The following is a 59,482-nucleotide window of genomic DNA, read 5'->3' on the forward strand; positions in this document are numbered from 1 at the left end:
AAGTTCTTTACCTCTCTGTTTTTTTACCCAGGCACCTTTTTTTATTAAGTGTCCCCTAAGCACACATTTTAAGGTGCACCACAGATTTAGATCTGAAGTTTCATTATTGTCATTGTGCTCCAAAAAAGATGTTGTTTGTTTTATCAGGTCAATCTTATCAATCTTACCCTCCACACATCATATAAGCCGTGTTTAAACAAGGAAGCTGAAAATGCTTTGGCCCTGGATTTCAAACACGCATCTGATTTACGTTTCTTCGAAGTCTTTTTCAATATCGACTATACAGTTCAGATCACCTGCTATAATTAACGAACCTTTGGAGATTTTTTCTATTGTTTCCATAGCTAAGTTAAGAAATCTTATCGATCCTTCTGATGGAGCATATAAGCTAACCAAAGTATAAGTAACATCGTTTATGTTACAAACAAGTATAATCCTTCTTCCTTCCTTATCACCTTCATGGTGTATATATTCAAATTTATTTTTAGTTGATATCAATATGGCTACTCCTCGCTTCTTTTTTTCTGACAGCAAAGATACATAAATATGTCGGTATCTACGATATTTCCAAGCAGATTTTTCTGTTATTTGATTCCAGTGTGTCTCCTGAATAAAGGCAATGTCTATCCCCTCTTTAGTTAGTGTGTCATGTAGATAGGATCTCTTATACGGAGAATTTAAACCCTGTGCATTAATTGTCATCAGTTTAAGGGACATGGAAAGTTTGTTTTCCCGCCCTCCGCCAGCACTGCTTGTCTCTATCCCTCAATCTCCAACCAGGAACACATAGCAACAACTTTCATAAACAACAAAGAAAATAATCAAACCCAACACACTGTGAAGGAAAAACATTATTTCCACCATTAGTGTGAAGAAATTCCTTGAACCATCTAGGAATGAGAACGTGTTTTAGGGCCAGCAGGGTGGGGAGCATAATCACCTCACATAATCAACCAGTTATCTATTCAAGGTATCAGATTTAACAAATTTACCAGTTTTCTCCCCCATAAAGAGGGGAATAAAGAGAAAAAAATAAAAATAAATAAATAAATTAATAAATATAAATACATATATAGATGTATGAACATGAGTTATTGTTAATATCATATACATCAAAGGGCAAGTTTACATTAATAGCTCTAATAAAGGCCTTCTCCTATCCAGTGATTTATTATACTATATCTACTATTGTAACCCCATTTATATAGTATGTCATAGATATGTAACAGTGTCTAACCTATTTTATCCTAATATCTCAACTCTACCTTTGTGACAATATTTTATCCAAAGAGTAACAAAAAAAGTATACCTATATATCTTTGTGAGTCTCCCAATATTATGTAAACTTTTTCCTTAAATTTTGTTACATAAATGCTTGCATAGGATCATATAAATCTTGCCTTAGGAGAAAAACACCCCTCCATGAGTGACACTCCCATCATTTAAGTGAATTTTTACATACTTATATCATAAACATCCAAGATATATTCATTCTATATTAGTGACAAGATTTTAAAATCAAAAAAAAAGTTTGTGATAATCTATATTCTAAATAATCTATTATATCTTTTGTGTTATTATTATCAGTTTATATCATTCCCAACCAATACATCAGTAACTCAGTGACTAGACCAAAGTTATGACACATAGTGTATCATTTCCAACCAATACATTACCAACTCAGTGACTAAACCGAAATTGTGAAACAACCTACTTTAAGTAGTATTTTAGATAATAACTTATGATAGTGCCTTATATTTTATATCATTAATCAGTTCATACATCATATAAAAAAAATAAAAAAAAAAAAAGAAGGAAAAGAAAAAGGGGCCACATTGGTTTTCTCCGATTGGATTGCAAGATTTGATTTAGTTAAGTTCTATTTAAATTAATTGTCCTTTGCATCCTTTGCATACATAGGATCATATAAATCTTGCCTTGTAAGAGAAACACCCTTCCATGAGTGACACTCCCATCATTTAAGTGCTTATAGTATAAACATCCAAAACGTATTCATTCTATATTAGTGACAAAGTATTAGAATCAAAAAAAGGTTTGTGATAGTCTATATTCTAAATAATCTATTATATCTTTTGTGTTATTATTATCAGTTTATATCATTCCCAACCAATACATCAATAACTCAGTGACTAGACCAAAGTTATGACACATAATATATAATTTCCAATGTTATACATGATATATAATTTCCAACCAATACATTGCCAACTCAGTGACTAGACCAAAATTGTAAAACATCCTACTTTAAGTAGTATTTTAGATAATACCTTATGATAGTGCCTTATATTTTATGTCATTAATCAGTTCATACGTCATAAAAAAAACAAAAAAAAAACGGGAAAAACCACTCTTCTGTTAGTAGGTTGTAGGATCTTGTCTGCTTAAGTTCCATTTCAGTAGATTGTCCTTTGCTTGCATAGGATCATTGCAGATATAAATCTTTCCTTGATAGTTAATTCGCAGTTTTGTAGGAAAACCCCAAGAATAAGTAATATTATTTTGTCGTAGACAGGTAGTAATATCGCTATATTTCTTTCTGTGTATTCTGGTTGCCCGCGAGAGGTCAGAGTAAGTAGTTAAGGATGCGAATTTTCCAATTTTAGTAGGGTTCCTTCTCATTTCTTTAACTAAGTCCTCTTTGATTCTAGAATTAGCAAAACAGACAATAACATCTCTTGGTGTAGTTGTTTGTATCCAGTTAAAGGGTAGTGGAAGTCTATGTACTCTATCAATTAGTATCGGACCGTACTTTTGACAGTCTATATATGTTGAAAGTAGCTCCATCAGATACGGTTCTAGTTCTTTCACATCTTCAGAGATCCCTCGGATTTTCAGATTTTGTCTACGTGACCTATCTTCTAGGTCTGCGAGATTAAGATCTTGTCTTGTTAATTCTAGATTGAACATTTCATTTTGAGATTGAAGCTGTTTGATTTTCGTGTGTAGCAGAATAATTTCTTTCGATTGAGCAGTTAAGGTGACTTTCAAGTGGGTCAATTCCTCTTTATATTCTTTGAGGTTGTGATCCAGGTCTGCTTTAATTTTAATATATAGAGAGTCCAGTGCCGTCATCAAATTGGACTTTGTAATATAATCTGGTGGGTTGCTTATACTAATCTCACTTAAACGATCTGGATGATAGGACGGAAGTATCCGTTTGACTTTTAGGAGAATAGTAAGCGCTAATTGGTGGAGGTTTCTTCGTTTTCACAGACATTTTAGTGTCTCCCTGTAATGGAAAAAATGTAATGTTTTTTATTGGAAGTGGTTCAAGTAGACATAGCATTATACTTGGTTATGCTTTACAAATTCAAGAAATGTCACCATAATATGGCATATGAAGTCAATTTAAACTTTGAACCATTGATTCTCATAATGACTATTATTACTTCTGATTCATTTACCAAATTTTGATCAATTTTGTGAAACGTATAATGCCACGAAAACAAGACTCTGAATTTCAGTATGTGGACCCACATCTACTCACATTCACTCACACTATTACATACTCTCACTCTCTTACACTCTTATTCTACTCTTTCTCCCTCTCACTGTCTAAATGTTTCCTCACTTTCTCTGCTCACCACTTAAATCTGATTGGTGAACACATCACTAAAAGTGCCCCCATGTTGCCCTAACGTCACCTTAGCGCAAAATAATGGCACTTTCAGGATTGTCCTCTACCCTGGGGCGTTGTATGAAGGTAGTAAAGATGTGCTCTAAACAATCAATACCCACAACTACCAAACCTACTTACCCCAATAACCACAGACACACTGCTTAGTTCAGCCTAAGATCAACACAAACTTTCATAAGAATAAACATTAACATACATAAAAATGACATAAACAACTTAACCTTGCCCAATACAGTACAGGAACCAAACAAACTTCTTTGCTGGGCCACCTTCCCCCTTGTCCAAAAACAGCAACATCTCCATATACTGCAACACACCAGTGCTAACCACCATCTGTGAATAAGTTCAATGTGCATGACCAAAGTCATTGACCTTACCACACAAGAGGTTAGGGGAGTACTGAGACCCAAGTTGCCATTCTAAAAACCAAACGCTGTCACCCTCATTTACACTCCCTGGCCAGCAAGGAAATGTTACCCACTACAATCACACTGTTTAAAACCTTAAATCAAAGGGGTAACCCAACAAAAAATTCAACTGGATCCCCAGGTTAAAGAGATTCAGTACTATTTCATTTAAATGGACCCCGCCGCTGCGGAATAGGTTAACCGCATTTAATTCCAAAATCCGTTGCTACACCGGAATACCGTTGACCATTGATTTAAGAAAAATGCTTAAGAGCTGCTAGCGGACAAATCACTGAATCCCTGATCGTGCCAAACTCCACCCACAGCTTCTACCAAAAACATCCACCTTCAGCTGCCGTATCATAAAGCGCAAAGCTCTATCTTTCAACACTACACCCTCACACAGAATTCCCCTAGCCATCTTCTTAACTAATTCCCCAATACTCCCACTGGCTAAACCTTAAATCAAAGGGGGGCAACCCAGCAAAAAATTAATGGCCTGCTACACTGCCACCTAGATCCCCAGGATAAAAAGATCCAGGACTACTTCATTGAAATGGACCCCGCCACTGCGGAACGGGTTAACTAAATTTAATTCCAAAATCCGTTGCTGCACCAGAATACCGCTGACCTTTGCCACAAACTTGCACACCGATTTATTGAGTTTTGTCCTGGACCGTTTGGCCTTGCACCATAATTTCTACGAACGACCTCACACCACACCAATATGACATCTAGGAACAAAAACAACAATTGAGCCAAGTTGCATTTGATGATATGCCCCAAAGATTTTATATGAACAATACTCAGGTCACCCCCCTTGATGAATCCACCACCAGTGGACCCAATTGCCTTGACAGCCTCACTAGCAAGGGGAGAATCTGAATCTACCCCATGCCCTTCTCGCCAAACCAGTGCACCTTCGCTGCCAGTAAAGAAAACCCCAACCTCTTAATTCGGATGAACAACTGTCCACTTCCTGTGTCCACATGGTTGTAGACGCGGAGACTTGAATCTACCGTGTCACTCGTCCAGCACGAGGACCCACAACTCCTGTGGACATGGGATCCCTTCTTGGTCCACATGAGGTGCTACAGCTCGGATCTCCGCTAACTGAAATCGATAAAAAGCGTCAGCGTTTATGTTACGAACATCCGAGAATATGTACAATCTTGCATGTCACATTTAGCCACAATCACTGCAACACCAGAGCCACAAGAGGGGATGATGCTGTCAGACAATTTATCGCCTAGACCACGGCGAGATTGTCGCGGTGAAACATCACCCTCTGGTTCTAAATACGCTCACCCCACAAGACTACCGCTACAGCAATCAGGAAAAGCTTAATGAATGATTGTTTCGCACTCACCCACACTTATATATGTGCCCTGTGCATAAATACCAGGGGCCTTGTATGAAGGTAGTGGGGATGTGCTCTAAATAACCAAAACCCACCAAACACTAACCCTACTTACCCCAATAAACACGGACACACTGCTTGGATGTAAGATGTCACAGCTTTATTACTAAAGCATATTTTCTCAGCATAACACCAACAAAAACTTTATAAGAATAAACATGCATAGGATTACATAAACAATTTAACCTTACCCAATACAGTATAGGAACCAAACAACCTTCCCCGATGGGCCACCTTTAGGTTACAACCAGAGGTACTCACCCCCCCCATCAACTAACAGCACCATCTCCAAATGCTGCAACACACCAGTGCTAATTACCATTCAAAAATAAGTTTGATGTGCAAGACCAATGCCATTGACCTTACCATGCAAGAGGTTAGGGGAGTACTGAGACCCAAGTTGCCATCCTAATAACCAAACTCCGTCACCGTCATTTACATTCCCTGACCAGCAAGGAAACACTACCTGCAACAATCACGCTTTTTAAAACCTTAAATCAAAGGGGCAACCAAACAAAAAAACCATGGCCTGCTACACTGCTACCTGGATCCCCAGGTTAAAGAGATTCAGTACTATTTCATTTAAATGGACCCCGCCGCTGCGGAACAGGTTAACTGCATTTAATTCCAAAATCCGTTGCTGCACCGGAATACCGTTGACCTTTGCCACAAACTTGGACACCAGTTTATTGAGTTTTATCCTGATAAACCCAGCCTTGAAGCCTCTGTTGCAGCTCCAATCCTAAATGTGTGGCCCTCGAAGACCACACTTGGAAGGCCCAAAACCTCCAAGGCTTTTTTGAAGACTTCTGCAAACTGAATATGGGACAGGGAGTACAACTTGTGGTGAATAAGAAAAGTGTCCATCCCTTCTTTGCGGACTCAAGAAAAATGCTTAAGAGCTGCTAGCGGACAAATCACTGAATCCCTGATCGCTCCAAACTCCACCCACAGCTTCTACCAAAAACATCCACCATCAGCCGCCGTATCATAAAGCGCAAAGCTCTATCTTCCAACACTACACGCTCACACAGGATTCCCCTATGCATCTTCTTAACTAATTCCCCAATACTCCCACTGGCCCCTCATTCCCTGGCAGAGCACAAACTCCTTCATAGAGTTTGGAGACCTGGCAGGTTAAAGAAAAAGCTATCCCGATAACTTAGCTGGCACTGCGGAGGTAGACACTCCCCCTCCAGATTATCATTGACACAGCAATGTCAGCAGTCCATGCACCTGTTCCCTGTGATCCTGGGAAAAGAGAACTGGTGTATGGGCTTCTAACATTACTGTTCAATGGAAATCTGGGGGGGAGTCCAACTCAGCAGTGTCAGCTGAGTCTTGAATCCACCGAATCACTCGTCTGGCACAAGGGTTCATAGCTCCTATGGACATGGGATCCCTTCTTAGTCCACATGGGGTGCTTCAGCTCGAACTCCACCGAATAGAATCGAGAGAGAGCATCAGCCGTTATATTACGGGCATCTGGGAATATGCACAACCTTGCATGCCACATAGAGCCAAAAGCACTGCAACACCAGAATCACCGGAGGGGATGCAGCTGTCAGACTATTTATTGCCTAGACCACTGCAAGATTGTCGCAGTGAAACATCACCCTCCTGTTCTGAATACGCTCACCCCACAAGACTACCGCGACTACAATCGGGAACAGCTCAAGGAATGAGCACTGTGCGTTAATACCAGGGGCCTTGTATGAAAATAGTGGGGATTTGCTCTAAATACCCGAAACCCACCAAACACTAAACCTACTTACCCCAATAACCACATACATGCTGCTTGGATGTAAAAGGTCACAGCTCCATTACTTAAATACATGAAACATATTCAATCAGCATAAGACTAAAAAAACTTCATAAGAATAAACATAAACATGCATACAAATTGCATAAACAATCTAACCTTGTGCCATATAGTACATGAACCAAACAACCTTCCTTGCTGAGCCACCTTTTGCTTCCCACCAGAGGTACTCACCCCCCCATCCAATAACAGCAACATCTCCATATGCTGCAACACACCAGTGCTAACCACCATCCGATAATAAGTTTGATGTGCACGACCAAGGTCATTTACCTTACCACACAAGAGGTTAGGGGAGTACTGAGACCCGAGTTGCGATCAAACTAACCAAACTCCGTCACCGCCATTTACACTCCCTGACCAGCATGGAAATGCCACCCGCTACAATTGCGCCATTTAAAACCTTAATTCAGAGGGGGCAACCCAAGAAAAAAACCATGGTCTGCTCCACTGCCACCTGGATCGCCAGGTTAAAGAGATCCAGGAGTACATCATTTAAATGGAACCCGTCGCTTCAGAACAGGTTAGCTGAATTTCATTTAAAAATCTGTTGAAGCACCGGAATACCCTTGACCTTTGCCACTAACTTGCACCGATTTATTGAGTTTTATCCTGGACCATTCCATCGCCCTCTGGCAGTGTGTCTGGCACCATCATGTTTGGAATCAACCTCAGACCAAACCAATATGACATCTTAGAAAAAAAACAACAATTGAGCCAAGTCATGCTTGATAATATGCCCAAAAAATGTTATTGGAACAACAGCCAGATCATTTCCCTCCCAATAGCTTTGCATGCTGCACAAACTCGGGGAGAAGCTAAATCCTCCAGATGTCTCTCCTGCCAAACCAGCGCTCCTCTGCTGCCAGTGAAGAAAACGTAACCTCTCCCCATTCGGATGAACTGCACACTTTCTGGTCCAGATAGAAGTTTAAATGTCTCATGATCAAAACCTGTGTGGGAACAGGACCTGAAGAGCAATGTAGATCCTTTAAAAATAACATCTAGGCGCATGTAAGAAAGGAAGCAACTGGACGGCCATCACCAAGTTTTGATAAACCCAGCCTTGAAGCCTCCGTTGCAGCTCTAATCCTAAATGAGTGCCCCCATAGGCCCCACTTGGAAGGCCCAAGACCTCTAAGGCTTTGTTGAGGACTTGTACTAACTTGAAATGGGACAGGAAGTACACTTTGCATTGAATCAACAAAGGATCCGTCCCTCCTGTGCGGACCTAACAAAAATGCTTAGCAACTGCTACCGGGCTAATCGCTGAATCCCTGATCGCTCTAAACTGCACCCAAACTCCTCTACCAAAAACATTCGTCTTCAACCACCGTATCTTAAAGCGCAAAGCTCTATTTTGCAAAACTATATGCTCCTACAGGATTCCCCCATGCACCTTTCTATTGGGGCGAAGAATGCTAAGGAGAAAGCCACATGGAACAAATGGACCTTGTAATTTGAAAAACAAATAGACAACAATAAAGTTGACACCATCTTCTTGTGGTCCTGAGGCCACTTAAATCTTTTCCAGCCCCTCATTTCCTGGCAGAGCACAAACTCGTCTATATAGTTCGGAGACCTGGTAGTTTAAAGAAAAAGCTGTCCCGATAACTTAGTTGACACTGCGGAGGTAGACGCTCCAGATTCCCATTGACACAGAAATGTCATCAGTCCATGCACCTGTTCCTTGTGATCTTGGAAAAAGAGAACGTGTGCATGGGCTATTGACATTGCTGTGTCAATGGAAATCTGGGGGGGGGGGCGTCCAACTCCGCAGTGTCAGCTGAGTCTTGAATCTTCCAAATCACTATGGACGTGGGATCCTTTCTTGGTTCACATGGGGTGCCACATCTCTGAACGTCGCTGACTAAAATCAGCCGTTATGCTACGGACACCTGGGATATACACAACCTTGCATGTCACATTTAGCCACATTAACCATGGGGAATGATGCTGTCAGACTATTTATTGCCTAGACCACGGCAAGATTGTTGCAGTGAATCATCCCCCTCCGGTTGTAAATGCGCTCACCCCACAAGACCATTGCAAATATTGAAGGAAATGTTTGAAGGTAGTGAGGACGTGCTCTAAATACCTGAAACCTACCAAACATCAAACCTACTTACCCCAATAATCACATACATGCTGCATGGATGTAAAAGGCCACATCTTTGTTACTCAAATACTCTTGAGCCCATCTAAATTATACCTATGTAACAGATACTCTAAAGCCTTTGTGTCAATCTAAATCCCAAGAAAACTCAAGTTGTTGGACCCTCAGTCTTGTCAGAAGTACTGCAATATGGTACATTACTTCCTGTACTGTTATCAGCAAGCAGGAGAAATCTGGTGAGGCCTGTTCCTATACACAGGAACTTGTCTAAGTAAAAACATGATATAGAGCATCTCATTGGGAGGCTCATATCAACATAGTTCTGATCCTCAAAATGAGAACTCAGTAGGCAGTGTCACGGGAGCAACCTAAAAGCTGTTTCAATGTCTGTTTTTTCTATGAGGGCACCTCGCCCAGAGGAGACAACCCTAAATTGAGCCAAAAAGGGGCCTGCCATGTAACCTATTGAAACATCCTTAAGAAGCTTAAAAAACGAGTGCAAATTCTAAACTGACCATAACAATGACTGATCCTCAAACTGGATTCGAAACCCCTTAGTGAAACCCTCCAGCATTCTTATACTTATTTAGCCACGGCCACATCGTAACAACATCCACTGGTGTTGTTGCTCTTCACCCTATGTCAGAGCGATTATCTCCTTTTTCACACTTGAAGCACCAGGAGATAGGGTGCTTGAGATGGCAGCTCAATTTGCATTGTTTTATTGATAACAACAGCCTAGGCTGTGCTGCCACTGGGGAGGGAGTGGCACCCCCCCCAAGAAAGAATGCATGATGCATGGCAGGCTGGGCTATAATTGACAGCCATAAACCTATGTCTGTCTGATCCCACCTGATAGATGGCCACACTGCTAGAGGTTGGCATAAGTGTTTGTGGTATCGCCACCAACCTAAACCCCCCTCATATGCTTGACAGTGTTCTAGATAAGGTGAAAAGAGCCAAACATGTTTTTCCCCAACCACACTTGCTAAGAGAAGGCCCGTATCCAGCTTCCAAAGGTTTAATGTATTTTTCTTTACATTTTTTCCCCTCTATTTATCTTTTTGCTTATCAGACTCTTATTTTGGCAGAAGTGTCTTCCATAGGGAGAATGTAGAAACCACTAGGATCCTTAATGATCCTTAATGTTTTTGGGCTGGTATCTGCAAATTGATTTTTGTGTCTAATTTATTGGTTGTAGACCACATTGCTTGGAATATAACCAACAGTTAACAAAAACAAAAGTGTCCTTTTTTGTGATTTTAAATGTGGTGTGGTGGGATAAAGGCAGATTTACCTGAAATACTATGGCTTTGTCAATGGTGCGGTAGATTTGATGTCAATGAGGAAAGCTCAGTCAAAATTTAAGAAAAAACAAGAAAATATAAGAATTACACAAGGTATATCACATTTTCAATTATGGTTTAGTGCTAATATGCTAGTAGGTTATTTCAAGAGTGTAGCCTGACTCAAACCTCTGTGTTAGTTATCACTTTTAGCTTAGTCAGTGATGTCATAGACACTGCTAATGACACTTATGTCACAATAGAAGCTGCCTATATAACCTCTTCATCTGCACTCTTTAGTCACCTTTGGGCTATTTAGGTTGCTGGCTACATGGGAGTGTTTCATAGTTCCAATTGAAAAATCTAAAGACTGCAGAAGAATTAAATAGAGATACTAAGATTTCTGGCTACCTGTGATATGTGAAGGTTTCTGCTTCTACAGAATGAGAAATATATATGGATGTAATTTTTAAATCCAATGGGCAGTTTCTTTTTTAAGGCACAATAACAATGGAGACCCACTTACATGCATCTATGCTTAACATTTGCATGTATGTACACATTGTAGATGAATAGCATGATTAAATAGGAACTAATGCGGTATAGAGTAGTTCAGTCTAACAGGGTAAATGTATTTTGATGTTTAGTTTTATATAATGAGCTGCTTTTTTGTAGTACTTTGACCTTTTTAGGTTGCACATTTTCTCCCCATGTTCCCCTCCTCTTAAAGCAAATCAGCAGGGATCCTGATATATAAGTATGTTTTAAAGGGTTAACTTTATGTGAATTCACAATATAGAGTAGACCAGTATTAAAAGTATGTTTTGCTTTTTCGGTTATAATGTTGGACTATTTTTGTAGCGGTTTTAAGCTGCACATAATTTTCTCTTCGAGTTTTCTCTAACCTACAGCAAATCAGTAGTGATCCTGCAAGGTGAAGGACAGCCTCTTATTGCCATCATCCCTTCACCTAAATTGTTAGCGAAAATGAAGGAGCGCAGAGAGAATCTATTACCAACAAAAAGTTTAAAGATTACAGAGATTATCAAGAGACAATACTACTGGACTGTTTTGTAAAAAATTCCAAGTTTAGCATGCAGCCCAGACTTCTTATATTGAATCAGCCTCTTAGTGCCCAGAGGGAAGGGTGATTCTTCAGCCATGGTTCCCCAGAGATTTCCTCCGGACGTGGGGGTTTTCCTCTCCTGAGTGCTGAAGAATGACTCTTAGTGAGTCCAGAGGTAGTCCTATGTTTTACCTCCTTTGAGTTAAATGTATACCTTTTGCTTCTGTCTGAAGATTTTGTTTGATTTAATAATAAACACTATTTAGTCTCTAAATTCTTGTTGACTGTGTTATTTTTTCAAAATATTCAAAGGGAATATTTTGCCTTACATATGAAACAGATGTAAAGTGACTTGTCTTACAATTAAAGAAAGAACCAAATATAAATCTGTATTGGCCATATATACAAAATGTTGGATGTAAAGGCTCTGATTGACCCTGGGTTTTAAAAGACCACAAAGCTGCAAGCTTAACAAAATATGAAGATAAACATTATTTCAATGTGTATAGATGTACAATATAGCAAAGGATTGCCGGAGCTGCTAATAAATGTGAACTCCGCTCTATAAGTAGCAACAATAAATATTCAAAAAGCTCTCAATGAGAGAGACAGGGGAAACAAGTTACTCACTGGATACAAGTGTATCACCATCAATAATGAATATGAAAAAAGCAGAAGACTCAGCCAGGATAATGATAAAAACAGGTGAAACCTTGATAAGGGCGTTTGTTCACGTCGAAACCGGTTGGTGTTTCCAGCAGCATCAAGGTAGGTGCCTGACAGTTACACACAGACACTCACTCACTCTAACACACACTCAATGTAACTCAATGTAACTCACTTAATATCCTAAAATGAAATGCCTTAGCCCAGCGGTCCCCAACCTTTTTGGCACAAGGGACCTGTTTTGTGGAAGACAATTTTTCCACAGAACGGAGGCGGGGTGTTTTGGGTTTTGGGTTTTCAAATAGGTCTGACTATGAGACTAAGATCCAGATCCCCGCAGCGCTGCTGGGGAACTGGATCCTCCTGTCTTATGCCCCCCCCACTTACCGGTGATTCTGAGCGACGCAGCGGAAGTTGTCTACACGAATCACGTAGACATCTACACGCTGCCCCGGCTACGCACCAGGGACTAAGAAGCACAGGTAGGTTGGAAGAAGGAGGGAGGGAGTGTTAAATGGGGGGCATAAGGCATTTCTGTAGGCAGAGTGCTCTATGAAATGCCTTTTAACCCCCTTAATGCCACTCTGCTTCCAGATATGCCTTTTAACCCTCTAAACGCCACTCTGCCTCTTGAAATGCCTTATACCTCCCTATATGCCACTCTGCCCCATAATATGCCTTTTAACCCCCTAAATGCCAGAGTGGCATATAGGGGTATAAGGCATTTCTGGAGGCAGAGTGGCACATAGGGGGTCAAAAGGCATATCATGGGGCACAGTGGCATATAGAGGATTAAAAGGCATATCATGGGGCACAGTGGCATATAGAGGATTAAAAGGCATATCATGGGGCACAGTGGCATATAGGGGTATAAGGCATTTCTGGGGCAGAGTGGCAAGCCTGGGGGCAGATGTGCATAATGGGGAGGGCAGGTGGAAAAAAAGGAAATAAAAACAAAATATTTTTCTCAATCATAGCTTTTATTAAAAAAAATTTTACTGGTAAAACTCGTCGTCTTATAATCAGGGTCATCTTATAATCGAGCAAATACGGTATTATTAATATATTTATTATTATAAATTATTAATATTATATTTATGTTTATTTATAATACTCCACAGCACTCCATACCTGGCTGTGTTTAAATATAAAACTTGTAAAGGAAAGTAAAGCTGCTCCTTCTCTAGCTGCTTGTTCCCCTTCTCTGGCTGCCTGTCCTCCTTCATCGCGGTTGCCGCCAAACAGAAAAAAACAAAGTGTGGAAAATGTTATTGAAGACACAGCCTTCCCATGCAGCACCGCGGTCTATCCGCGCGGAGTCAGGCAGCCGCAACAAGCCAAAAGTAATTGATTGTATAGCAGGCAGCAGCAGGTGGCGATTTTTCATTGTGCCCAGGGGAGGGCTGGCAGCCTAACGCATATTGATGTAATGTGATGTATTGGGAGTTCATCAGTACACTAAAAAAAGTCATCATAAACGGGGCGCCTGAAGCCACAATTTACTGCCACTAATCCTTTGTAGTAAAATATGCAGATTGAAGTGCCAGGAAACAGATGACCAAATACACCAGGACAGGCTGTGCCACACCGACCCCCAAACACACACACACACACAAGGACAGGCTCTGCCACACCGACACCCAAACACACACACCAGGACAGGCTCTGTCACACCGACACCCAAACATACACACCAGGACAGGCTCGGCCACCCACATCAGTACAGGTTGTTTGGGTGTTGGTGTGGCAGAGCCTGTCCTGGTGTGTGTGTTTGGGTGTCGGTGTGGCAGAGGCTGTCCTGGTATGTGTCTACACGAAGCATAAAAAATGCTTCCCACACTGGTATGTTGTTTGTGTGTTTTCCCCCTTGTATGCTGAGCCCCCAGCCAGGGGCTCATTTACTTTTAATGTATTACCCCCACATCCCTGTGTATTGCCCCATGTATATTTGTGCCCCGAGTTGCCCCCCTTTGTGCATTTATGCCCACACACCTTTGTGTATTGATTTATGTGACAACCCCAGCCAGCCCCCCTCCCTTGTGAATTGATGCCCCCTTTTGTACTAGTTAATGTACCCATGTGTATTGCACCCAACCACCCACCCCCTTTGTGTATTGATTTATGTGATTTCCCAACCACCCCAGCAACTCCCTTTTTGTATTTAATTGTTGCTCCAAGGCACCCCCCCCCCTTTGAGTATGCGTCCCTTTCCACCTACGGATGTGAGGCCCAGTTGCTTATAGGCCATGGGCCGGTACCGGTCCGGGGCCCGGTGGTTGGGGACCTCAGCTTTAGGCTACACAAAGTACCAATTGGCAAGAACAAACATCCTTTTTTGAACCTCATCTGTGATTTAAATACACACATCATGCAGCCAGGGGCATAAACCACGGGGACCCCAACAATTGCTACAGAGAGAGGTGCATGGTGGTGGCTGGCATCTATGTTTCATGGAACATACTGCAGCGCTGGAGAATATTTTGTGAGATTGCAGAATAGAGGATATTCTGTCATTTAGTTTGAGTCCCTGGGGTGGAGCATTTTGGAGAGAAGGGAAGGCCAGTGCTCCACTTCACAGTTTACTTGCAGCAGGTGGGGAGTCCTGCACTGGTGTTTTGGACCTCCCAGGTGGGTGATCACCTGTTGGCAATGAGCAGCAGGAGGCTGCTACAAAGTTCCCTGTGAGTGGAGAGGATACAAGCAGTGAGTAAGACTGCATTTCTCTCCACAAGAGTCTAAAGGAATATTGCTTGAGAAGAAAAGGTCTGTGTTACGTTTTGTTTTATTGGCAGCAGGTAAGCCGTCCAACTATAGTCAGCTTCAATTGTTAGTTAGTGGTCAGAGAGCAAGGCTTTTTTTTTGTTTGTTTTACATTTATATTTTGTTTGCCGGACCTTTTAATAAAAAGGACTATAAAATCTAAAGCAATCGTGTGTGTTATTTCCATCCCTAAGACTGTGTGGTTATATGATCTCAGTTCACAATATATATATATATATATATATATATATACACACAAACATAGTGTATATGTGTGTGTGTAAGGGCAGTGTATGTGTGTGTTAGGGTAGTGTACATGTATATGTGTGTGTAAGGGCAGTGTACATGTATTTGTGTGTAAGGGCAGCAATAGTACATAAACATCTTGCATCCATATCCTGAGGAGTTAAGTAAGACAGATGTCTCGTTTGGGGGCTGACTGATGACGTGTGTGGCTGTATGTTACCCTTTTATGCTTAAGTCTTATGCAGTCAGACGTATCCAGACAGCAGTCTTACACTGACCAGTTCAGGCTTGCTGGTTATTTTTGCTTTGTTTTAGATGACAAAAGATATAATTATAAATTTACAGCAAAGCCTTGGAAAGGTATAGAATACTTCCATTACACGTAAAATGATTACATTATATTTGTCAGCCTCTGCCGTGCCGTCGCGTACAAATCTTAAAGTTTTGAAAATTGAAGTGAACCATTGTGTGAATGTAGAACTGTTAATGGCCCTGGGTATGAGTTTTTCAGCTGTTGTCTTTTCTGATTGGCTTCCGAGCTTAAATCAATGGCCCCCCAAGACTTTTTGGTTTATGTGCACATTTAATTGTGGATGAGCTAATGGTTGACACCAATAATGGAACACATTTTTCTTTCTGTAGATTCATTTGTGATGTGCTGGGCAGTAGTGTAGCTTTAGGGACGCTCTAGGCCCTACCTAGGGCAGCACCCCAATACTGCCCACATCTATGGTCGACGTCTTTCTGGTGCTCCCAGCTTTTTTAAAAATATGAGATCATATCCCGCCTGACGTATTTTAAAGTTGCACAGCTCATTTTAATGAAGTCTATGGAGGCTGTGCTGAGATATACCCGTATTTGCTCGATTATAAGACGACCCCGATTATAAGACGACCCCCCAAAATCAAAATATTAATTTAGGAAAAAAACAAAAAGCCTGAATATAAGACGACCCTATAGGAAAAAAAGTTTTACCAGTAAATATTAATTCATGTAAATATATTTTTTAAATTTCCTTTTATTTGCCAACCTGCCCCCCCCCAGTTATGCCACTCTGCCCCCAGAAATGCTTTATACCCCCCCTATTTGCCACTCTGCCCCATGATATGCCTTATACCCCTATATGCCACTCTGGCATATAGGGGGTTAAAAGGCATATCATGGGGCTGAGTGGCATATAGGGGGTTAAAATGCATTTCTGGAGGTATATATGCATATCATGGGGCTGAGTGGCATATAGGGGGTTAAAATGCATTTCTGGAGGTCCAGAAATGCATTTTAACCCCCTATATGCCACTCAGCCCCATGATATGCCTTTTAACCCAGCATGTACTGGCTGCCTTGGCTTGATAGGAGTGTGATTGCTGCTAACAGCAATCACACTCCTATCAAGCCAAGGCAGCCAGTACATGCTGGAACCTGGGGATGATAGTAGTGGGATTACAGCCTCCCTATGCCATGCTACAACCCCCACCCCCCTTACACATCCATGCTATCACACACAAACACACATTCACAAACATTTAAATACTCATTCATTCCATTAATCACACATACTTCACACATTAATCACACATACTTACCCAAAAACCCTCCCCCACCCCCTTACCTGAACTGCAGATCTCTCACTCGAAGACTTCTGCAGGGGACCGGCTGTACCAGCAACTTCTCTGGCCCCGCCCCCAGAGGAGGGAGGGGGAGATAGAGTTCTGTGAGGAAGCTACAAGCTTCCTGTCCTCCTGCTTCTAACGGAAGAGACGCTGCTCGCGACCGGTAAGCAGCATGGCCCCAGCCATTTTTTTGGGGTCTGATTAGAAGACGACCCCGATTATAAGACGAGGGGTATTTTTCAGAGCATTTGCTCTGGAAAAAACCTCGTCTTATAATCGAGCAAATACGGTATACTGTATAATTTATATATATATACACACACACACACACACACACACAGAGTCGAGCCTAGGGTCACAGATGCCTCAATTCTCCCCTTAACAGACATAACCCCTCTAACCACACCCATTTTCTACTTCACCTCTTTGGGGCCCCCGACTTCACCACGTATAACTTTGAATTGAGAAGAGACTATACTTTTACAAGCGGCCGCTTTTCATTACCGGGACGAGATCCCCCGATGAGTTATATTAGAAAACTCCTACTTACGCCCATACTCAATTTCTCAACTACTATGGCTCCCCAAACGATATCATCCTTCTTTCCCTGCTCTCCCGCCCACCACACTTTGTACATTTCAGATTTGGTCCCAGGTCGCCAGGAAAACCCACTCTCTACACCATATCAATAGGGCTACTCCGCTTAGCTCCTTAGAATTGTTTTTCCTCTAAGACTTGGTGATCTGTTTCATCACCGCTCTTTACGTCCCTTCTCTGATTTATGTTCCGCCCTTTTAATATCACCGCGGGACTTCTACAAATATTTACAAATCAGACACTTACTACAATCCAAATCTTCCTCTTTCACTGTTAATGTATTACACTGTGCTCCGCAACTGCTCCTCAAAGGGGCATGATTTCCGTGTATTATGCTTTTCTCCTTTCTGGTCTATGGGAGAATAAACTTCCTCACATGCTGGCGTTGGAGAAGGAACTAGCCACTACGTTCCGGCTTGAAATATGGCTTGAGTCTGAAGAGGCTATGAGAGGCGTGACGCATTGCACCAACCATATTGAATTGCAAAAAAAGATAGCCTGTAGGTGGTACCTTACGCCAAAACGCTTGTCACACATGTTTCCCTCCTGCTCCTCCCTTTGCTGGAAGGGATGCCAATCTGAAGGTACGATGTTACACGTTTGGTGGTCGTGTCCACCTATACTTGAAGTTTGGAAAAGGGTGTTCCATTTCCTAGAGACCTCTCTACAGGTTCACCTCCCTCTCTTTCCACAACTTCCACTTTTACACGTGTTCCCTGACCACTTACCCGCCCCTGTTAGGAAGCTAATCATACATTTCTTTTTGGCTGTTAAATTGCTCATTGCTCGCCATAGGAAATCGACAGAAATACCACGCTTGTCCTCTATACGACATCATTTAAAACGCATCCACATTTTAGAAAAACATCTCTTTCCACAATGAGCAACTAATGTCTCAATATGACAAAATTTGGTCTCCTTGGTCTAAGCTTTGTGAGGCTACATTTTGGGAAAGTTAGTCTTAGCTCTTGGAAGGGTGAGTCGCGCCCAGTCGTCCTTTTTTTGACCTGTATCATATGCCTATGTCATACATTTAATTAGACATTAATTATTTGTTCCTCAATTTTTCTTTTTGTATGTGACACTACTCTGTATACAATGTTACATATAAATGTTCCTTTTGCCGCTACACTTGACACAGATCGCTCCCAGATTTTGCGGTTGTTATTTGTTTTTGTTTATCTGTTCTCTCCAGGCATTCTGATGCCCTGGTTCGATCTTTACTGGCACTTCATACGCATTTCTCAGATCTAATGCATACTGTTTTCTTTTCATTCTCGGCAACAATGCCTTGTCTTCCCCACTGTATTGCGAGAAATAGTACAGATTTTGTCTATTCAGATTTATTATATCTCCTTTGGTTACCAATATCCAATATATTGTATTCTGCATATAGCTCCTGGGAGACATGTCTCCTTTGATTCCTTTAAATGCTGTGGAATGTTGACTCTTTCCTACTTTATGTCCTGAATATCTGTACTTGCTTGATTCGACAATTATGCCTTTTAATAAAGAAAATTTTAAATTTCAAAAAAATAAAAGCTCCCTGTAGCATATGGGAGGTATAACTGACTAATTAGTTCCCTTCCATAAGTCTATACATACCACACACTGCAGGGCAACATTTTATCTGGACTGGTCAGCAATATGTAAAAAATATAGGTGTCCTGGAAAACATGGCTGATGTGGCCACCCTAGTTAAAAGGGGCAGCTCTTAACCGCTGGCACATCATGGGGTTAAAAGAGCTTAGAAATGAGCTCAGCCGGTGTTGCTGCAATGCTTTGATATTGAGGCACCAAAGACTCCAATATGGTGGCATATCCTTGCCATTGATCACTGCACTGGCCATGATCTTGCATAGCAGCACTTTTTTTTCTCCTGCCTGTGCATTTTTGAGGGGTTTATTTTATTTAAGGATTAGTAATTTTTTGGTGTAATTAAATTACCACCACAAACTTTTACAAAGTTTAGTGCCTGGAAAGTGTTAAAATACTACCAATTGAAATACCCTGGGGGTTGACCAGGTATGACCACTTGCCTAATATTGTGTAGGTCCCCCTTTTGCAGCCAAAACAGCCCTGACTCGTCGAGGCATTGACTCCACTAGACCTTTTGAAGGTGTGCTGTGGCATCTGGTACCAAGACATTAGCAGCATATTCCATAAATCCTGTTTAAAGTTGCGAGGTGGGGCCTCCATGGATGCATCCTGGTTCCATGTTTTCTTTAGGTAAGCGATGCACAAGCACCCGGCCGTCCAAGTGATGTCAAAGAAAACGTGATTCATCACACCAGGCCACCTTCTTCCATTGGCCTGTGGTTCAATTTTTATGGTCACGTGCCCATTGTAGGCACTTTCCGCAGTGGACAGGGGTCAGCATGAGCACCCTGACTGGTCTGGTCTATGCAGCCCATACCCAACAAACTATGATGCACTGTCTGTTCTGTTTTCTATCAGAACCAGCATTAACTTTTTTAGCAATTGTGGGCTACAGTAGCTTGTCTGTTGTATTTGAACACACAGGCCAACGTTCACCCCCCCCCGTGCATCAATGAGCCTTGGCCACCCATAACCCTGATGCACATGGTATTTGAACACACAGGCCAACGTTCACCCCCCCCCGTGCATCAATGAGCCTTGGCCACCCATAACCCTGATGCCGTTTCACCACTTTTTCTTCATTGCACCAGTTTTGATAGGTACTGACCACAAGAGCTGCAGTTTTGGAGATGCTCTGACCCAGTCGTCTAGCCTTCACAATTGGGCCCTTGTCAAAGTCGATCAGATTCCTCCCCTGTCCCATTTTTTCTGCTTCTAAAACATCAACTTTGAGGATGAAATGTTAACTTACTTCCTAATAAATTCCACCCACTGACACGTGCTATGATGACAAGATCATCAGTTCACTTCACCTGTCAGTGGTGATAGTGTTATGGCTGATCGGTGCATGTTTTGATGCAGGTAAGTTGAATTGGCCAGCTTGAAAGATATCCCAAACTGGATATGAGCACAGGATGACCAATGATTTGTACTTATTGGCTTATAACATGGAAAAAAGCAAAATAAAAATATTGTATATTTCTAAACTCAGGACAAATGATAGAATCTTTATAGCAGTTTTTTCAGTAGTTTTTAAATAAAAGTCAGTTTTTTTCTCAGTTTTACAAAGTAGGTATCAACATGTTTAGGTTGCAATATCAGCAAGTCTGGAAATGGTGTTTATTTGCTAACTGAAATTTATACACAGTGGATTATTCCGTTCTTTGGTATGTTTTAACAAGCACCTGGATAATAATATTGAGCCAGGCTTGACATTAGGAGGTTACTTCTGTCCACAGTGTAAAGCCAAGTATTCAGTCTGTCGTAAGTGTATTTACTAATCCTGTTTATTGGATTACTTGTACTCATTCAAATTATTGCATAATAATTCAAGGTTGATTGCAATTTTAATGTCAATCATCTGTAACATTTATTATTAAGAAACCTCATGCGGCCGTCCCATCACCAAGACCAGGGCCGCGCCGTGCCGGCAGGGAGAGGAGGAGAGAAAGGGCCGCCGAGTGGTCGCACACGAAAAAGTTTTTAACAACCGCTCTGCCCCCTTTTGTCTCCTCTGCTCCCTACCGCTGCCCTGACTGCGAGCTTGACTGAGAGCTTGAGGCCTTGGTAGCAGTGCGGCGCTTCATGATGAGCACCAGAATATGACATCATATCCCGATGCTCAGCTGTGAAGCTGCGCGCACCGCGGCAGGACAGCGAGACTAAGGCCTCGTGCTCCCACCACAGGACTTCACCAGGGTAAATGAACTGCAAAGGGGGGGTTTGATAGTAAGAAGGGAGGAGAAGGGATAGATAGTAAGAAGGGGGAGAGGAAGTAGATACTGAGAAGGGTAGTAGAGGGGGTAGACAGTGAGTAGGGGTAAGTGTGTAGATAGTGAGCATGGGGAGGAGATTGTGAGGAAGGGTAGTAGAGGGGGTAGTAAGAATCTTGAAAGAGTGAGATAATGTGTGGATGAATTGTGTGAATGTGGGAAATAATGAATGAATTAATGTGTGGATGAATTGCGTGAATGAGTGAGAGTATAAATCAATATGTGGATAACTTTTGTGAATGAGAGAGAATGAATTCATTATTGTGTGGGTTAATTGTGTGAATCAATTAGAGAATGAGTAATTGTGTGAAGGAATTGTGTAAATGACAGAGTGAATGAGTAAGTGACTGTGTAAGTGTTTTGTGTGTATCATAGATGTATAAGTGATTTGGGGAAGGCAAAGATGACACAAGCAGGGTGTTTGAGCTTTGGGGGTCAAGATGTCTTATGCTGGGCTGTTTGGGGACAAAGATGTCTTACGGTGAGCTGTTTGTGGACAAAAATGGCTCACGCTGGGCTGTTTGGGGACAAAGATGGCTCAGGCTGGGCTGTAATTTGTGTGTGTAATCTGGGTGCTGGTCAAGTTCTATGTGGACACCAGGGCTGGGTTTGGGGAGTGCAACCTGTGATCTATGCCTGTAATTTAGTTTTTTTTTAATCTATACCTTTAATGCTGAGTTTATATGTGCTTTGCAGTTGATTTATACCTGCAAAGCCAGATTTCTGTGTTATTCTGTTGATCTATATCTGATATGCTATGTTTCCATACATTCTTTATGTATACGTGTGTTATTTATTTGATCTATACCTTCATTGGTGAGTTTACATGTGATCCCCAGTTGATCTATACCTGCAATGCTGGATTTGTATATTATTCTGTTGGACTATACCTGCAATGCAGTGAGGAAGGACAAGAGAGCTGTGCTTGTGTAGAAAATACACAAGCACAGCAGCCTTTTGTGGATTACTTTACCACTATCATCAGTATTCTGTCTGAGCATGATGGTAGCAAATCAAAATTAGTCAGTTTTTTAATTTTATTGGGGGTTATATTGGAAAGGAACTTGTGATGTACATCACTAATCATTGGATGCCAGCAGGGGTTTTATACCTGCACCCCAAAAGGAACATTCATCAGGCTGCCATTATGTAGAATACTTAGCTGTACAACACCTGACACACATCTCAGTAGAAATATAACATTAAAGAAACGGTTTGCTGCACAGCAACCTTAAATAATCTAAACAATAAAAACTATAAATCTAGTGTGTCTGAAAGCCCTTTGGCCATGTGTAATAAAAAAACAATGCAGGGAATTCCGTAATAAATTTATTTTAACAGTAGTTCCTGTCCTGTGTATGAAATACCATGAAGGGTTAATAACGACAGTGCTAATATTACTTCCTGTATCTATTGATCTAAGATCAGTCACAAGTTTGTTGTGCAATAGTATGCTCAGTGCTGTGTTTGTGTGCAGACTGACTTTTATTCTCTTCCTTATTTTGCTGTGCACAAAGGGAAAGGTAAGATTTGTGACTTTTATTTCTGAAATGTATGCCTTGTACATGATCCTCACTGTAAAATGAGGAATTCTACATCCGCAGGCACCGGCTGTATCCTTGCAGTCATATTGTTTGTTGTTTCAGTGCTTTCTGTATGTTTAACAGTCTGCAAAAGTATAGTGGCGATAGAGTCCCCAAGTGCTAGGGACTCTAGGCCACTATGGTAGAAGTTACCAGGCACAGGAAGCATAAGTATTTAAAATCAACGGTGCCGAGGGTCAGGCTTCCAGGGACTTAGATACTTAGTGAAGTAATCGTGCTTATACACTTTCTGACACTAACGTATTATATTATTGTGCTGACCACTCACAGCACAATAATATACCATACCTCTTAAAAGTACCGTATTTATCGACGTATAACACGCACTTTTTAAACCTAAATACGAAGCTGAAACCCTACCTGCGTGTTATACGCCGATAAATCCTAGAGCTGCACGATTTGCAGCGACGTCTCCCTCACTTCCGGTCCTGGGGAGGGTGCGTGTTATACGCCGGTGCGTGTTATACGCCGGCAAGTACGGTACTCGTTTTGGACTGGACTCCTGGACTGGTTGGGGAGATCACGGATCTCTCTAACCAGCTCAACATTAAGGTTGCCATCCAAACGCATTGGGCACACTGGGCCCAGCGTTCTAGGGGCCAACCCCGTGGTGAATCAAATTGCTGCCAGCAACACGAAGCCCTTTACAAAACAGTAGCGTATCTATAGGGGTAGGGGCCAGAAGAGAGGCCGCCTCCCCTGGGCCGGTCTTCAGAGGAGTGCCGAGGCAGCTGCACGATTGTGCCAGCCCTGCTCATCAGGCGCCACTGTGGGCAGTGCGCACCCAGCACCATCAGTGCTGGTCTGGGTAGGAGGTGTCCGATGAGCAGGGCTGGTTGGGGAGATTGCAATTGCAATTGAGATTGCAATTCAGACCTCGGCTTCCGTACTCCCTAATCACTAGCGTAGTCTTGAGGGAGCACCAAATACTGTATACTGATCTACTGCTTTTCTGCATCTGATCTGTTTTCCGTGTATGACTCTTGGCTACTACAATGATCTCGATTTGGGTACCAGACCCCGGCGTGTCCCAGACGTACCTACCTGTCCGGCTGCTTCCTAGCCCTCTGCCCTGCCTGAGGGCTTCCTAGCCGTCTGCCCTACCTGAGGGCTTCCTAGCTGACTGCCCTGCCTCAGGACTTCCTAGCCGTCTGCCCTGACAGTGGGTTTCCAGTTTCCTGCCTGTTTTTATCCTGCTCTCTCTGAACACCAAAAGATGGCGCCCAAAAGAAAATCTAAAGCTAAAGTAGAGCACAGCCCTGAACTGGACTCATCAGCCTGCCTACAGCCATGTTCTGAACCTGTCCCTGCATTGAGACTCCTACCTGATCCAGCACCGAGTGCCCTGACAGCATGTTAATGGACATTTGTGTGTAAAGGCAGTGTGTAAGGGAAATGTATGTGTATATGTGTTTATGGGCAGGTGTGTGTAAAGGCAGTGTATGTGTATATGGGCAAGTGTGTGTAAGGGCAGTGTACACGTATATGCGTATTAATTGGCAGGTGTGTGTGACGGAAGCGTGTATGTGTATATGTGTGTTTATGGGCAGGTGTGTGTAAATGAAGCGTGTAAGGGCAGTGCATATGTGTGTTTATGGGCAGGTGAGTGTAAAGCCAGTGTGTAAGTGCAATGTCAATAAAATAACCTATGGAAAAAAAATAGCTGGGGGGCACAATCTTTCATTCTTGCCTTGTGCGCAAAAGGAGCTAGCTATGGCTCTGGTCTGGGGCATCCGGAAAAAAGCTTATCCGGAGAAGACAAGGTGAGCACTACCATCAGTCCTGCGTAATGCCAACAGTAAAGCATCCTGAGACCATTCTCAGGATGGAGGTGGGCTCACTCGCTCAGCCGTAGAGCTCTGTATTGCTATGCTTCCTTATACTACAGTGCCACCGAGGTTCCTGAGAGGCTGTATTTCCTGCTGTCGTCTGCAATATTTCAACCTGATGATCCAAGTCTTGTATGTCCGGTGACTATGGGCAGAAGGAAGCAACGTCTGGCGGGTGTACTCAGTCGGGGTACGGGCCGTTCCCGTGACAGTTTGGTGAGGAACAATGTAGTTTCCAGCATGATGGAGCACCATGCTATAAGGCAAAAGTGATAACTAAGTAGCTCAGGGAACAAAACTTCGGGTCCATGGCCAGGAAAAACCCCAAACCTTAATCCCATTGAGAACTTGTGGTCAATCCTTAAGAGGCGGGTGGGCAAAAACCCACAAATTCTGACAAACACCAAGCATTGATTATGCAAGAATGGGCTGCCATCACTCATGATGTGGCCCAGAAGTTAATTGACAGCATGTCAGGGTGGATTGCAGAGATCTTGAAAAAGAACATTGATTCTTTGCATAATTGTCAATAAAGGCCTTTGACACTTATGAAATGCTTGTAATTATACTTCAGTATACCATAGTAACATCTGACAAAAATAATCTAAAAACGCTGAAGCAGCAAACTTTATGAAGACCAATACTTGAGTCATTCTCAATATTTTTGGCCATGCCTGTACTGTGTACATGTCCTGTTTTACCAATATACAGCGCTGTAGAATATGATGGTGGTATATATAATAACAATAAAAACAAAGCAGAAATAATTTTAGTTTCGGTAGCAAAAGTCAATCAGTGCCTGCTTATATGTCACCAATTTTACATGATTAAGATAAGGTGCAGTCATGTAGTAAGTACAGTATGGGGGAAGTATAACTGACTAATTGGTTCCTTTCCATAAGTCTATACATTGCTGGTCAGCAATATCTAAAACATTTATGTGTCCTGGGAAACATGGCCAATGTGGTCACAATAAATAGGTATGAATATGTTTTAGAAAAGAAGGTCCCTGCCCCATAAAGCCTACAGTCTCATTAACACACAACCCCCCCCCCCCAATTTTCTCCAGTTTTACATGACTTTTTACAGATATATATATATATCACATTACGAAGCCACTCCTCCAGAAGTGGGAGTGCTCCGGGTTGCCTCTCCTGTGAGGTTCCCAGGCAGGGATGGACTGGCGATGACGGAGCGGCCCTTGCTATTTAAAGCCAGCTGCTGGCCAAAGGCGTAAGTGTGGTCGGCATCTGGATATCCTAAGCCACACACAAGTTTTTATGCTCACATAGTGTGCGGATGGGCATATCCGGCATTTGCTTCAGCGCACTGGCAACCAGGAGATGTGCTCGGCTGATCTCCTGCAAGACAAAAAAAAGGGGAGATGCAAATGCATGATGAATGCCTCTATACATTTTTAAGGTGGAAAAATTTAATTTAAAGGAGACAATCAGCCCTCATTTGTGTTAAAGCATAAATGGTACAGTTATTTTACTCTGTAAACACTTTCAAAACAATTGGAGAAGACAATACAACTTCGTTTAAACACAATTTTTTTAACAACATAGTGAAGTATACATAATTAGAATTTTGATAAAAGTATCAGTTTATGCATTTCTATTATAATTTGACTTCATGTAGACTTTTACTATATACAGAAATAGAATTAGAACTCATAGCAATAAACATGCAGTATCTTTTTTAACCAGGATCATGATGTGTTGATGAGTTGGTTCAGATTGGAATCACCTGGACCATTTTCTTGTAATAAATAAACCCTGAAAGTTGTGCATTCTGTGTAACTTGAATACTGCTTGGTTGCATTTGTAAGTTCAGATTTTTTGTCATGATCTTTTAGCTCGGGAATGGCTTCTGGGATGCCTAATGATGAGGAAGTGGATGTCATGAGCATCAAGGAGTTTGACCCGGTTGAGATGGAAAAAAAAATGTCATTTTTAAATATTGACTTTCATCAATGTGCTGCAGAACAAAATGAAAAACATGCCGCCATACGCCAGCAATTGGGGAACAAGTACAATTTTGAAATGAGAAACGAAGTCAGGAGGTTGAAGTCTTTCTACACATTTAAGAAACTTTCTTCTTGGTGCCCGAAGTTGATGGCTGCTGCTGGTTTTTTTTTTACAGGAGTAGAGCTCAGTGTCCAGTGCTTTTGCTGCGGGCTTGTTTTCTGCACAGCAAGTCTGAGTACTCCTCCATATGAAGATCATATTAAACACAATCCTACATGTGCCTTTATCAGAGGCAAAGATGTTGGTAACATCTCAAAGTATGACATGCGTGTTCAGCTGCCAGAGCACAATCAGGAAAAATTGGGAGAGTTTATAGAAGAGGAAATTAGGTTAACATCCTTTGTTGGTTGGCCTTTCTATGCCAAGATCCCATCAGATATACTCGCCAAAGCAGGATTCTTCTTTACAGGTGAGGATACAATGTTTTCATTAGCTGAAGCTCCGTAGGTCACTTTATAATTCCAAGCAAAGGCCAGATTAATTGATGTGATTATATGTAGTAATTCAGATTTATGTTTTATGATATACATAGTTACATAGTTACATAGTTAGATAGGCTGAAAAAAGACATGCATCCATCAAGTTCAGCCTTTCCTATATCTGTTTATTTGTTGCTGTTGATCCAAAAGATCATTCTTCCTATTTATTGTAATGATAAAAGTAACAACTGCATTTAAAAGCTGGATACACTGCAACTACATAATTGGTTGTAGGCATTGTCCCAAAGAATTTGCCAGCCATGGATAAAGTCACCAAAAATAACTATTTATCTTCCTTTTCCCTTGTGCACTCACACTCCAGATTTTAACATGACAAGCTAAACTTTAACAGCTAAAAAGCACCAGACATGCATTTTAACCAGGTAGCTGAGGATGGCAGCAGTGTCAGATTCATTTTTGAAATTCAAGAACCTCACCCATGGGGCAAGAGGGGCAGTAGCCCTGGTGCTGCAAGGTGAGTGACTCCCTCTGAGCCTACTTCAGCTTCCAGAAGCAGACTTGATGCCAGCCTGAGTCCTACACCATTATTCTGCTGCTATGAAATCTGTGAGAGCCATAATCTAGGATCATTTGTCTCTACTAATGTGGGTCGAGGATGGGAGCTACAGACCAGCTGGAACCTTCAGTGGTGGACCAATTTATGTTGGATCCGGTTGCCAGGTTACATGGGCCCAGTGGGAAATGTACCAGCCATTGGGTTCTTTTGAAGCATAAAGCCAATCTTTATTCGCCATTACAACACTGTGAGGGTCAGTGGGCAACATGTTTGAAACATTATTTTCATTGTCTTACGTTATCTAGACAGGAAGCAGAAATTATTTGGTTGTTATCAAACATCTAGTGGATTAAACATAAACATTTTTGTTGAAAACATAATGGAAAACCTATTTTTAGCAGCTGACATTCTGCTTTTTATGTGTATTCAATATGCTGAACTTGCTGTTATATAAAGAAAAGGGTTTGAACTGTATTTTTGTGCCTCCTTCAGGAAAAAAAGACACAGTGCAGTGCTTCTCCTGTTTGGGATGTTTGGGAAATTGGGAAGAAAATGATGATCCCTGGAGAGAACATGCAAAGTGGTTTCCAGAGTAAGAGCTACTGTGTTTTATTTTAACCTACGTCATAATATTCTGTTTCAAGTAGATGGGCTTTTGTGTGTTTGTTAGATGCTTTCTGATGTTAAAAAGTGGCCAGTAAGGAGGTCGCTTTATGCAATGAACCAATAGCAAATCATACAAAATGATGATAATATGCCAGCGTACTGCCTTTTATAGATACAGTTATTTTTTACTCCACAAAACAGTGGATAACAGTGATGATTTGTGTGAAAGGGTGAGTGTTAATGTGTTTGTGTTGTAATTACTTTGTATGTATAAGTGTATGTTAGCACTGGTTTGTGTTAGCATGCGTGTATAAGAGAGTGTTATGAGTATGTATATATTAGTGTATGTTAGTGTGAATGTGTGTTAGCACATTAATATTCATGGGTTTGTGTTAATTCAATAGGCTATTCCTCCATTTTCATCAGTTCGCAGGCATTTTACACTGCTTAGGAACTATTCCTCACATGTCTTACCATACTATTTTTAAGGTGCAAATATTTAAGAAGTAAGAAAACGCCAGAAGAAATCAGACTGTACGCTAAATATTACAATGGATTTTCTGGATTTACGGTAAATTGATTTTTTTCAGACACAATACAGTCAATCAATTTCATTAAGGGCATAGTTGATTAGTGCTCAAATAATTGTATAATTTGAATGTATATTGAGACATTTACCTTTCAGGGAACGCATTTCACTGAAGTTCTTGGTGATAGGATTTTCCCTTCAGAAGCAAGTAAGTATTAACATGAAATGTAGTAAATTCTCATCCTTGGTTTGATTTTTTTTTTTACAGTTTTTGTTTTGCAGCTTTCCAACAGAACCCTGTATAACCACTTGAGTATATTATATGACATTTTAATTCAATATAGCATGCAACATATTTGCATTCTGCAAGAAATAAAGTTGTTAGTCTCCCCATAATATCAATTAAGATTTTTTTAAAAAAAATCTATTTCCTAATATCCACTGGGCAGATGGTGATAACTTCACAGTTGCTTTACCTGTTTTCACTCACACTCCGAGTCCAAATATTTTTTGACCATGTACCATCAATCAGCACGTTTTGCCCAGGTCCCACCTATTGCTTAACTTGAAAGCATTCTTCATTGATTTTTGATCTGTAGCAAGCACCAATTATAGGGTTGTCTATAGGACTCTGCAATGATATAGATTCATTGAAAGGAAAAAATTGCATTAGGTGCCATCACTATATATCTTACAATCAAATGGTTCCAGGTTTTTAGGGGCCATAAACAAAACGATTTAATGGGCCTATCTTAAGTACAATGGATGAAAATGGATAATTATAGATAAACAAAAGAACATAATACTTATGATCACGAGTTGTTAATGAACAAGATCATAGATAGAAATCTGTGCCTCGTCCCTGCTTCTCAGTGTAATTGCTGAGAACTCCAATGTATGAGATCGTCCCTTTTATGCATTTCACTTACCATACATGCGCTACTACCAGCATTCATCCACAGCACACTTAGTGCTATTTCGTGATAATTTGTTAGCAATGTAAAAAAACTGTTAGTACCTTTTGGAGAGAGATTCCATTCTGGCTGCAATTATGCATGTATTATGTATTACTTCTTTTGAAGGGTTGGCAAACACCAACATTTTTGAGAACGAAGCAGTTCGCCTCGATTCATTTAAGAGATGGCCAGAGAATGCCCACGTAGAACCTGCGGATCTAGCAAAAGCTGGATTTTACTACACAGGTGAAAACATATTTACATTTATGGATGATCTCTGATTAACCCCTTACTGACAAAGCCCGTACATGTATGGACTCAAAATGCATTGTTTTCAATGGGTTTAGGGACTGCCCATTGTCCTTAAGGGGTTAAAAAAGGAATTAAGTACAGTGCCACTAATATGGACACCCTTGCTAAAAATGAGCAAAGAAGGTTATGTAAATAGGAAGAGGAAATTGTTCCACCATGACTTATAAATATTAGGTAACACATAGGCCAAATTTCCTTAGCCATTCATCACAATAGGTAAGACCAAGGAATATAGCTGTGATGTGCGGGAAAAAGGTTGTTGAGCTTTACAAATTGGGAAGTGGTTACAAGAAAATAGCAAAAGCATTGAAAATCCAACTAACTTCTGCAATTCTCCAAGGATCAAAGCTGGAGAATTGCAGAAGTTAGTTCCGTCATGGGGTCAGAAAGTCTCCAAAACTATAATCAGACATCACCTCAGTCTCCACCACGTTTTTTGGAAGGGTTTCAAGAGAAAAGCCTCTACTCCAAAAACAAACTCAGCCATTAAAATTGGCCGTGGTTGGAACTTCCAGTAGGACAATGATCTAAACACACATCAAAATCAATACAAAAATGATTTACTGACCATAAAATCAAGGTCCTACCATGGCCACCCCAGTCCTCTGACTTGAACCCCATAGAAAACCTGTAGGTTAAACTGAAGAGCAGAGTCCACCAGTGTCAACCTCGAAATTTGAAGGATCTGGAGAGAATGGTCTCAGATCCCTTGCCATATATTCTCCAACCTTCAGGCATTATAGGAGAAGACTCAGAGCTGTTATCTTGGCAAAGGGAGGTAGTACAAAGTATTGAGTAAAAGGGTGCCAATGATTATGTCCTAGAGTATATATATATATATATATATATATATATATATATATGTGTGTGTTCAGCAACAGCTACTTTCTCATTCCAGGACTGTCTGATACTGTTAAGTGCTTTACTTGTGGTATCTGCTTACAATTATTTGAACCAGGGGATGATCCCCATAAAGAACACCTGAAGTACAGCTCGGGGTAGGTGAACTGTTAACTTGGCCTCAAATATGAGATGCATATTTTTTAGCATAACTAAATCAATTTTTTAAAACTACATGTGGGTTGTGATTTTTGTTGGTCAATCAGGGTAATTGTTTTTGAAGCCATTTTGTTTAAAAGTTCATCTTATGGAGGCTGACAGGCTGTGTGTGGCACATCCAGCTTTATCAATAATAAATAATATCCAGCGGTCAACTGCCTTTTCTCATAGTATATATAATTAAAGCTGTTCCACATACACATGTACCACATGCTAAAAGGGCCCACTCATTCTCCAATGGGCGAATGAGGAAGATGCCAAAAATGTACATTGCCTTCATTTTTTTCCCTTTCTTATTGTATACAAATGTCAATGTTTTTAATTTTAACTGATTTTTCCCTCATGCAGATGTGGGTTTTTACAGAAACTGATGCTTGTGAAACACACAGGCATGAAAAGCAAAAGCCAGAAAATGAGCATGCAACTTCAGGTAAAATACCAAATGAATGTTGCAGGAATTGTATAACAGTATTTTATCAAATGAACAGGAATACACATATCTTAACATTTTTGGTATCTATAATACAGTTAGTCAGCATATGTTATATACAAACAGAAAACCAATAGCCATTTTAAGGTCCCCCCTTAATTCATAATGCACCTTACTTATAGATATGCCCCTCTTAGGGTGACCACAATGGGACTTTAAGTCCCGGGTCCCGGGCAGCCTCAATCTGGGACAATGCATTGTCCTGGAATTGAAACACCTTCGGAGGAGAGGGGCGCAGAGGGGTCGCTCATGAAGTTTTCAGCAACCGCTCGGCACCCCTCACTCTCCTCCACAAGACCTCTAGCTTGGTCATGGTGCCAGCATTTCATGCTGATCACCGGAATATGACCAGTGAAGCAGTGCGCACCGCAGCAGAGCAGTGAGAGAGAGTCCTCGCGCTCCCACCGCAGATAGTAGATAGTAGAGAAGGGAGGGAGAGGGGGGGTAGATAGTGAGAAGGGAGGGAGAGGGGGGTAGATAGTGAGAAGGGAGGGAGAGGGGGTAGATAGTGGGGAAGGGGGTAGTAAGAGTATTGAAATAAATAAAGAGTGAGAATGAGTGTGAAAATGTATGAATTAATGTGCGGGTTAATTGTCTAAATGAGTGAGAGTATGAATTAATGTGTGGATGAATTTGTAAGAATACATTAATGAATATGTGTAAATGATTTGTGTGAATGAGTGAGAGAATAAATGATTGTGTGAATTAATTATGTGAATGAAAGTGTGAATTAGTGAGTGACTGTAAAAGTATTTTTATGTATTATCTATGTGTAATTGTTTTGTAGAAAGGCAACGAAGGCACAAGGAGGGTGTTTATGGGACAAAGATGGCATAGGACGAGCTGTTTGGGGACAAAGTTGACTAATGCTGGGCTGTTTGGGGACAAATATGGCAAGTCCTATGTGTGTAATTTGGGTGCTGGTCAGGTCCTATGTGGGCAGTGTGGATGCTGGCTTTGGGGTGTGCAACCTGTGATTTATGCCTGCAATTTAGGGTGTTTCTATACCTGCTGAGTTTTTATGTGAATTCCAATTGATCTATACCTGCAAAGCTGGGTTTGTGTGTTATTCTGTTGATCCATATCTCCATTTCTGCTATGCTATGTTTTCATACATTATTTATGTATACCTGCAAATATAAGGTTTGTATGTCTTATTCAGTTGATCTATACATGCAAGTGCTGTTTTATGTGTTTATTTGATCTATACCTATTTTTTGCTGCGGAAGCGGAGGGAGTGATTGCATGCTAGGGAGCGTGGAGCGGGGGCCCAGGGAAGTGCTTGCATATGGTTCAATTATTTCAATAAAAAAATGTCTTGGCAGCAGGGTCCGGTGCTCCGTCATAGAAGCCCCCGCGGAAGTGCCAGCAGCAGAAGTTGTCTGCGTGCATCGCACAAATGTTCACTGGCTGCTATGTGTGCAGACAACCTCCGCTGCTGCTGGCCGGTACGTCCACTGGAGCATCTATGGTGGAGCACTGGAAGGTCATGTAATGCTGGCGCTCCTTCATATAAGCCCCGGCGGAAGTGCCAGCAGCATCGGGGGTTGTGTACAGACGTCCACCAACTGCTCAAGAGGAGGATCCGGGTCCCCTGCAGCGCTGTGGGGGATCTGGATTCTAACCCTGCTGCTTGCTCACAGCAGGGCTAAATGAAAAAGAAAAAATAAACACCTGCCTGGTGCCTGGAACTGCAGGTCCCGGGCGTCGGCCAATATGAATTGTGCATCCCTGTGCTAAACCCCGATTATAGGCCGCACCCCTACTTTAAAGACTTAAAGTGGGGGGGGAGTGCAGCCTATATTTGGGCAAATACGGTATGATTGTAACAATTGCATAAAATATCCTTTCCTATTTTTTTCTACCAGTTTGGAGTTTCAGAAACAAATGTTAACGATACGAAACATGGTAAGTAGCTCATTCTTTTTTTACACTTAAGTGTATCGTGACCTACATTTTAATCATTTATAATAATCTTGGGTATATTCTTATCCACTCATTAACATGGATACTACTTGATCCTGAAGGAAGATATCGTTTATGAAACCTTTTGTTGTAGAGACACATAAGCTTAAAAATGTCACATGTGCTGAAGGCTTATGTGACTCTTAATCTATGAACTCTAGTCCACTAAAAGGAAGCACAAAACTACTGGATTAACATTCAGATCTGTGAAAAAGTATTTTCCTCTTTCCTGATTTTCTGTGTTTCTGTTGCACTTAAATATTTAAGATCATCAAACTTATTTCCATCAAAGATAATCTGAGTAAATACAAAATGCAGCTTTTAAATGATGATCTCATGTATAGTAGGAAAAAGCTATACAACCATACCTGATCCCATGTGAAAAAGTAATTGCCCCCTTAGTCACTAAATCAGCCAATTAACCAAATGTAATTGATAATTGGGTCAAATTTCACTAGACACACAGGCGTGATTACTACCAGCCCTGTTGAATCTAGATTGTAAACTAAAAAACAGGGCTCTCTCCACCTAATGTTTCGGTTTGTCTTAGTCTGTCAATTCTAGTTTTGTCGTACCCCTTGAATATATGTATTGTATTAAGCGCTACGAAAATTGTTGGTTCTATATAAACAAAAGATAATAGTACTAATAAATATTAATTAAATAGTTAATATGCACACCAATTGGTTGATGCCAGAGGAGGCCCCTGCAGACGACCAATAGACTCACTCGCATGGCCCTTTAACTCCTGACGACGAACTTACGGATTTCCGCTCCTGTTAACCCCTGCGATGCTGCGTAGATAGCGGGAGCAGAAATCCGTAGGTTTGCCTTCAGGAGCTAAACTTTAAAGACGAGACAGGCCAAGTTCCCTGTCAGGAGTTAAAGGGCTGTGCAAACGACTCAATTGGTTGATGCCATAGGAGGCCCCTGCAGGCAGCCAATAGGCTCACTCGCACGGTCCTTTAACTCCTGACGGCGCAACTTGGCCTGGGGAGACCATGGACCAAGTTCCGCGTCAGAAGTTAAAGGTGTACTTCATTGGTTGATGGCAGAGGATGCCCCTGCAGGCGACCAATAGAGTTGCTCACACAGACATTTAAAATCCTGGTGCCAAAGCTGCTGTGTAGTGCGTGCCAGGTTAACCCCGTATTAACTCCTTCTACAAAAAAGGCTAAAAAAAAACGAAGGAAAAAAAAACGAACACTGAGAATGTACACGAACATTTGCCCGAACCGAACACAGGAACGGGCGAATATTCATGGAAGATTTTTCCCCCCACGAAGACGAAAACGAAGACCTAGCTGGCACCCAAGTCTAGTATAAAGTATATTGCATTGTTCTACAGCCTTAAAAGTCACAATAATGCATAGAAGAACAGCAGAAAATATATGTAACCCTGCACTTTAACCACAACCCCTGAAAACTAACTGCTGCACCACTACATAGAGAGAGGGAATGTAGAGCAAAGGAACGTTTACAAATAGGAGTTCCATTGGATAAAAGGGTTATTGAGCATTTTTGGTAAAATATTAAATATAATTTCTAGCCCAATAGCTGCACTCACCCACTGTACTCTTGCTAAAAACATTGATATTTGAGTGGTAACGTCCCCTGAACAGATATATACACTTCTGCTCACGTGAAGATTCTGAAAACCCACGCAGAGTAGCAACATATTGTTTTTCAGTACTAAAATTCTGTTTTGTTTTTTTTTGCAGGTAAAACAATTTTCTATAAATCTTCTCTTCAAGAGGCAACAAACCTGAGACTACAGCTTGTGGAACTGTATAATAATTCAAGTTTCAGTAAATTATTGCCCTTTCCTGACTCCTCTCACCTTTCCATAGATCTCAAATCCATCTTTGCCGATATATCTGTTGTTCTAAAGGACACCAAAAATCAGCCCGTTGAGCAGCTCACACTGCCTGATATTCTTTCCCACTTGAGTGACATCACCATGATCGAAGGTGAAGCTGGCAGTGGGAAAACAGCTCTTCTTCGGAAGATAGCCATTCTTTGGGCCTCAGGGTCCTGCCCCATACTAAGCAGGTTTGCCCTCGTCTTTTATATTTCTGCTTCCTCCATTGAAAAAGGACAGACATTAAGCAATGCCATCTGCAAACAATTATTTGGGTCTACAACATCTCTCATGGAGTATACTGTAGGGGAAATTATAAATCATTTAGGAAACAAGGTCCTTTTCCTGGTTGATGACTATGGGATAATGGACTCTGGACTTTCTGAAGCTTTAGAGGAACTTCTGCAAAATAACCATATAAACAGAGTAAGTCTGGCAGTCACTGTGCGCACTGGTAATGGCAGAAGACTTCGGAAGTATGCAAGGATGGTACTGAGCATCCAAGAATTCCCCTTGTACAGCTCGATATATATTTATAGACAACTCTTTTCCCATGATATGGAATTTCTTAAGGTCTTTTTAGTGGAACTGATATCTTCCAGTACATTTCAGGCTGCATTAAAGTCTCCTTTATTTGCAATTGCACTTTGTATTTTCTGGGTGGAAAATCCAAATGTGAAAATATCTGGCGATGCCACAATTTCTAAAGCATTTCTGACTCATACCAAGTTAAAATATCACAAAGAAACTAAAAAACTAGAAGCTGCTGTCTCATTGTGTGGAGAACTTGCCCTCATGGGCCTCTTCCAGTCTAAGTTTGAGTTCACAGAATCTGATGTTCAGACAGCAGGTGTCGATAGTGACTGTGCTCTAAAATATGGACTTTTAAGCAAGTTTACCTCCCAGAGACTTCATCCAATATACAGATTCTTCCACCCATCCTTTCAGGAGTTCCTTGCAGGGAAAAGGATCAGCGAGCTCCTGGAATCTGCTGATGAAGTTCAGGTAGAACATGGAAAGCAATACCTGCAGAAAATAAATACCTTCATAAGTGCCGCCACATGTTATCATTATTTCTTGAAGTATTCCTGCATGCATTCTTCCAAAACAACAATTCACTGATCATTTCTTACCTGTTTGACATGCTGAACAACGGCGATGCATATGACTGTCCAGCTGATTCAAAACTTTACTTACAGCATCACCCAGACCTTGCGAGCAAAGGCGAAATGCTCAGTCTTTTAAGTAGCAATAGACGTGGCTTCCACCACTCATTTCTGATCCACATGTTATTAGATTTTGCTATTGAAGTGTCACAAGAATCCGGGTCATTGCCTGAATGCACCCCTATTATCTTGAAGTTCATTAGTGGAAAAGATCTTGTTGTAGATTTGCAATCTCCTAATATGAATTTGTGCAGATTTTTGAAAGAACATCCAGAAGCATTCTCCTTGATAAACAGCTTGACGTTATCTGTATCTAGAAATGAGCATGCTTTAAAAATGGATTTCATAAATTCTGAGACGTTTGCATCTCACTGGGGTGCTCCAGTGGTTGACCAAGATTATTCTAATGCATTTCAGGAGTGGCGCTGTACAAGTGGTACCGAGAACTATTATGGTAGAAAACATGTAGACATTTCAAAGTTCGGTTTTGGTTTTGAATTGAGGCCTTATAAAATTTCAGTTCTAAAAGTTGAAGTCATTGACCACATGGCAGATTGGGAGAAGATCATTAGAAATCTAATGGTGTTTCTGCCTCTTTCTAATCATATTGAACTGATTTTGAAAGACTGCCCTGGATTTGTTGGGTGGATGAGCTTTTGCATCAAGCAGTACAAGACTTGTTTTCTAAAGTGCAGTATACAAAAGGTAGAATTAAGCACAGACGAGCAAGAATTGATAACACAGATGTCTTCACTGCAGAGTCTTGAAATAACAAACACACATCCACCAGGTAATAATGAAGCATAATTTTATTACTACAATTAGTATAAAATATAATGTATTTGTGAATAAACTGTACAAAAAAACAGGTCCAGGATGGCCATCTGGCACACTGGGATAAAGCCTGCCTCTCCAGCAGGCAGATTGGCCTCTGTGGTATGTGTGTGCTCACCGTGAGAGTATAAAAAATGTAATGTGCAGTCATGCGCGTCCAGGTGGTAGATGCATGTATGCCATTTGCATACTTGCCAACCTTAGCGCCAGGTCTCCCAGGACATAAATTGTGCAGAGCCTAAAGTAGGTTGAGGTATGTAGTGCTGCATGACTCCACCCACTTTAGGCCCCACCCCTTTTGTCCCGGGGTTCCGGATCTCATTTATCAGCGTATGGGCTGTGTGCTTAAACGCAATGCTGAGTAGACAGTTTAATGTATTGTGCATAATCAGTATTTTTATGCCGGGACAGACCCGAATTTTGTGGAACAGGACCTAAAAATTTTAGCAGGTATAAATTTAGGGCTGCTGGCTTTAGTCTAGCCCTGGTAAGTCTAGCCCTGGTAAGTAATGTTGAGTACAGTGTGTTGTGATTAGGGTTCGTAAAGAGAAAGGGGTTCAAAAAATTAGCCAATAGACACCCATTTTTGTGTAATAAATACCTAATCACTTTTATCCGGTAGCACCAATAACAGTAGCGTGCCTAACCATAAGTGCACTCCCAGTGCCCCCGGCCATTTGTCCAGCACATTGCTTTTGAATTATGAGGTATATTCAGAAATGAGGGTGGCGGATTCCTTTTCTATTAGCCTTCTTCTCCTCTTTTGGCCATGACATGACCTTACTTATATCCTATTTCTACCTATGGGACTGAAGGTGGACATCTTTATCTATATTTATTTATATTTATTGCCTGTTTTGTGGTGGCTGGAGTCGTCTTGTGTTACAAAAAGGGTTACATATGCTCCATAAAATATATTCTCGCTAATCTACTTTTTTTTTGCCTAGAACATATCATTTTACATCTGCTTAGATTTGTGAAGTTGAAGGAACTGATTCTGAACATCTCGTCTCCTGATTGTGAAGTGATGTCCCTTTTTCCAGATGAAAACCTGCAAAATATTGAAAGAATAGTTTTCAATAATATGAATCTGAGTAACCATTCATCCCGACTAGGCAAGTGCATCTTTATTTCATAGCAGATGCTGAATCTATTTCATTTACTAAACTAGAATTCTGTACAGAAGTAAAGTTTTCATTATACCCCTGATGAAGCTGAACTATGCGTGTCAGGATGCTTTTGTTTAAACAATTGATATTTTATTTATTTTGGTTAGGGTTTCTCTTAAGTCTGGTAAAGGGATATTTGGAAGTAATTATTGAGAATCAAGTTCTGTTCACACTGAGCAGTTTAATTGGAATGCTGACCTGTGATTCTAATGGAGAGACAGAATTGTGGTATTTAGTTAATTTAGTTAACTTAATTTAGTTGTGGGATTATACATCCAATTTTCCACCACTTTCTACATAGCGTTTTGAATAAATGCTGATTTTAACAGATTTTTTTCTTAGTTTTTTGTATTCTGTACAGAAGTAACCTTCACACCATAAACGTTGTCTAAATGTGTTATGTTTTGCACCCCCATTCTACAGCGCTAAGGAATATATTGGTGCTATAAAAACAAAAGATAATAACATCTGGTTAATTATTTGATGGTTTGATCATTAAATTGTCTCAGATAATGCCTCCTGGCTAATCGCAGTGTCCTAACCCACCTTTTAAAGCTTCTAGGACCTTCCATGTCTGCTGTCATTGTTGTTACAGCTCTCGGTGCATGGCACACAGTAAAATATCAACTGCCAGGTACCAGCTTTTTGTGATAGATACTTCAGTAAATACCCCATAGGCACCAATTGCCTTCACAAACCTTGTCGCAGACATGGTAATTAAAGAAAGGTATTGCTTATTGTGTGTGTCTATCTTTCAGTAAAATTAATTGAAAACTCGCGTAACCTGACATCTTTTCGTCTGAGCTGTGACTGGTGCCCTGAATTTGGTAAAGTAATGGCTGCAGTGTGTCAAAATGGGAAAATTCAAGAACTCAGCCTTTGCGGATTATTTATAACGAACAAAGAAATTGTGCATTTGGGTAAGATGCTCATACTGTCTCATTATTTTATATTGTCACAAACATACCCTGTATTACATCTGTCCCATCCAGAGAAACAAACACTCTTAACTTGGCAATCCATTTAACCCCAAGCCTTCTTGTAAGGTACGATTACTCATTTGGGCTACAAGTTCATGACATGCTGTACCTAATGACAGCTCTCTCTCAGACTCATTAACACATGATATGGAAACTTTCACAACCAGCTGTCCAATAGTCCAGAGAATCGTGGAACTGGATTAGAAATACCGTATTGGCCCGAATATAGGCCGCACTTTTTTCCCCCACTTTAAGTCTTTAAAAAAAAAATCTCGGGGGGGGGGACAGAGTGGCAGCATATCTCGGGGGGGAGGACAGAGTGGCAGCATATCTCGGGGGGGACAGTGGCAGCATATCTCGGGGGGGACAGAGTGGCAGCATATCTCGGGGGGGGACAGAGTGGCAGCATGTTTTTTTGGTGCTTTTTTTAAAGAAAAAAACTTTTTTTTTATATACTTGCTGGTAACAGTTATTTTTGCTTTGTTTTAGATGACAAAATGTATAATTCTAAATTTAAAGCAAAGTCTTGGAATGGTATACATTGCATTAAACTTAAAATGATTACATTATTTTTTTTTCAGCCTCTGCCATGCCGTCACTTACAAATCTTAAAGTTTTGGAAATTGAAGGGAGCCATTGTGTGGATGTTGAACCATTAGAGGCGCTGGGTATGAGTTTTTCAGCTGTTGTCTTTTCTGAATGGCTTCCGAGCTTAAATCAATGGCCCCCCAAGACTTTTTGGTTTATGTGCACATTTAATTGTATATGAGCTAATGGTTGACACCAATAATGGAACACATTTTTCTTTCTGTAGATGAATTTGTGAATGTGCTGGGCACTCTACGCCCCAAAGCTACACCCCCAATACTGCCCACATCTATGGTCTACGTCTCTGGTGCTCCCAGCCTTTAAGAAAAAGAGGCTTTGGGATATGAGGTCATATCCCGTCTGACGTATTTTAAAATTGCACACCCCACTTCAATGAAGTCTATGGAGGCTGTGCTGAGATATATACTGTATAATTTATTTATATATATATATATATATATATATATATATATATATATATATATATATATAATTATAATCATGTCAAGAACTTGAAATGCTCTATTCTTAAATAGACAGCTTCTACAGTCGTTAAGGGATTGTTTTCCATATTTTAAAGATCATGGCTATTTATCTTTGTTTTATCACTTTCTAATTATTTGTGTCTAGTCCACACACTACCATCTCTTGTGCACCTGGAGGAACTGAAGCTACCCAGTGGGCCAGCAGTTAGGGAAGTTGCACCATCCATTATAAAGCAATTTCAACACTTAAGGAACCTCAGAGATCTTTTTCTCACAAATGATGTTTTAGATGACAGCAGCCTATTGGAGTTGGGTAAGATGGTCCTCTGACTGTGTGTAGTGAGTGTACAATGCTGATTTAGACTCCTACACCCAACTCTAGGACATGTGTAACCAGCTGGACAAACAATGCATCAGTTACCACAAATAATTATAGCAGTTCCAATACTTCTGCTCATCACAAAGATTCTAACTCTCTTTACCTAGTTACAATACAGTCACAGTCTACATGGCAATAATTTACATTCCACTGAACTTTTCACAGCAATGCTCCAATTGTTCTACTTCTAATAGAATGAATGAACCTTTATATTCTGTGGTAATCTACAATTTATATTAGACAACAAGAGATGATGTCTCTCTGAACAGAAATATATTTAGCATGCTTTTGCTTAGATAGTCTTTTTCATCCCTTTGCTGGGTTTAGTTGTTTTTTATCTTAATGCTAGTTAAATATTATTGTTACAGAACGTGGCTCACAGCCCATTCATATAGAATGAGAGGTCCACAATGACAGTGTCTTACTGTTTTGGGAATTGTTACCAATTGCAGAGTTTTGCTCTTGGCTAGGAAAATTCTAAAAATTTCACAATAATATTGCAAATAGCATGTTTTAATGTTCATTAGTTAACATTATTAATGAATAATTAATATTTCCTTTTCAGCTAAAGAAGCAAAAGAAGGCAATTTAAGAAATCTTCGGAACCTAAACCTCTCTGTTAACCATGGCATTACGCAATCTGGATGGAGAGACTTCTTCCTAAAATTAGACAACATGCCAAATCTAAATGAGCTTTCCATTATTCGAATATATACTCATCAGTTTAAAACAGACCCCACAACCTTCATTGCTTTAGTTCAGTGTGTTTCCAGGCTTCACAATCTGAACAAACTAATCATGCATGGATGGCTTCTGGATGAAAAAGACCTTGACATGTTTGATGCAATGAAACAAAAGCACCCACAGGCCAAGAGCTTTATGTTAATGTGGCAGTGGATCCTACCATTCCGTCCTGTTGTCAAGGAATAGAAAACATGAGTTACAGACCACATATGCTGTGCCAAGCAAGACACAGTTCACAATAAAATAAAGATAATGTCCATGACACTGCTTGGCGTGAACTGTATAATGCTGTATATATGATAATTCATATGTAGGAGATTCAGTTATTTAGTTGAGAATAATAGTTTAGTTGTCATAATCCAATAGGAACATCGTATGACATTTTAATGCCATTATATAAGTAACAAAAATAGTTGCCAACATCTTGTGCTGGACCATCAGGACAGACTGATTTTATTCATGCAGTTACATCTGGTTACCATAGTGCAAAGAGCTAAAAAAGATAAAGGAAAACTGATTTATATTTCTGTGACACGGTTCATCCTATTAATAACAAAATTTTAACATTAGCAACATTTCAATAATACGACAATGAGAGTTCATATAGTACTTAATGCAGCAAGTCTTAAGGATAAGATGTTAATAAGAATGGTCCCTGAGGTATTTTGCATTGTTGCATGGGATTTAATTGATAAAGGCTTTAGAGGTACCATGCAGATGGTCTTACACAAGAAGTACAGTGGACTTCCCCTGAAGAGGTAATTCTAAGGGATATGAAACCCAGAATAGCTGTCTTAAGGTTGTTTGGATAAACGGATTACTACCTTTGGGGAATCCAGATGTAATTATAATGTAGATTTCACCTTGTAATGTACTTTAGTAGTAAATCTACCTGTCTGCATGACTCATATTGGACTACACTTCCCATCATGTTCAGATGTCACTAGTAGTTTATAAAGCTGGGAGTCCAAAAGTCCACGGACAAATTAACAATCAATCTGGTTCAGGTACCAAAAATAAACTTGACATTAATCATCATTGCATAAAAACTGCTTATATGTAGGGCTAGACTTACCAAGTATCAGTTTAAAAAAAGTAATTATATTTGTTATTATATGCATACCAAAAATATGACAAAAAGTCATGGTTTACTGGATTGTAAAATCTAATTTTTGTTGAAATGTATCTTTATTAAAATGTTCAACTACTACAATACAGAGTGATCAGAAGTATTTGGACATCTTACCATGGGTTTGTTGGACATCTCATTACAAAACCATGAGCAGTTGGTTTTCCTTTTTGGCTATAACAAGCACCACTATTCTGACCTGTTCTCAAGATTTTGGAGTGTTTCTGTGGGACTTTTTGCCCATTCATCCAGTAGAGCATTTGCAAGGTCCGGCACCGATGTTGGACTAGAAGGCCTGAGTTGCAATCTCTGTTCCAGTTCATCCTAAAGATTTTCTTTGTGGATTGAGGTCAGGGCTGTGTGAGGGTCAGTCAAGTTCTTCCACACCAAACTCATCCAACCATGTCTGCATGGACCTCGCTTTGTACACTGGGGAGCAATCATGCTGGAATAGAAAATGGCCTTCCCCAAACTCTTCCCACAAAGTTGGAAGCATAGCGTTGTCTTAAGGGGACATATACCGTATTGGCTCGGATATAGGCCGCCCCCGTATATAGGCCGCACCCTAAAAGTTTGGTGCTTTTTTAAAGAAAAAAACATGCTGCCACTCTGTCCCCCCCGAGATATGCTACCACTGTCCTCCCCCCCGAGATATGCTACCACTGTCCTCCCCCCCGAGATATGCTGCCACTGTCCTCCCTCCCCGAGATATGCTACCACTGTCCTCCCCCCGAGATATGCTGCCACTGTCCTCCTCCTCCCCCCCGCGATATGCTGCCACTGTCCTCCCCCCCAGCGATATGCTGCCACTGTCCTCCTCTGCCCCCCCCCCGCGATATGCTGCCACTGTCCTCCTCTGCCCCCCCCGACTTACCAGAGCAGACTCCCGGGTGTCTTGCGGGGCCGGCGGGGGACATCTACGCAATACGCGTATACAACTTCCGGTGCCGGTACTGGATGTGCCAGTACCGGAAGTTGTATACACGTATTGCGTAGATGTCCCCCGCCGGCCCCGCAAGACACCCGGGATTCTGCTCCGGTAAGTCGGGGGTGGGCAGAGGTAAAACGCATCGTGCGGATGGTCCGCACGATGCCCTTAGACAACCTCCCGTGCCGGCACCCCCCCCGGGGGAAGTGCTGGCAGGGGAGGCTGTCTGAGTGTATCGGGCAGTAGGATACAGGTCCCCTGCACCGCTGCGGGGGATCTGTATCCTAACCCCGCTGCCTTGCCGGCGCCCGGGACTGCATGTCCCGGGCGTCGGGCGCTAGACCCCGAATATAGGCCGCACCCCCACTTTAAAGACTTAAAGTGGGGGAAAAAAGTGCGGCCTATATTCGAGCCAATACGGTAATATATAAATACATTATATTCCCATCAGCAAATTTGTTGAAGGTAAGAATGCAGACATCATCTGATGAGAAAAAAAGCATATTAAAGACAGACTGTGTACGCACTGTAGCAGGTTTACAGTTGTAAGGTAAATACAGTCAGAAAGCAAAACTAAAATGTGGGACCTTCTAAACACAAAATAAGGATAAATCCATGTTAAAGAGGCCCATTGCATATACATGTGTTAGAAAGGTCAAAATAAATCCAGGATTCTCTATATACATATATTAAATTCCTCTTTTTTCCTCTGGCACGTATCCTTTCAAACATCCAATAGTACCCCCTATTCTCAAGAGGAGTTCATTAGACCCCATGCTCCCTGCCAACTACTGCCCTGTACCACTCTTACTAGTTGCCTCTAAGATTCTCTGACACCTAGTCTACGTTTCCCTACTCGCCTTTTAGATTTGCATAATCTCCTGGATTTGGATTTAACCCCACCTTCTCAATTTACACTGACCTTAATAAAGTATTACATCATCTCCATACATCAAAATACAAATGGCATTACTCCCTTGTTATTCTTCTTGATTTGTCTGCTGCATTTGACACAGCTGATCACACTTTCTTCTCCCAGGTTCTTCATTCTCGGAATTCATGGTTTCTGCCCTGTGTTGTAATAATACTTCATCAACTGCATTTCCATTTTCAGTAGGAATATCACAGTATTCTGCCCTAGGCCCACTTATCTTCTCTCTGTATACTCTTCCCCTGGGGCAACTTCTAAAATCATTTGGGTTCAATGATGTTTCCCTAATATACTTCAGGTGAGATTTAACAAAATATTTAAATGCAATCTCACTTTTGTTAGTTCTATATTGTGTCTAGCCCAGGCTTTTGTCATTATAAGTACAGTTGGAAGAACAGGTAGCTCTCAGTAGATCTGCAACAATGGAAGGAACATCAATTATAGCATAACTCCAAACCTCATACAACTGTCTCTCAAAAAGTGACCTAACTTTTTGCACCTGGGTAAATTGCGCAATGTGGTTCCAGAAAATAAGCAAACAATGCACAATGGCTCTGTGTTTATTCCTTAGTACCTGGTTTATCAAATCAAGTATTCTGAAGTTAGAGCTATTATTTAGTGACAAACTCCTCATATATCTTTGCTATCATATGCTATTAACTTTCAAATCTATCAAAGGATTTATCAGGTTATCAAAGTGAATCTTAAAGTGACAAGCCATGCATTCAGCCAAATGCTTCTCCTGCAGGGCATTTCCCCGGGGGAGGCAGGGAAAAGGGCAATTGGGCAAATACATTTAGCGGGATTCTGCAGAATCTAAGTGTTTTCAAAACGGACCGCTCAAAAATGAAAGTGCATATGATCACTGGGGCGTCCCTTTAATGGTCAAGTAGGTTTTATTTTTCCATGGGACTTTAACATGCAAAATGTATTGCTTCGATAAAAGGTAATTGTCTTAAAAAAAAAAATAAATATATATATATATATATATATATACATGCCTGCTTTTTGCTTTTTACTGATTTCTTTCTAGCAAAAGCTGCAAGAAACGGATACTTGAACAACATGCTGATGTTGAACCTTCCTGTTAGCCACAATGTTACACAATCAGGGTCGAGAGATTTCTTTCTAACTATTCTTGTTTATCTGTGCCTGTGGAGGAAGCCTTCTGCTTCCTTGAACCAGTTCTCACAATCAAAACAGAATCTTGCTCAGCCAGGCGCTTGAGGTGAAAACATTGGACTTTCATCGCAAATGATTGACAGTCGGTATCTAATATCACTTATTTCATAGCCTTAATTGTATAATTAATTTATATCTTTGTGTTTGCTTAGCATATTAGCATATTTTTATCAGTAAATGTTATCCATGCACATTATCTGGAGAAAAGAAGAGACGGGAGATATACTAGAATCATTTAAAATGATTTAACAAAGTAAAGGCAGGTCATTTATTCCAGAGGAAGAGAACAAGAAGTCATAATGTAAAACTAGGGAGTCAGAGGTTTACAGTAGATGTAATGTAAGAAAGTTTTACTTTCCTAAGAGGGTGGTAAATAAATGGAACAGCCTCTCATTAGAAGATGTAGAGGCTAATACAATAACATGGGATTTAAACATGCATGTGGCTGCTTCATCCGAGACAAGACCAGGGACTGATTAAGGTCTGTCTTTACATCAGGAAGGACGATTCGAAAAGTGGTTCTTTTCTGCTGTCAATGAATGTACAATTTTTGTACTCTATTAGTAGCCAGATTTTTCTTGATATTGCATGCCTCCCAACTGTCCCACTCTATCCTGCTGTCCCGACCAGCTGTCCTGCTTTTTGGGAGGATAGCGGGATTCAGGACCACAATCCCACAGTTCTGAATCGATATTTTTGCACAGTACTGGTTACCTACCAAGCTCCGCCCTACGAAATTGTATGGTTATCATTATAAATTTTTTACCTTATTGTAAAAAACACGCCCTTCCATGGAAATTCCAGTGTGTGTTCATATGATAAGAATCCTGTTTGTCAATCATTAAATTTTTACTGCCATATAAGAAAGAGGAAGTATAAGGAAGCAAAATAACGAAAGTTCATGAACTACTGATAACTTTAATTTGTATGTGTGTAGTGTAGTGTAGTTTTTCCATTGTCTTATAACTTGAACAAGTAAGCAGAAGTTACTTAGAACAGGGTCTAAGAATTTTGGATTTATACTATATTTGCTTGTCTTACTTATTCCCAAGTAAAACAGAATTCGTCTTTAGGGAGGTGTTAGAATTGTGTTGTAAAATGTGGTCCAAATTCACTTGTTAGAATGAGAAATAAAAACATTGTTTAGATACTGCAGCAAATATTACCATTCAGACATTCAAAGGTCAAGCGATTTCTTGCCCAACCTAAAGTACACGTAGACAACATTGTTAATGATCCACTTGTACCTGGAGGAACAATGAAATCCTTTATGAAGACATTTAAAATGTCAAGGGATCACAGATAATACTGTTCTGTCTCCACATGAAGGCGAATGAAGGTGTAACTGGTAGTGGCTGTGTGACTTTCCTACCTTCGTGTCCAAGCAGTGGAGCAGACAGGACCGGCAAAAGCTCAGGTTAGACGGATACACGTAGACACGGAGATTTGAATCAATGTGGGTTTATTTGACCCAAGTCAAACACAAACAATGATACTGAAACCTTGGTGTTGTCTGTTAATATCTTTCCTAAAGCTATCTGCTGGTCAAAAAACTGATGCCTTACGTGCCCGAGTGATGAATGTCCAGTCACACAGAAAGCAGATCCCTAACACAAGGGTTGCAGGAAGTGACATGGACCCAGGCTCCTGAAAACACGCCCAACTTTATTAACAAGAACAGAGGCGTGCAGCATACGAATTCTGGCCAGCAGGTGGCAGCAAAACAACCATACATAGAAACAACATGGTGATGGAAGAACTGATAATATGGTGGACAGTTAAATAATTACAGTACAGAGGACGGCACACTCCCCGCCTGAAATTCCCTGAGGGAATTTCACTATGACTAATGTCCAAAAAAAATAAATAAAAAAATATATGGAACAAACCTGTAACAAACATGTTAGAATATAACAGGAAACATTACAACATAGTCCTGTTTCAAACTTGAAATTCAGAAGATCCACAAAATTCAAGTTCAGTTCTGTTCATCCTGCAGATAGGCAACCGCTGCTATGGCTTCCGTGGAGGCGTCTGAGAACACGTGGAGTTCTTTCTTTATGCTAGAGGTAGATGAGGTTTTGACGTAGCATCTCGGGATGTGGATCTCATCCAAGGCACAGAAACATTGTTTCCAGGCTTCCCATTTTTGCTCTTTATCAGAAGGAAGTGGGGTATCCCAATCCTTGACGGTTTCAGAAAGCTGTCTCAGTAGGGATCTACCTTGTATGGTAATGGAAGCTACAAATCCCAGCGGATCAAATAGGCTATTCACCACTGATAGGACACCACGTTTTGTGAATGGCTTGTCTGCACAACTTATTTGAAAACCGAAGGAGTCGGCCGAGAGATCCCACCTGAGGCCCAAGCTCCTCTGCACAGGTGGACTGTCCAGTCCCAGGTTAATGTCCTTGAATCCAGGTGCATGGTCACCTGACTCGAAGGCTCTCATTACGGCCAGGCTGTTTGAAGCAATTTTGTGTAGTCTAAGTTTAGCTTGGTACAACATTCTTTGAGTCCTCTTGAGCAGACTGATAGCCGCTTCTTCAGTTGGTAGTGATTTGAGTCCGTCATCTACGTAGAAGTCTTTTTCTACAAAGTCTCTCGCGTCTGCACCATACTCAGACTCTCCTTCTAACGCAGTTCTCCGAAGGCCGTAAGTTGCTACGGCAGGTGAAGGGCTGTTTCCAAATACATGCACCCTCATTCGATACTCCACCATCTTTGCGTTGGTGTCATTGTCCTTGTACCACAGAAACCTGAGGAAATTACGGTGATCCTCTCTGACTACGAAACAGTGGAACATCTGTTCAATGTCGGCAGTGATGGCAACAGGCTCTTTCCTGAACCTCATCAGCACTCCTACTAAGTTATTTGTCAGATTGGGACCTGTGAGAAGAACATCATTTAGAGATACACCATGATGTTTGGCGCTTGAATCAAAAACGACCCTAATTTGATTAGGTTTCCGTGGATGATACACTCCGAATGAAGGCAAGTACCAGCACTCTTCGTTCTTCCTTAAGGATGGAGCTATTTCTGCGTGGTTGTTACGGAATATTTTATCCATAAAGGCGACAATGTGTTTTCTCATTTCAGGCTTGCTGTTCATGGTACGCTGAAGAGAGTTAAATCTAGACAGAGCTTGTTCCAGATTGTTAGGGAGTCTTAGCCTGGTAGCTCGGAAGGGTAATGGAGAAACCCAGTGATTGGTTTCGTCTTTAAAGGACTCGCTGTCCATTATCTTGACAAATTCTCTGTCCTCTACTGACAAGGCTACTTTATCGTCGTTCTTGGTTGTGTGAAAAACTGATCTCCCCAAGTCGTCGGCAAATAAGGGAGAAATGATGTCAGGTTGCTGTATGAGGTCTGGAGACTTCTCTTTAACTTCATAGTGATGAGGACACGGCTTAATGCAAGTTGTGCGTCCATCTCCACGCACATAAGTCTTGAAGGAGTCAATTCCTGGTTGATCTAAGCATACGTTCCCTATGACTACCCATCCCAAGTCCAGTCTCTGGGCGTATGGTGCATAGTCGGGACCATTACATTGTTGACGCACCTTGTGTACCCTTAGATTGTCTCTGCCGAGCAGGAGTAGAATCTCGGCGTTGATGTCCATAGGTGGGATAAGGCTGGCTAAGTGCCTTAGGTGTGGTTGGTGAAATGCAGCTTCTGGGGTAGGAATCTCATCCCTATGGTTGGGTATTTGGTCGCATTCGATCAGTGTCGGTAGGGGTATTTCGGTATCTCCATTGATGGGAGAAGCAATGAATCCTTGTGCCCTTCTGCCGCTAGTCTCTATGCGGCCCGAGCAGGTGTTTAAGGTGTAGGGTTCTGATGGTCCTTTGATTCCAAAGGCTTCAAAGAATTTAGGTCCCGCTAGGGACCGGTTACTTTGGTCGTCGATGATGGCATACATTCTTACTGCCTTTTCTGGTTGTCCGTCTGGGTAAACCTTGATTAGGCATAGTCGGGCACAACATTTCTCACTCTGACTCTCCCCACATACTTCCAAGCATGAGCAGGAAACAGCTGTGGTGGTGTTGGTGTGATTCTGGGGCTCCCCGCCATGACTTGGAGCGGGACTAATGGAAACTGCAGCCGGTGAGTCTCTGGCGAGTGGGGTTGGGTGCATAGCTGAGGCATGTCTTTCGCTATGACACTCTTCACACTTGATGGCGGATTTACAGTCCTTAGCCATGTGCTCCACTGAAGCGCAGCATCTGAAACATACCCCAAGCTCGGTGAGGACTTTCTTGCGCTCCTGTATGGTTTTGGATCTAAACCCTCTGCATTTGTTCAATGAGTGTGGTTTTTTATGAATGGGACATTCACGATTGAAGGACTTGTCTCCTAATGAGGTAGTGTACTGTTTTCCCGTGGGTACTGCATGTGATGGTAGGTTAGTCTTTCTAACGCTCACACTGCTCTTATCCATGACTCTGCGTTTATCCATGACACTTTCATACCTTGATGATGATGACGTCTCTGATGCTATAGTGTTGGACCCCAGGAAGTCAAGGCTGGGGTCATTCCTCATCTGGGACTGTTCATCGATGAACCTACAGAAATGAATAAATGGGGGAAAAGTGACGTCATGCGCTCTTTTGTACCTTGAGACTGACGCTGCCCACTTCTCTTGCAGACTGAATGGTAGCTTCACAACAATTGGGTTCACTCCATGCGCTGTATCCAGGTAGCACAGCCCAGTCAAACGAGGGTCTCTTTTGGCTAGCTCCAGTTCCATGAGCAGATCACTTAAGTCCTGAAGCTTATGGACTTCCTTGAGATTGATCTTTGGGATGTTTTGCAGTCTTTGAAATAGGGCCTTCTCTATCGCTTCTGCACTACCAAAGGTACGTTCAAGTCTCTGCCAGGCGGCAGCGAGACCTGCTTCTGCTTGTCCCACATAGACAGTTCTGAGGCTCTTGATACGATTTGTAGAGCCTGGGCCCAACCATTTGATCATGAGGTCAAGTTCTTGCTCTACGGTTAGGTTGAGGTTGGCAATCGCGGCTTTGAAGGTTGCTTTCCAGGCTCTATAGCTCTCTGCACGGTCATCGAACTTTGAAAGACTGGTGTTTATTAGCTCTCTGCTCACCATAAACCTGGCGAACTCAGACATATCTGATTTCTCACTACTTGTTGCCATGACAACTTGTGATGCCCCTGGGGCGTATGGGCTGCTTGGCGTGAAAGGGTGAGATGCTACCGGGTAGAATGATGTTGCTGCAGGGTTGAGCTGTGGTTTAGACTCTGTAAATTCTGATGACTGCTGCTTGAGCTGTGGAGGTAGGCCAGAAAACACGCCATCTTGCTGTAATAACTGTCCTTGAGAGGGCACATCCGGGTGACCGTTATTAGCTTGCTCAGGTGCTGTGGGTGGCGCTAGCACCGTAGGTAAAGCTGGCTCAGAGGTTTCATTGTTGTCGGCTTGTACGGTACTGGAAATAGGGGGTGGCACGGATAACTGTTTCAGCACATAGTCACTGGCGCGATCGACTGGATCGTCCATTTCCTGTGGTAGCGAGCAGACTGGATCAAGACCTTGGCTCAATGCTTGCTCAAGTATTCTTACTTTGGCTAACGCAATTTCCTCATCCATCTCTGATTCAAAAATCTTTATCCGAGCCTCTGCTTCTGCCCTCTTGGCCTCTGCTTCTGCCTTTGCAAGAGCTGTTTTCTCAATGAAGGTACGTCTCGCCTTGTATTGTTCTGCATTTATGCGGGCCTCTAGTATTCTGTCACTCATGGCTGAGCTTCTAGAGCACGATGATCTGTATGACCGAGAGGAATGTTTAGATGAATTTGATCTGTGTGATCTAGTTTCATGCATATGAGAGATATGGAGTTCCGCTTTATTTTTAACATCCTGCACCATGGCGTCTCTTTCTCTGTCTACTGATTCTGCCTTGCTCAGTTCTAATGGGGCTTCATCGATATTAGAGTCTCTTAGAAAGGTTATATACCTTGTGGATACTCCCTTGTATCTTTCATAAGCTGTGTTCAGCCGTCCAACGGCGACTTGTAAGCTGGCAGCACCACCTGAGGAGGATTTAAGTCCTGACATGAGGGAGGAAACCCGTTCCCATTGCTCTTCCAGGTTATCACATAGCTCATCTTTCATGGTGTGATAGTTTTCAATGACCTTTATTGTCGGTTTAAGAGAGCGTCTTGGTCGTGCGTCTTGGTCTGCTGGAAGCGTGGGTTCTGCTTCCTGCTCTTCATAATGATCATTATCAGGTTGCATTTGCTTTGTTTTATCGCTGGGGAACTGAGCAAGGTCCTTTTCGGCCATTTTGATTTAAGGTGCGCTATCTCTTTAAGAAAATAAACGGTTCCTATACGGCACCTGATAAGCTTCCTAAGGTGTTTTGAGTGAATTGCTGGGTTTTGGGAGTTGTGGACTTCCAGGCGAGAGAGTAGATTCTGCAGATGCACGTTGATTCCCCTAGGCTTGTCCAGACATATTCAGTGGCTGGGTTGATTTGCTGCACGTAGGCCTGTTGCTAGGGAGATTCCTGAATGTGGTACTGGTCACTAAGGCAGTTTTTTGACTGTTCTGTCTCCACATGAAGGCGAATGAAGGTGTAACTGGTAGTGGCTGTGTGACTTTCCTACCTTCGTGTCCAAGCAGTGGAGCAGACAGGACCGGCAAAAGCTCAGGTTAGACGGATACACGTAGACACGGAGATTTGAATCAATGTGGGTTTATTTGACCCAAGTCAAACACAAACAATGATACTGAAACCTTGGTGTTGTCTGTTAATATCTTTCCTAAAGCTATCTGCTGGTCAAAAAACTGATGCCTTACGTGCCCGAGTGATGAATGTCCAGTCACACAGAAAGCAGATCCCTAACACAAGGGTTGCAGGAAGTGACATGGACCCAGGCTCCTGAAAACACGCCCAACTTTATTAACAAGAACAGAGGCGTGCAGCATACGAATTCTGGCCAGCAGGTGGCAGCAAAACAACCATACATAGAAACAACATGGTGATGGAAGAACTGATAATATGGTGGACAGTTAAATAATTACAGTACAGAGGACGGCACAAATACCATGTACCTTATCTTTATATATATATAAATCAATAACAAACGTTATGGTGGGTAAAGGTGATGGAAAACCCTTTCACCTAAATTAAGGGGTAGTAGAAGCATTATTAAACAATCATCTACATCTACCAGACAAGCCAGAAGGCGTGTTTTTCCCCCACAAGTTCATTGTATATAAAGATGATATAAAGTTTATATAGTCTGAAGTCAATCAACTTTATTATGTATGTTAGGAAATAATAGCATAGTGATTAACCCCTTAATGACAAAAATGCATTGTTTTCAATGGGTTTAGGGACCGCCCATTGTCCTTAAGGGGTTAAGATATTGGGGTTGCTGTATCTAAAATTCTATTGGTTTATTTGTCAGGTTTGGTTTATATCAACATTGTTGGTGATATATATACATATATATATTACCAACTGAGTTAGGCCTGCAACAACTAATCAATAATTATCGATAATGAAAATCATTGCCAACGAATTTCATTATCGATTAGTTGAATCGTTTTTTTATCGCTTATAAGATGAGGGTTTTTTCAGAGCAAATGCTCCTCGTTTTATAATCCGGTTCATTCAGTGTCATTGTCAGGACTCGGGTGATCAGGTCAGGTAGGTGCCCATGCGCAGGGGATACTTGGGGTTCAGTATGTAACCCACGGTGCATGATAATGCAAACAAAGACACCACAAGCAGAAATCCAGGTAATGCAGTGTGTTTTATGTATATAACAGGACCAGAAAATAATGGTAATACAGTCAAAGCAAGAAACCGGACGTATGGCAAAATAAATACCGGTAATAAGTCTTTTGTCAGGGAGCCCACTTGGAAGGGCGCGAAAGGCACACAGCCCGCTTGGAAGGGTACGAAAGGCACACAGCCCGCTTGGAAGGGTACGAAAGGCACACAGCCCGCTTGGAAGGGTACGAAAGGCACACAGCCCGCTTGGAAGGGTACGAATAGCAGGGAGTCCACTTGGAAGGACACAATAGCAGGGAGTCCACTTGGAAGGACACAATAGCAGGGAGTCCACTTGGAAGGACACAATAGCAGGGAGTCCACTTGGAAGGACACAATAGCAGGGAGTCCACTTGGAAGGACACAATAGCAGGGAGTCCACTTGGAAGGACACAATAGCAGGGAGTCCACTTGGAAGGACACAATAGCAGGGAGTCCACTTGGAAGGACACAATAGCAGGGAGTCCACTTGGAAGGACACAATAGCAGGGAGTCCACTTGGAAGGACACAATAGCAGGGAGTCCACTTGGAAGGACACAATAGCAGGGAGTCCACTTGGAAGGACACAATAGCAGGGAGTCCACTTGGAAGGACACAAAAGCAGGGAGTCCACTTGGAAGGACACAATAGCAGGGAGTCCACTTGGAAGGACACAAAAGCAGGGAGTCCACTTGGAAGGACACAAAAGCAGGGAGTCCACTTGGAAGGACACAAAAGCAGGGAGTCCACTTGGAAGGACACAATAGCAGGGAGTCCACTTGGAAGGACACAATAGCAGGGAGTCCACTTGGAAGGACACAATAGCAGGGAGTCCACTTGGAAGGACACAATAGCAGGGAGTCCACTTGGAAGGACACAATAGCAGGGAGTCCACTTGGAAGGACACAATAGCAGGGAACCAGGAACAGTACAGGTGCAGAGCCACAGCAGGAAGGTCTGTAGACTTCAATACAAAGGCCCTGAGTGAAGGGCAGGGCAGGTTCATAAAGGCAGGGTAATCCAGGTAACAAGGCCCAGCTGGATGTAGACTAGGGCTCAACCCAGGTAACAAGGCACACCTGAGTTCTGAGTGCTCCAGAGGGCGGCCACTGGTGGTCGCAGATGTAAATGCCACAGGTATAAAAAAAGCCATGGTTCAGGCAGCGGAAAATAGGTTCCTGACAGTCATTCAGTGTCACTTACAGCAGTTACACTACTTCCCAGTCACTCCCTGTGGCACCACCTCTTTCCTTATAGTGTCCACACTGCTCTAACTGTGAGTATAAAACTAGAGATTATATAAGCCTTGGTGCATATATAATCAAAATTTTAATAAAGACAGGAGGCAAATAATTTGAATAACATCTTTCCTCTGCCACCAATAGCAGCAAACATGAAAATCAAAATACATAACCAATCAACATAAAATAGGGACTATAAAGCCACCCCTCTTCCTCTTCTTCTTTGATGCAGTGCCAACATGAAGAACAAATATGAACAGGAGGTTATAACAACAAGAACCAAACGAAACGGCTATTTCCAGCAGGTGGAACCAATGACGTGCACAGGCCGTCGCCCCTCTGAACAAATGATCCCTGAAACTGGGGTCAAGCCTGGCCAGATACAAAAGCCAGCGCACCCATCTAGCAATGGTAGTAAAAGATACCAGACGAAAAGCAGAAACATAAGAGGTGAAGCAGCTGGTGGGATCCCCTCGGACGATGAGAGTCCGTGAACAGAAGATACTGCTAAGAGAAGCTAGCCGCACACAAAAGCGGCTGCTCTGGAAAGGCTGCTCTTGGGTAGGAGACAGCCAAAGAAAATGATTTGGCGCGACAAGAAAGCGAGAAAAACCACCCTCTGTGGAGAGAAATAAATGACATCAGCATAGAAAGCCTGGACATTGGAAATGCGGCATAAGCAAACTAAAGCCAGAAGCAAAGCAAATTTGGCTGAAAGCTGTTTGAGAGAGAGAAGTATTGTTAGGCCTGGAATACCTTCTGGATGTCCCAGAGAGACGAATACCTAGGGCCCAGGGAACGAGATAACTGGGCCCTGCACAAAAGACGGCAGACCAGAGGATGCCTACCCAGGGGAGCACCCGAGACCATAGCATGAGAAGCCAAGATGGCTGATCTAAGGCATTCAGGGTACGGTAAGACTTCCCCTGGGAGAAAATGTTAGAAAAGTTAAGAACAGCAATTACAGGGGCCTAGAACGGATCATCCTGCCACTCCAGACACCAAGACACCCGGAACCTCCAAGTAGAGCCCTGCGCGGGACTGCTTTTTGAATCCCGCTCCCGCCCGCTCCCGCTGTTTTGAATCCCGCTCCCGCCTGCTCCCGCAATGTCCCGCGGGACCCTCCTCCCAATGCAGTCCTCTACTTCCAAGCATAAACGTAAGCTCGTCCGGTGCATGGTGCAAGGGAGTTTCAGATAAGCATGTGAGCATCCTTTGAAAGTTTGAATAAATCTCCAGGTCACTGTAAATGCTCCACGCTATTAAGGATGAGGGGGTGAAACGGACGGTCCGGATCCTGAAGAAGGTGCATGTAACGCGTTCACCAAGAGAGCTGTAGTAACTCCCAGAGATCACCCACATGTATCCTGCTGTTGTCCCCGGAATCACTTCCAGCACCAGTCAGCATGCGCACCTTGGAACCCTGCTATGTGTATCCAATAAGTAGACACAACTACCTTGAACTGAGTACAGCAGGAATGAACAGTTTATTGATGTAAAACATAGACTCATATATCCACAGAACTTAATTAACATAAATTAACAGATACATGTATTCGACCCAACCTTTAATCCCCAGGCAGCAATCCTATTGATGGGATTAATTAAACAATGGAGTTCCTGCCTGTTTAGCAGGCAGGCAGGAGCCAACTCTGACTACCTTGGGGCCCTGTACGACAGGTCATTCTGTTACATATCTCCCCTTTTAAAAGGAAGACTGAACTGGGGCCAGACCCCAACCGGGTCTGCATCCAGTTCAGTTGGGGAGCACAGCTCCGTCGCTCCTAGAGTTGTGGATGCAGGGGGCTGGCAAGAGGCACCTGTCCCACTAACCAGTACTGGGGTGCACTTAGAGACTGGGGAGTTCGGGTCCCAGACAAGGACAACAGTTCCACTCGCCAGAGCAGGGAGACATCTGATAAGACCCCACACGGTTTGACTCCGAAATCAGTCTGTATATCTGGACCACCACTGCCAGCCACAAATTGGTACTCCCCAAAACAATTTAACAAAAGAGCAGTACTCACCCGCCTGCCCTCTGCCTCTCCCGAAAAATATAACTGCCACTGGAGAGAATTGACAATTGCACCTTCTCTCTTGACTCTTCTCAGCCGCTGGGGAGATGACAGGGTGGCGGGGGCCCCTTCAATCCAGGGTTAGGGATCCGAGCCAGCTGCCTAGCAATTCTGGGGACCACAGGTGGCAACCATAGTCTCATCCACCTGTATGGGATACATGTCCCCCAGTGCTGGTTTTGTACCATCCTCTGGTGGAGGGACGTCTGATGAGGGAGGGCAGAGGCCAGCTGCACTCTGACCAGGAGAAAGCTCTATAGGGTTTGCGGGCACCTCCAGTGCTGGTAGAGAGGGGCCGTCCTGCCTCTCTCCTGTTGCCAGTATTTCGGCTGGGGTGGTCTGAGCGGGCTCTGCGGGAGCGTCATGATTAGACTCAGGAACAAAGGGAAGGGGTGGGCAGAGACCAGCATCACTCTGCCCTGTTGCCAGCGCTTCTACTGGGGAGTGTGGATCTGGGCCAACTGCCCAACATTCCGGGGACCCAGGTGTGGATACCGCAGTCCCATCAACTACCACAGTCTCTGGGGCTGCCTGACTGGACCCTACAAGGTTGCTGTGGTCAGGCTCGGAAAACAGGGAAAGGAGCAGGCAGAGGTCACCGGCACTCTGCCCCGATGGCAGCTCTTCTGCTGGGTGGGTGCTTGTGGAGACCGCAGTGCCATCTACTACACCCAGAAAACTTTCTTCCTTTCACTGGGAAGGGAAGCCAATTGCAAGCCCTCCTGGACCAACATCCTCAGATGTAAAATTAATTAAATCCACAATCTCTGGATCCGGTTGTGGTGTACAGTCACATAGTTCCGCTATCGGATCTGGGTTAGCTGTCCAGTATCCCTGTGACTCAGGGGCAGAGACCGCAGTCCCATCCACCCCTCCTGGGTCAACATCCTCAGGTGACCACTCAGTAAAATCCATGAAATCCATGGTCACTGGGGCATACTGTTGTACATGGTCAAACAACTCTTAATATGCCTGTTCCAGTTCCTATTCTTGTGTGACCAAATAATCCAGGTCAGCCCACAGCTCAGGCACGTATGGGATATCCTCCGCCCTTCGCTCCTGGACGTCTTCCTCCCGACACTCCGATGCACTACCGAAGTCGGGATCCTTTTCTATAAATTCCAATAATAATCCCGGGCCGCCGTTATCCCGGGACCTTTATCCTCCAGCCCCAGGCACAGCTGTGCTGCGTACCACCGCAGAGCCCGATATCCATCGTCCAACCTCAGCTCTGTCTGGACCAGCACCTCCAACTCAGCCACCCATTCCTCTTTGGGCTGCTTCCCCAAGAACGGTATCCGCAACTTCCGCTGGAGCCAAAACCTTTCCTCAAAGGTTGGGAGGCTTTTCCCCTTGTACTTAATTTGCAAGTGGAGAACCTCCCTCCAGAGCTTCAGGCGGTTACAATTCCTCTTGATCAGCTCTGCGTAGCTGACTTCCATTCTCTTTCCTGGAGATAGATCCCGGTGCAAAGGAAGTGTCCCTCAGACTAGGAAGCAATCCCGCGGCTTGCCACCAGTGTAACGGGTTCACCAAGAGAGCTGTAGTAACTCCCAGAGATCACCCAGTATCCTCCTGTTGTTCCCAGAATCACTTCCAGCACCAGTCAACATGCGCACCTTGGAACCCTGCTATGTGTACCCAATAAGTAGACACAACTACCTTGAACTGAGTACAGCAGGAATGAACAGTTTATTGATGTAAAACATAGACTCATATATCCACAGAACTTCATTGACATAAATTAACAGATACATGTATTCAACCCAACATTTAATCCCCAGGCAGCAATCCTATTGATCCTAAAAGCTGGCGTCAGATTCCAGGACTAAGTTGGGAAAGGAGATGAAGATAGCTAAACCATTCAATGCCTGCATGTATTGTAGCCACCCGTAGAGCTTTAGCCTCACCTCCTTCGAGATGGTGATCATAGGATGGAAACCTGCAAAGGTGGGTCACTGAAGAGCTCGGTACTGGAGCGAAGCAGGAATGATTGCTTGGGTGGACAAGGAGAGAAGGCCCACAATGCAAGCTAGAATCCGAAGTTTAATCGTCTTGGAGCATAACACCCTGCGGATCTCCTTCTTGAGATGCTGACGAAGTGAGGAG

The 59,482-nt window shown here is 42.2% G+C and overlaps 1 protein-coding gene across 1 annotated transcript; it reads left to right on the forward strand.

The window, feature by feature from the left end:
* The first annotated feature begins 22,976 nt into the window (after window positions 1-22,976).
* On the forward strand, window positions 22,977-42,370 carry NAIP (NLR family apoptosis inhibitory protein). The gene is given in 16 exon segments (XM_053475425.1): window positions 22,977-23,049; window positions 26,818-27,398; window positions 28,478-28,577; window positions 29,081-29,162; window positions 29,277-29,328; window positions 30,203-30,322; window positions 31,287-31,386; window positions 31,796-31,877; window positions 33,806-33,845; window positions 35,624-36,876; window positions 36,879-37,719; window positions 38,711-38,878; window positions 39,691-39,852; window positions 40,494-40,580; window positions 41,131-41,298; window positions 41,930-42,370. Coding segments are annotated over 15 exon segments (4,194 nt in total). The 5' UTR covers window positions 22,977-23,049; window positions 26,818-26,824; the 3' UTR covers window positions 42,295-42,370.
* The last annotated feature ends 17,112 nt before the right edge of the window (window positions 42,371-59,482 follow it).

Source organism: Spea bombifrons, chromosome 1 (assembly GCF_027358695.1).
Source record: "Spea bombifrons isolate aSpeBom1 chromosome 1, aSpeBom1.2.pri, whole genome shotgun sequence".
Lineage (NCBI taxonomy): Eukaryota > Metazoa > Chordata > Amphibia > Anura > Pelobatidae > Spea > Spea bombifrons.